This window comes from Notolabrus celidotus, chromosome 22, assembly GCF_009762535.1.
Source record: "Notolabrus celidotus isolate fNotCel1 chromosome 22, fNotCel1.pri, whole genome shotgun sequence".
Classification (NCBI taxonomy): Eukaryota; Metazoa; Chordata; class Actinopteri; order Labriformes; family Labridae; genus Notolabrus; species Notolabrus celidotus.
The window spans coordinates 25,116,227-25,187,482 of record NC_048293.1 but is presented as its reverse complement, the minus strand read 5'-3'; the positions used below and the strand labels follow the sequence as shown (position 1 = coordinate 25,187,482).

Here is a 71,256-nt window from a genome sequence, read left to right as displayed (position 1 = left end):
CGATATTAGCATCTTAAAGGGACAAGCCAATGATTTAGAATAAGGCGTCCCATTTTTTCAATCAAAGTATTGAAAAAATAGCAAAAAAATGAACCAGAGATGTCTGAAGGAATCAAACCAATATGTAAGAGACGATGTATAGTGAATTGGGGGTTATGCAAATTAGAATCCTGACAGTGAGCAGGACCCTGAAGTGAAGTTGCCCTCCAACTTAGGACATTAACAAGTTGACACCAAATATTGATTCAAAGATTATTTTATTGATTTTAAGATAAGATCAAATATTACTTTATTGATCCCCGGGTGGGAATTCGGTTGTTGCAGCAACCCAGACATAAGTACATTTTAAATGCTTTATGGATGCCGTCCCTCTTATTCCACGGTTAGAAATGCTACAAAGGTAACAGGTTCTTACCAGCCTTCTTGCAGGACAATTTAACATCAAACTGAATATTTTCCAGACAAGGTCTGGGGGACTTCTGCAGGAATTCTTCAACATAAATGGGGCAAATGTTGCAGCTAAGCATTGTTGCTATTATCATGACCACTCATGTTTAAGTTACTTTTTACCAATAGGCAGCTTAGAGATGCTCACCAGCTTTGTTGCTGTTGAATGGATTGCAGGCCAGGATGTTGCTCCACTTTCGCCTATCAGAGATGGTTGGAGTCCAGTAGCTCCTCAGGCTACTCCCACTGACTGACAGACACTAACATTTTTACCACAGTGTCAACAGGCCGAGTTGGAATGTGCTGGAACTCCTTCGCATGGATTGATCTGATATGACGTGTGAACAGGTTGTCCCTGGCGTAATTTCTGTTGTTGAATATTGAATCAGGAATCGACCAATCAGAATCAAGTATTTAACACAGCTTGGTAATCAGGGTAATCAACCTCTCTAACTACTTGTCCTATTTTTTCTATGTCTGGTCTTCTTCCTCTGACCCTGCAGCTTCCTCAGCAGCCACTAAAGGGTTCCTCAGAAGTTGGTGGAGACCAAAGCTGAGCCAAAAGGAGAGTAAACATTAGACTTTTGATCACTAGGTGGCTCCAAATATTGCTCACAGTGAGTTCAAACATTAGGCTGTGCAAGACGTGTCAATAGCATAGACTGTATAAAATATGGACGTAGTATCCGTGACGTCACCCATCTGTTCCTGAGAGCTGTTTTGAAGCAAATCGACGGCGGCAGCCATATTGGTAATGCGGAACTCAACTAGGCAGAGTGTGACGTAGTGTGAGTCTCTTAGCCAATGGCTGTGTGTTCCCGACCGGGAGTCACGTCAGTCATGTCCTTATTTGGGCAAAACTCATAATCTTAATATCTTCTTAACCGTCATGTTAGAAAAAAATTCACCCCCCGTACAGTGTGTGCCATTAGAGAGATTAGCGTTGTAGGGCCAAGACGTTTTTTTGAACCAGGCTGTAAACATGTTTATTAATGCTGCAAAGATCGTCTTTTTCCCATTCATGTCTATGTGGTTCTTCGGTGTTTCTGCAGCCAGCCTCAAGCAGATTTTCAATGTATTGCAGTTTATATCACTTCCGTATTGGCTTCATAGTTTGAGACCGGAGTTTGCCGCTTGGTCAATAGGCTGTAATTTGCTCATGTGAACATCATATCAACGTTGTGTTACCAGTTTATTTTGCTCCATTAAGTGCACTAATGGAAGCTTTAAATGTGTTGAGGTATTTGCCTCCTCCATTAATCCATATTTCTTTGAGTATCCAAACATTCATTAATAAAGTGATAAGCATGTACCCAGATGTGTGTTCAAAGCAATCTATGAGGAGTTATATGTGTGTATTCGGATGCGTGTGACAGAATCAGCGCTGACTGAGTTTGTATTTCACGTTCATGTAGCACTTACCGTATGCCAGGCGTCTTCATAAACCCTTCTGTTCCTTTCTTTGAAACACGGACTCTTTGTTGAACGTGACTCCTCCATCGCACCCAACACGTGCTCACTGCCAACTTTTCCATCCACTTATTTACGCCACACAAACGATCCATACGGTCACATGCCAACATACACAACCTGACACACCCACATTTACAAATTCACACCCCCCCTTGTGCGCTCACATATGCTGCAGTGTGTACGTACTGATTAGCAAATGCATGCACGGATCATGTACCAGCACATCACAACATGCATCTGCAAACCACACAAACACACACACTTAAAGATATACACACACACGCACAGACGTCACACTCCTGAGTTGGGGCTTACTCTATTGGCTGGTCTTAACTGCTTTGTAGTATTTTTAGGCCTGTTATTCTGGGGCCTGTCCTGGCAGGCCACTGGCAGAGTATATAAGCTCCCCCTGCAAGTGGGGACCACTGAGAACACACAGTGGAAACATCTCTGCCTGGCACTTCAGCGAACATCCAACAGGCATTTTAAATCCTCTCAGGGTGAGTAAAGCCTAATCGACTTCTAGGGCTGTAGCCTCCTATAAAGGGTTTTACCTCTCTTTTGTTCTAGTGAGGTGAATCTGCAACATTTTGAAGAGTTATCTTAAATTTCAGTGAAGTATGACTGAAACTTTAAAAATGTTTGATTTCTCTGGAGGACAAACATTTGTTCAGTTGGATTTATTCCAACATGAGGAGTGGAACCTCGCTATATCCTTCGTGACTTTCACTGTAGTTGCACTCTAGGAAGGTCAGAGGTCAGGGTCAGCCGCAGCACACTGCCCCACAGAGCTGATGGGACTTCATGCCCAGCTGAAGTGTCCTTCAGATACATGCCAGCATGGGCTTTCAATTGTGGGTCGTGAGGTTGAAGGACAGTCAGCGTTTCTGCTCTGCCAACAGGCTGCTCCTTTGAAAAGTACATTTTTCAGCGCTGGTGTTGCAGCTCTGTTACGATTCCCATCATTGTTCCGATGAGAGTCATGTTAAAAGAATAGAGATTTTGTGTTCATTTTTGTGTTGACACGTGTTGCATATATACAGTACAGCCATCAATCAGAGGCTTCATATAGAAAGTTATACGCTCGCACTAATTCGGTGAAGGTTTTGACTTTTTTAGCCTTGACAGTGACTAATGATTCCAACCTTTGCGTTAATTTCTGGTCATGAATAGACATGATATAATTGCCAATTCATCACTGTCTTGCACAGAAAGTACTGCATGAAAATACTCCCTGCTTCACTCAGTGCAGCGTGTGCAATAGTGCTTTGAATCTTTTGTGAAGGGTTCCCACAGCAACTTAAGCTGTTGAACAAAGTACTGAAGCCCTACCTGCTCACAGGATTAAGAGCAGCTGCTATAAATAGTTCTGAGAAAATGGCAAATGTGTTCTGAATAGTATCTACCTTCTCTCTGGGTAGGGCGCCATGCTTCCAGCATAATGTCAGCCAAAGTTGCAATTCAGAAGTTTTCCTTCCCCTTCTCCTGCGCTGCACGCCTTCCTCAGCCAGATGAGCTGACCCAGAAGGGATGCGTCCAGAACAAGGCCTTTGCACTCCATGACCTCCAAGAGAACCCAATCATAAGCGAGCCAAACCTCGTTGCAGTGGTTGGAGCTCTGGTTCAAGATGAGAACCGGGTCCATGAAAGTCAGAAGGGTCACCCAATGGGAGGCATGGCTGCGGCCCAGGTCCTGGACTGTGCAGAAGCCTCCCTGAGTGCTGTGGTCTGCAGGAGAAGTGTGTTTGAGAAACTGACTGTTGAGAATGAGGATCAGCGCCCTGCAGCAAAGAGGCAGCTGTCGTCAGAGAGCGCGGCGAGGACAATCACTGTGGTGAAGAAGAGCGCGGTGAGGAAGGATGTCGAGGAGCAGAGGCATCTGAAACTGAAACCACACCTTGGACAGAGGGTATCTTCTGCGGCGACAGGGAAGAGGAGGTGTCGAAAGGACCTCTTCGCCAACTCGGAGGTCTTCCACAGGGTTGACTCGCACGCCATCAGGGCGGGAGCAGAGGTGATGACAACAATACACTATCATCCTGGTGTTGCATAACACAGGGAGGGGTAACATCTGAGACTCAGAGCACATTTACTTACCTCTCACTTCTTAATTTGGTAAAAACTGAATCCTAACCTGGTGACTAACAAGAGTCCATGCATCACCTGTCTCTCTAAAACTACTATTTCGTTCTCGGTTGCATCTTTGTGAAATAATCTAGAAGATGCAGTCAGATTATCCTGGAGGCCAAACAGGAGGATAAAACTGAACCAAAGCTAACTTGGAACAACCAACAGAGATGGATGAACAGAGATTGCATGGCATGTATTTACACACACAAGTCAAAGACACACATCTCTGCCTTCAGCCTGAAAACGTAGACAATGAATGTATCTGTATCGTATCTTTGGAGTGTCCCTGAGCGCTGCAGGAATGATAACATCTTCTCATCTGTTGCACTAAAACCATAACAAATACAGCAGCTCTCAGGCTGCACTGACATCCTTGAGCATGAATGGTAACTCAGTTTGCTGAATACACTGAATGACACTGAAACATGTGGGCAAATGGGATGATGTCGTAGGATGACGCAAATACGAAAATATGGTTGCACGCTTGCTGAATGTGAAAACTTGAAACTGTGATTGGGTACCCACACGTTATCTAACAGTATGTCTGTCTGTGTGTGTGTGTGTGTGTGTGTGTGTGTGTGTGTGTGTGTGTGTGTGTGTGCTCAGCTGAAGGAAAAGTGTGTGTATGATGTGAAGACTATAGCACAGAGTATCACACAAGGAGCAAGGAATGAACTGGAGAGAATTCGTGCAATCTGGGTCTGGCTGTGCCACAACATCGGTGGGTATTTCACTGACCTTCACATATTTCAGACATTTCTTCATGTCATTACATTTCTTAACGACTCACTCTGAACTAAAAGGAATGTTGTCTTTGTAGAGTATGATGTGAGCGGGTACCTCGGCCACTCTGAGAAGGTGAGCTCCCCAGAGGAGGTGATAGCGACCGGTCGGGGTGTGTGCTGCGGCTACTCAAACCTCTGTACAGAGATGTGCAGGTAAGCAGTACAAAACTGAAGCTTTGAATGAAACAGACTACATTAGACCAGAACCACCAGCAAGGCAACAACTGTCTCACAACAAACTTGCTAACTTCTGGTTTGGCTGTTTCGAGGCTCCATCTACAAGAAACTAAGACTGATCCCAGTTTGCGGTAACATTTCAAGTCTTTGCAAGTTAAAGCAGCATTTATTGATATTAGTCCACTCTGGTGCAGCAGCTCAAGCTCTGTAAACAACACCAACATATCATCAGACTGGTTTGGCTCATTCAATAGCTTTAAAATAAGTCCAGCAGAGAGGAATGAATTATAAGCCGCAGACACAGAGTGAAAAATCTAAGCACAGGGTTCAGTTTCGATGCAGCTCTGGAGGGAATAATCTGACACTGAAGTCGTTAAATGCTCCACTATTTTTACCAGCTAATTGCTTTTACTGGCTGATTTGGTGTCGGATAGGAAGCGTAGAGAGGATGTATGAGATTCAGCAACTGCAAGCTGAGGCAGCAAAATGTTTATAAGGTATAACTTTGCAGGTTTAAAACCAAAATAATTAGCTTAAAGATACTAAAAGGGGTATTCAATGTGAGAACTGTAGAGTGAGATGACTTCATGGTCACACTTTGTTAGTCATCACAAGTGACACCATGCATGTAACACTTATCTACTGGATTCATCAGTGTGTTTACATGATGGTAAAATATGTGTCAACATGTCAGTCTGACTGAAATCACACCAAGTCAAGTTCTCAAAGCCCCAAGAAACATGCGATCAGGTATCAGTTTTTTCCTGCATGTATACGACTCAATTGGAGGCAAACTGGCTCAGGTGTTCTGCCCATGCTCCACAGTTTGCATGCTGACCTTCACTCAGAAGTCAAACAGTGTAAATGTGTAGGGGGCAAGAGGCAAACTCTGGCCACAAGGATTGAAGCCAATGCAGAAGTAATAAAGGTGACATATCACGCTTTTTTCATCAACATATATTGGTCTAAGAGGTCCCCAAAACATGTCTTTAAAGTTTATGCTCAAAAAAACACTTTGAAATCAGATTTTGTTCTGCCTGAAAATCTCTCTTCTTCAGCCCTCCTCAGAACGGTCTGTTTTCTCTCTGACCACGCCCCCTCAGGAAGTGGATGTGCCCTCGGCTCTCCAGCACGTTGATTTAATGTTTACATGTTGGCTGAATATACACGGCTGCTCACAGACCTGCGTTACTTCAACCCTCTGAATCTGATCCAGAATCTGATCCTGACGGAGAGGCGCCTGCAGCAGAACCTTTCTGAAGGATTGGTCACAGATTTAGTGTTACTTGTTGTTTTATTTCTCAGTATGTCGACGTGTGTCTTGGTACACAGCTACAGCTACGACATGTAGCTATGTGGCTATGCTAAATAGCGCTAGCACTTATCCATGATAAATAAAAATCCTCCACTAGATCTTCAAATCTGCAGACGTGGGGAGTAAAACCGACCTTTGTGTTTATTAAGACAGCCTACAACTAGCATGCCTCCCTTCTAAGCTCCTTGTTAGCACACATTTGTGCAGGTAATGAAAAACGGAGGAGGGGTTGAGTTGTATTTTATACAGTCTATGGGCTGAACAAGCTCCGAGCTCTGACTCCGTTACAGACCGGATATTGTTGTTACGTAACAAAAACACGAAAGTCTGAAACGGCTCGTTTCACACACATTTACAGAAAGGTGTAGAAATCAGAACAGGGGCAGAACGGATTTTTTTTCATTCTCGGGGGGTTTGTAGACAGGGAAACATATTTCAGGTAGAAAACCATTAAAAAGTCCATTTTGCATGATATGTCACCTTTAAGAACTGCAGTTCATTGAGTGTCCACTTGAGGCTGAGTCCAAATCAACATGTTTACAGCCTGGTACAAAAAAACGAGTGTAGTTTGGATAGCTCATTTCTGGATCAGCACACACCATACGGGGTGAATTTGTTTTTCTAAGATTATAAGAATACGATTTTTCCATCATGAGAGGCACAGCTGACTTGATTGACAGGCGGGAACACTGTAGCTGTTACCTAGGACGCTAAAGACCCGCCTCTTTACGTCACACTCGCTCAACAGCAGTTATGAGTTCAACATTTCCAATATGGCTGCCACCGCTGATTGGCCTCAAAACAGCGCTTCAGAAACAGATGTGTGATGTCACGGATACTACCTCCATTTTCATACAGTCTATGGGAGAGGGAAGCCAGTTATTGAACGAAACTGATGGCTGAATAAATAAATAAGCCAATGATGTAGCTTCTCATCTGAACCAAAGTAAAGCTGTTTGCATGTTCTTCCCACGCCAATATTCCAACTTCCTCCCTAAACTGCCCCTAGATGTGAATGTGTGGCTGTGTGTCTATATGTTAGCCCTGTGATTGGCTGGCGACCTGTCCTGTGTGTACCTGCCTCTTACAAAATAACAGCTGGGATAGGCTCCACCCTCCCCCTGTGACCCTGAACGGTAGAAGCGGTATAGATAAGGGATGGATGGAGCTTACTGTACTACTTAGTGTCATTGAGATTTGATGGATCTGGACAAAAAGATCACGCAGAATGATGTGAAGACTGTGTGCTTCCTCTTCTCTTCATACTCAGACATTCAGTATTGTGCTGCGCTCTGCATCCTTGGTCCACTCTGAGTTCAAGCTGAACATTTCAAGTCTACATAACATGAACTGAATTGATGAATTATGATCTTACATCATGGAGGAACAAAAGACGATGTGCGTTCTCTGTATGGTTCGTGTTCACAGAGAGGTCGGCATCGATTGCCAAGAAGTCCCGGGCCACAGTAAAGGCATCGGGTACCGTCAGGGCCAGAGCCTCAAGAATGTGAACTCTGACCACCTGTGGAACGCCGTGCTTCTGGGAGGACAGTGGTTCCTATTGGACGCCTGTTGGGGAGCAGGACGAGTCGATATGGAACACGAGAGCTTCGTCAAAAGGTTTGAAATCAAAGCAGGGAAGGATCCAAATCAGGAGAGATTTAGTGCTAGACTGAGTGTTCACCCAATCCAGGAATTTAGAGCAGCATCAGGCAATTAGCTTTTTGTTTTTACTGCCAATGATTCCATTAAAGCAGCACAGAAATGCAATTGTGACAAGTTTGCTCTTTTGTGTGTGCACACACCCTAAACCCAGCAGCGAGTTGGGTCTCAAACCAGTCTGCTGTCTCCATCTGTTGCCTCTAAGGTTCGACGATTTCTATTTTCTAACGGACCCCGAGGAGTTCATCGACTCCCACTTTCCAGACGAGGAGAAATGGCAGCTCCTGGACGGGCCCATCACTCTGGAGGAGTTTGAGAGGAGGGTCTTCAAAACCTCGACCTTCTTCAACATGGGGCTCAGGCTGATCCAGCCTCACCAGGCTCACATCGTAACAGGTCAGTGTTTCATTTTCTGATTTTAAGAGGGTGCAAAGTCCTTTCATTTCAGCACAATTACATGCACTTTGGAATGGGATTATTTGCATCACTTAAAAACTCTACTCTACTTCCAAAGAGAGACAAAGGATGCACAACTCTTCTGAAAGTCCATTTCTGATTCCCTCCTTTAGACGATGGCGAGGCAAATGTGTCTCTCGGCTTCTCCAGACCTGCAACCTTTACCTATGAGATCACGCAGCACCAGGACCTCCTCCACTGCGGCGCCTCAGAGCAGAAAGAGTCCAACAACTCCTCCTACGGCCTCCTGACGGTCTCGCATCGGAACATGAAGCTGCAGCTCCTCCCGCCTGCGAGCGGCGTGTACGACGTGAAGGTGTTCTCCAGACCTGAAACTGCCACCACGCCTCTGTTCTGGGTCTGCTCCTTCACCGTCGAGTGTCCCACCCCGAGGGCCATGGAGGAGATCCCAGATAACCCCTTCGTGTCTTGGGGTCTTCAGACTGCTGCAGGGTCTCTGGGGGTGGCGGGCAGCAGCCAGGGGAGTGAGGTTGCTGAGGTGGTGGATGGTGTTTTTGAATTGGCGCTGAAGACGTCCAGGCCTCTGATGGTGCTGTGTGAACTGGTGCACCCAGAACTTGAAAGTGCAGTATCTAAGCGCTGCGTGGCGACTCAGATTCAACCGAATGTCCTGACCTGCCATGTCTTATGTCCTCTGCGTGGCTTCTACAGGCTCTCAGTGTTTGTGCGGGACCACGAGAAAGCAGATGTGAAGTTCCAGAATGCTGCGAACTTCCTGCTGCACTGCAAAGGCACGGTGGTCAGCCTGGATGAGCTCTTCCCCCCTAACCTGGGTTCAGTGTGCGGGCCGGGAACCCGCACAACAGAGGCAGGGCTGACCAAATTTAGCCACACGACTGCACTGCTGAGCACCCAGCAAGGCAAGTGCAACATCACCTTCCACAACCAGCGGGACCTCGAGCTTCACACTGTGCTCAGCAGAGAGGAGAACAAAACAGCTGCCGTGCCGCTCTCACGCCACCTCTTCTGCACATACACAGACACCAAAGTGACGGTGAGTGTCAGCCTGCCTGATGCCGGGGTGTACCGGCTGGGCCTGTACGCTAGGATCACCCCCGGTGGAGATTTCAGCCCCATGTGTGACTTTGTTCTGAGGAACAGCTGTGATCAGCCGTGCCCTCCGTTCCCCTGTGTCTACTCAGCCTGGAGGAAAGGCTGCGTGCTCTTTGAGCCTCGTGTGGGCTTGCTGGAGCCACTCTCGTGGGTCCGCTTCAGGGTGAGGGTCCCTGGGGTCCAGAGGGTGAGCATAGTGGGAGAGACAAGGACTGATCTGAAACTGAATAAGAGCAGAGTCTGGGAGGGCGAGGTTTTCAGCGGGAACGGGTTACAACAGCTTAAACTGGCCGCCGCCTCAGGGGAGTCCAGCGATATGGATGTTGTGATGGCCTTTGACATCAAGCAGGTGGATTGAGAGGTGTGGAATCAAAAGGCTGGGAAAAGACCAGATGGATAGTTCATGGAGAATGGCAGCTACCTGCCTAATGAGCTTTTGATACAGACTAAATCAGACTGCTGCTGAAAACATCTCAAATAACTCTGACTCACAGTCTTTCAGGTCTCACTGCAAACACAAGGATCCGGGTCGGTGCCAGTCATGATCTGGTGAAGATGTAAACTCTGTCGCATCAAATGCAATAACAAATCTACCTGGCAACGTGTAAGGGTTTTATGAAAGCTGTTCTTTGATGAAGGTAGTAGTCAGTAGATTAACATTTGAAAAGAATGGTGCTCAGCTTTGATTTCAAACAGATCAGGAGTGCATTTGATCATTGCTGTTATGTCATAGAGAGTTAATCTGCCTTTTGGAATGATGCTTGTTTAAAAAAAGGATGAAATAAAAATAGTATGTGAAAGCATTATCCATATCTGGAGCACTCTTTATTTCCCCGACAGGCACGGATTCTACGAAGTTGCCAATTGAGTTTTGTAGAATTCAGTGGTAATCATGTAACAGTGGTCTAAAAAAGACAGCAAAGGTTACAAGTTCACCCTGGAACATGGTGGTAATCCAGCTTAAACTTTATCCAAGCATCACAACTGTGTTATGGATAAATAGTCGCAAAATACAAACTGCATGTTTTCTTTCAGAAGGCGTCCTGTAAGAAACTTCTACTGAAGAATGTAAGCAAAGAAACTCCTCCATGAAGCGTTCATAACTTACACTTCAATAGTTTGAAGTTCCATCCATCCAGCCATCTTCTTGCATTTATCCAGGGTCGGGTTGAAGAGGTAGCAGCCCAAGCAAATTGACCCAGACATCCCTCTCCCCAGCTACACTTTCCAGCTCCACCAAGTTCTGGGTCTTTCCAGGGGCCTTCCACCAGTTTGACGTGCCTGGAACACCTCTAGACCTCAAGACACTTAAACTCCTTCACTTGGGGCATAGTTTGAAGTTGCACACTCCAAACCTGCTCTGAATAGTAGGCAGCATGCTATTTGCAGTTTTTTAAATACTTATATCTCTAAATAGCCGGTTTAATTTAACCGTCCTGCAATAAATGTTGCCATCATAAAAGGTTACGTTTGGATTTGGAGGATGTAGCTTGATGTGCTCTGAAACTGTGTCCCATTCACAGGTTTCAAAGATCTCCAGCCTGCATGGCCAACCTCCGAATGGTCCAAATTATTGATTAACAATATTAATAATAATAATTTTATTTGTAGAGCACTTTTCAAAAACTAAGTTACAAAGTGCTTCACATGGGCAGCAAAATAAAACAGGCAATTCATAAAAATACAAGTCAAGACAAAGAAATAAAACATATTTCAAAAGACATTAAATCCCCTAAAAGAACTCAAAAGGAATACAATTCTTTCAAAATATATTTCTTAAGACGGTTAAAATAAAATAAAACAAATTTAAATTAAATTCAGATAAAATCAGGAAAGGCTCTATGATAAAATTATGTGTTTAGAAGAGATTATTAATATTATTTTAAGTCATATTTTTGGGCTTTTGTGCCTTTATGAGCCTAAATTGAGCTCTTACTATTCTTTTATTGTTTTATTTATTGTTATATTTGTGTGTGATTATATTGTATTCTAATAATTGTAGAGCACTTTGGTCAACTGAGGTTGTTTTAAATGTGCTTTATAAATAAAGCTTGACTTGACAGTTGAAGAGAGACAGGAAATGTGGGGAGAAGAGAGGAAGACATGCAGGACATGGTTACGGCCAGGAGTCAATCCGGGGACCTCTGCGACGAGGACTATAGCCTCTGTATGTGGGGTGCTTAGACCGCTAGGCCACCAGCGCCCCTACAGAAGAGATTTAAGAGAGTTCACTTCCTCAGCAGACCTGATCTCCTCCTGATTCATCAACTCTGAAATAATTTCAGTAAATCTGAAGATCACAACCTTCATGTACCAAGGTAATTCATGTCAATAACCTGGCTGACATACACTACCAGTCAAAAGTTTGGACACACCTTCTCATTCAATGGTTTTTATCTATATTAATTATTTTCAACATTGTAGATTAATACTGAAGACATCAAACTATGAAATGATCTGGTTCTGCCATAATCTGGATTACAACAGTAGTTCTCCATTGTGTTCTAACCCTACCTCTGAACAACACAACTGATGGTCTCAAACACATTAAGAAGGCAAGTCATTCTACAAATGAACTCTTGACAAGGCTCATGTTAATTAGAAAAACCATTCCAGGAGACCACTTCATGAAGCAGACTGAGAGAATACCAAGAGTGTGCAAAGCTGTCATGAAGGAAAAAGGGGGCTACTTTACAGAATCTAAAATATAAAACATATTCTGCTTTGTTTAACACTTTTTTGTGCATTAAATAATTCCATATATGTTCTTTCATAGTTTTGATGTCTTCAGTATTAATCTAGTGTTTACAATAATTCAAATAAATACAAACCCTTGAATGAGAAGGTGTTTCCAAACGTTTGACTGGTGTAAGTGCAGAATTTAAAGCCGGGGACATCTTTTCAAACATGTTGCATATTTTCACTGGCTGAAGTTTGCCTGTTAAATATTTCCAAGCCGCTCTCTGTGCATTGCTCTATTGTTGCAGTGACCTGGGCCCACTCAGCAGGCTTTGGCAGACGCCAGTGAGAGTGATGAGTGTTTACATGTGGCTTTCATAATAGGCCACAAATAGCCACAGCTCACTGGCTCGGTTAAAAATACAACAATAGTGGGGTGGGGATGAGAAAGGGGGCGGTTAATGGTGGAAGTGATATGCTAAGAGTGTTTTTTGAAGTGTACTAAGTGTATCTGGGCAGGGGGGGAGATCTTGCCTTGAGTCGCTGGGGAGAAAGTGGCGGCGCAGTGGTGGCAGCAGAGAGGCGAGGAAACGCTGATGTCAGAGGTTAGCCATGTGAAGGACTGTATCTGCCTGGCAACAATACAAGGACACACACAAACACACACACACACACACACAGACGATCTTCCTTGCTTATGAACACACACACACAGCAGGAGGAAACAGAGGGCTCAAACTGTGTTATGTGGGCAGAATTTCTTACATTCTCTCAGCACTATTTCTCTTTAACAAAGTGAGTTAATAGCCAAACCACAAAATACACACACACACACACACAAATCCCTGCAGACACTTTCTGTTTAGTCTACCTCCCCCCCCACAATAACAGAGCGCTCCCTGTCTCAGTTGGTGCTGATACAGGGTTTGGAAGCACAGAGGGAATCCATGCTGTTTCACCAAGTGATAAATCCACTACTATGCTGAACGGGCGGCATGTGTGTCTGCTGATATCTGAGCACCAAACAGCTCACACACAGAAACACAGTGTGGACCTTCAAGTGGATGCTGCAATAAGTGATAAAGAAACCCAAGCTGGTCAACCATATAAATATTTAATGGATTACGAGGTGCAATAAAAACAACAATTAGATATAAAAGCATCCGTCACAGGAAAAAAACACAAGTTACAGTAGTTTTGTGCAAATGCATTTCAGTTTTGCTCACGAGCCGTGAACACCCTCAGAAACAGAACGTGGAGGTTAGTTTGGCACTTTTGAAGTTTGTTGTTTTTTTCTCTCCCATCAGAATAAAGATTAGTTATTTATATACGCTCTTTTCATGAAGGGAGGGGAGAGAAAATGAGCCCTTTGCATTTTTTCCAGGATCTAATTCTGTCATCATGACATCAAACACCATCCAGCTTGAATAGTAAGTGTTCCTTGACACACATAACTTCATTATGTTGTACTTGGCTTTCTGGCCGATCACGTAAAGGAATGTTTGTCTGCACTTCAGGCAGAAGAAATCGACCACCATTTCACCCGCTTGCTTTTTAAAATCTCCTGTGAGGAATATTTGACCGGTCATGAAGAGCTTCTTTGCAAAGAAGACCATCAAAGATTAGATGAACAGATTGTGTGTTTTAATTTGTTTTCCTCTAACCTTTTCTTTGACATCTTCCCCTGCAAGTATTCAGAAATAAAGCTAGATGAGAAACTTCCACATAGGATTGCAAAGGGGTTGAACATTTCTGGTAAATTCCCTGAAAGTTTATGGTAAATTTCCATGGGAAGTTAAGCTGGGGAATTTTGGAAATATTCCAAATTGGAAACTTTCCATGGGAATTATGGGAATTAACTGGGAATTGAGGGTAATTTAATCCTCCTGTTATGTTGTGGGTCAAATTGACCCTTTATAAAGTCTATTTTAGGTAATATATGTCTTCCAAACCAGCTAAATACAGCATAAAAACCTGGGCAGCATGTGACAGAAGAGGACTCCTGTTAATTTATCAACATCACTTCATAAAAAGAACAAAAATCAAAATATATATCATGTAAAACTATTCTATTTATGTTTAGGGCTTTCCAATGTACATTAAATAAAGTTTTTTTGACATTCATTTTAATGAAAAACTTAGTTAAAAATTAGATTTAAAAAATGTGTATTGGGATTTTTTGGGGTTCTGACACTTTTGGATAATTGAATATGCCCCGGGTCAAATTGACCCAGGAACAGTATTGCTGTCCCAGAGAAACGAACATAACAGGAGGGTTAATGGAAAGGTATCATATCCAAGCATACATATTTGTTTTGTTAAAAGCAGACATCCATCCAAAATAGAAGTCATGTGTGCTTCATGTGATGGAGGAATGCACAGTGCATGTAGGGGGCGTGGTCTCAATAGCCCTGCAGTAAGCAGTGTACTATGTGCATGTGATTGAGGAATAGTGTAGATATTCAAGTGTACTTGCATGAAATCTGGTTGTTTTAGTCAGAATTATGCTAAAATATATTTCCCCAGCTATATTTAAGTTCCCTATAAAGAGCCAACCTTTAATTTAGTACATTCCTGGTTTATTCCCATAAATTCCTAGAATTTTGCAACCCTACTTCCACATGTGCAGAAGAAACTCAGCAAAGATGCACGGACAGAAAGTTCCTCACAGGAGCTTTAAAGAGCAGAACTGTAATCTCAGTTGCTGCATAAATAAGCACTCCTGAGCTAACTCCTCTCGCTGTCTGCGAGGACGGTGGCGGTGAAGAGCCTGTGATTCCCTTTTAACCTCAATAAAAAAAGGACAACCCAGACAATTAGCATCATGGTCCCCTGAGGAGTGTGTAATATCTGGACGGTTAGGAATTTATTTTTAAGCTGCCTTCCTCCGATGAGCACAAAAATACCACAAAAATATCCACTTCTCCAAGAAGTGCATCAATTTAAAAAAACATTGGCCCTTTGAGCTTTGGAGCCAACGTTTGAGTGTAGGAAAGGAAAGCCTCTCACGCTGCGTTATCACAGAGCAGCACGAGAGCGCCTCGTTCCCCCCACTTTGATATAAAACTAATCAACACCAAACTTTGTTTTTGTCCTATAACTTCAGCTACAGAATGGCTAGCCTCCACGTACGGGATGAAGACAGCAGAGTGCTCGGTCTGCCAGAGAGCTGCGTAGCGGTCACACTGAGAGGTTAAGGAGGGCTCTTTGGGCCCCCCATGTGCAATAAGTAGGGGTCACCCAACTTTAGTCGAACACTCGATCATCTTTTTCTGTCTCTTGATACAAAACTGATTAGAGGTTTTGTATCCCATCAGGAGCTGGACGGGAACACGGCTTTCCTTTATATGTAGGAACCAAGTGGCGACCTCTGGTCTCAAAATATGAAGTCCATGCGGAAGTGTTATAAACTGCAATTCATTGAGAATCCGCTTGAGGCTGGCTGCAGAAACACCAGAAACCACATGGACGCTGATTAAAAGAAGACGATCTTTGCAGCAATAATAAACATGTTTACAGCCTGGTTCAAAAAACGGCTTGGGTCTACGTAGCTCATTTCTGTATCGGCACACACTCTACTAACGCGATGGTTCAGAAGATATTATTTTGCCCAAATAAGGTCATGGCTGACTTTATTGACATGCGGGAACACATAGCTGTTGGCTAGGAGGCTCAAACCCGCCTCTTTACCTCACACTTAGGCTGTTTTTGAAGCGGCCTGCTACATACTACCTACTAATGTAGTAGGCAGTACTGTGTTTGGATTTAGTATGTAGTATGACTGTTCTGTTGGATCTGGTCTGCAGTATGCTGAGCCAGACGTCACTGGACTTCCGGTTTTGGAAAGCGGAAGTGCTAGGCTTGATGTTCCCTTTGAGCTGAGGAGAAGGAGGCGAAGGTTGACGTGCTGGTACTGAGGTACAAGCTAAGAAAAGGCGACATCGACCTGTCCTTCCACCCACCGTTATGGGGAATGTAAGATCTATCTACGATAAGGTGGACGAGCTAACCCAGCACCAGAGTAGCATCATGCTAACAGAGCTAACACCGGACACGAACGCCACATTGGAAGGATTTCACCTGCTGTGGCCAATTATGGCCAATCTGTCGTCTTTGATGAACATTTCTTTTCTATATATATTCCTGTTGAAATTCTTGTACTGTACACCTTCTTGTTTGCTGCTGTAACTCCATGAATTTCCCTGTTGTGGGACGAATAAAGGAGTATCTTATCTTGTCTTAAACTACTTCTTTAGCGTCCATTTATAATTTAAAAAGTTAGGAAGTGGTTCATATGGAAGTTAATTATTTTAACAGCACCTAAAAGAAGAGTGCCACCATCAAAAAAAGAAGAGAAAGAAGAAGCGTAACGTTAGCGCTGTGCATTGTGGGAAACAGTCCGTGAGGCAGACTGGTCCGATGCATACTGAGACATTTTCCAGAATCAGTACGACATCCAGGGAGTTTTGGCATACTGCAGATTTTGCTCTTGCTCACATATTACTTACTGAATTTTGGCCATATCAGTACGTACTGCTAGCATAGTAGGCGGTTTCAAAAACAGCCTGAGTTAGGTTGAATTCAGCATTTCCAACATGGCTCCAGCCGACGATTTGCTTCAAAACCGCGCTTCAGGAACAGATGGATGACGTCACGGATACTACGTCCATTATTCATACAGTCTATGGTAGAGGGAAGCCAGTTATTGAAGCTGATAACTGAGTAAATAAATAAGCCTGTGAAGTAGCACCTCAGTCTATGGTAGGAACACAAACAAGCCGTTAGTTTTGAACCACTGTGAACATAAATAACTCTAAGTACCAGAAGCGTCCTGGTATCAGTACTCGCTGTTCCGTCCAGCTCGCGTTCCAACATTTTTTGGTTAGTTTGCAAAAATACCTGATTCCCCCGAGCCCTCCAGCTGCCTCCCCCCGTGTGACCTCGTCTACTTTACCCTCTGGCTTAGTAAATACACATTGCTTTAAAGAGAACGACTCCATGGATTCCTTTCACCAACACTGTTGAAGGACAGATCCTTGCCTGACAACACCTCCTCCCCCCCTCCCCAGTGACGGGGGAGAGGGATGGAGCTCTGAATGCAGCTTTAATCTCTGCTTTTCTTAGCCGTAGCCAAGGCACTGCTGGATCAGAGAAACCTGACGTCTCACAACCTGATCAGGTTCTCTCTCTGTATTGTTTTTTTTTCTCAAAGAAATTGCATCTGCTTTTTGCTTTTTGTAGCTTGTGCGACGAGACGCTTCACTTCAATTTCAGTCTTATAAAAATACTATCTGATGTTTTTGAGGTAATTAAATTTTTTTTTTTAGCAGAAATGTAAAATAAATGTGATTTTTCTCTCTTTGTTGTACCAGTTTGGTGAAAGGCAATATTGTCAGAATACATGTGGTATCATAGTCACATGACATCTCAACACATGCAAAATCGTGTAGACGCACTTCATAGTAGTATTTGTGTATAAGTGTGTTAATTTGATGTAAATATCACAAACATCGTACAGGACCCTCCACCCTTTAAGGACTGTTTCTGTATCTCTCTGTCAATTAGGGTTTCACTTCCTTTGCTCTTCTTCACGTGTTGCAGGATTCAGATTGATGGCGCCGCGGTCTCCCATACATCAGCCTCGCAGATATTCCACTGTCAATCAAGGGAACTCTCTGCAGCATTACGTAACTACAGGACGACAGCAACTGTTGCTGGAAACAGACGGCTTTGAGAGCGCCTCTCTGAAATGCTAAACGGGGGATCCGGCTAAAACAGGAGTCATCATTTTGTCAGCGAAGGACTTCTGTTGCACATCATCCTCCTCCAATTAAAAACACAGCACTGGAATCTCATTGCATTTAGTTTTAGCAGTTATTTGCAAGCAGAGGTATCCCTTACGCATTAAGACCCTTTATGATGATCTGGGAACAGAATCCAGCAGACTAGAATCCAGACTGAGAGAATTTAGCAGCTTTTTTTAATCAGCTTCGTCCTTAGAGAGCTCTTTGAGGGTCCTGCAAGTAGAATATATAAAAACACAAGTAACAATTGCACTTCTTTAAAGAGTAAGAGAGCCGTTAGTGGAGTGAGTAACGGGCGTGAACCTCTCTCTTGCTGGTTTGAAGGAACATGCCAGGAGAATATACGACTGCTAGAGGCATACTTCATAGCTAAGTCATGTGCTATTCTATGTATCGTAGTACTCTTCTAAAAAGACAGTGGCACATCTAGCATAAGATGGTATGGCTTGTTCAGATCAACGTGGAGTCTACGGAGAGGACACATGGGGCCAGCAGTGTCAGGGTGGGTTCAGGATTATTTCAATCTGCAGAGAAGATCTCTGCTGACATTTTTACGACTGTCTGTCTGTCTGCCGGCTGAGAAAACAAAAAGACTGATTCTCTGAATTTTACTGGCTGTTGACGGACAGACATGTAAAACACGGCGTAGCTTACATTGTGATAGACAACCCAAAACAGTCTGAGGTCACAACCGGGCTAAAAATAACGCTTTGGATAAGAGTATAACAACAGTCGCTAAGTGCTTCCCCGCCCTGTGAGGGAATTAGGTTACGGACATTAAACGTACACTACCAGTCAAAAGTTTGGAAACGCCTTCTCATTCAATGGTTTGTATTTATTTTAATTATTTGAAACTCTGTAGATTAATACTGAAGACATCAAAACTATGAAAGAACATATATGGAATTATTTGATTCACAAAAAAGTGTTAAACAAAGCAGAATATGTTTTATATTTTAGATTCTGTAAAGTAGCCCCCTTTTTCCTTCATGACAGCTTTGCACACTCTTGGTATTCTCTCAGTCTGCTTCATGAAGTGGTCTCCTGGAATGGTTTCTAATTAACATGAGCCTTGTCAAGAGTTCATTTGTAGAATGACTTGCCTTCTTAATGTGTTTGAGACCATCAGTTGTGTTGTTCAGAGGTAGGGTTAGTCCACAATGGATAGCCCTATTTGACTACTGTTGTAATCCAGATTATGGCAAAACCAGATTATTTCATAGTTTTGATGTCTTCAGTATTAATCTACAATGCCAAACACCATTGAATGAGAAGCTGTGTCCAAACTTTTGACTGAAAACTCTTCCTCTCTGATCTGACACGGGGGGAATTTTGTTTACTCAGGATAAGTAACGCCAGCGACTGTAACATACTGTGACAGTGTAAGTATGGACACCGATGTGAATTCTAAACGTTACTTTGTCAGTATCACTTCACCTCAGTGGAATCCAGTGCTCCAGTGACTGATGAGTGGTAATAAGTCTGCGTGCTACACTGCTGACCCCATAAGAAAATGAACGCCCGGCCTCTCCTGAAAAGTGTCGCAAGGTTTCTTCACATGATCAGCTTTTAAATTCCAGTAATGCACCACTCTTCATGTTGAAGTACTCGCGTGGTTACACATTAAAATCTGAATTTTCATTGGGTCCTGTGTAGGAACCCTTTCAGCTGTACAGAAGACGACAGCTTTTCCTCAGAGCTTGTGAATTTCCGTTTCTTCAGTTACAGAATTTAAGAACCCTGTGTAGAAACCCTGACCAGAGGAAGACATGCATAGAACATCAGTGTGACACATCTACTCAGCTTAACAGCACAGAAAGTCTGAGGCTCTGCAACATCACACCACTGTTACAAACCGGACGTCTGTCACTAAACGCTCTGCTCAGGTTAATCCGGACCAAAGCACTCGATCACGGTTTTTTGTTTCCCCCTTTCCTTACCAACAATTAAAGACAACAAAGGACTTTAAAACAAAAGGAAGAACAAATGAACATTTAACTAAAATGTGAAAATAAGTGAGCTCCGCCTGGCTGCAGTGAGGCTAAGCTTCACTCCTCTGTCCACCTCTCTGTTTGCTTTGAGGAAAGTTTCTGGCGGACGGGATCCTCTGTGATTGAATGTTTTTCTTGACAGCCCCAGCTGCTTTCAACCCCCCAAACTTTGCTGCAAGGACTGCAGTCTGTTTTTTATTGCACTTTCATTAGATTTAGGAGTCTTGAAATAAAGCACTGAGATGGCATTTAGCTATGTGATTAATATCATCATTCATCAGTTGTCTGCAGCCAACAGGCTGTCCAATGTTTACAGCTCTATGGCCAAGCGCTCCCTCTGCTGCAGCGTGGCACACGGACAAGATAACAGGTGGGCCGTGGATTGGATGACAACAGAGGAGGAGCGATTCTTGAGAAACCCCACCAGGGAGCCCACCAGTATCACACGGCTATCCATGCATGTCCCGAAATAGAGGCATTAATTTGCCAACTGTGATAAACAGAAACGCACAAGCTGTAGGAGTGCGCGTATGGAAATTCCCTTTCGATTGTGAAAGTGTCGGAGCTTGCAGGTTTTGTGGCGTAATCACATTATTTAAAGACGGAGACGCGTGTTGTGTAACGCTTCGCATTAATCTGCAGCTGTGAACGACTCTCATCTCCTTACGAACGTATTTCATTTGAATTAACATCAGTGACCTCGTCTCTTTGCCACTTTCATTTGATAAATATGATACTTGCCTCTGCAAAGTGCTAACTGCACAGTTACTAGTGTTGCAGTGGGAAGTACGGCAAACAGCCATGCTGTGACATAACCTGCTCACGATGAAGGAAGTCATTGTTAACTGCACTCAACTTGTTTATGCCGTAAAGAAAGAGAAAAGTGACACAGTACATAAATAATAAATAGACTTTCTGCATGTGGATGGATGTGCTATGTGAACACGGATTAACCTTCGCAGAGAGGTGCTCGGTACACAACCTATTCCCCGTCCCTCCCACAGTGCCCATGGAGTGAAGTAAGACAGAATGAGGCAGCGGACATACAGAGATTCTATCACGGATCAAACAGGTCGGGTTGTCCCTGCAGCTCCAGCTGACGGTTGAAGAGCTCGATCTCTTTGTTGGCCTCGGTGATGTACTCCTTAATGAACTCCTCCATGTCTGCAGTGAGAGCAATGTAAGGAAAGAGCAGCACAGACTTCACAGAACAACACAGGTGTGAGCAAACCTGTAGAGCCTGAGTATCTTACTCATTCATATCTACATCAGGTTTTCTTTTTAAAGCAGATTTAACTGACTTAAGTGTTACTTTCTACATTTACTTAAAACCTCTGGAAAAGTAAATGGAATATTCAAAATTAATATAGAATATCAAAATTCAATGTGTAATCAAGCGTCAGTAAAAATGCATTTCTCAGGACTGTGTGGGCGTGGCCTAACTCTTTGATTGACGGGTCAAGAGAGAGTTCACAGCCTGCATGTTTGAGCCGTCTGACTCTGAATCTAAAGACATCAAAACTCCAGAATCTGATCCATGGGACGCCCTGAGCAAACGAGGCTGAAGTGCAGTATGTGCACGCAGAGGAGCTCGGCTCTGGGTGTCAGACGTGACTCAGAGTTTCATTTCTGATTGGTTAGATATTTATTTTCTCATAAATATCCAAGTTAACCCCGCCTTCTTTATCCTAGCGTTTGAACGGTATCAAAAACGTAACCGGTAATACTTCAAAAATGGATTAAAGTTCAGTTCCAATATTTTAAATATATATAATAGTATCTAAATGTGACTGTAAATATCATAGGTAGAATGTTTTTGTTGATTTGGGTTACCAGAGGCTTCAGAAATGTACACTCCACGCTTACAAAGGATACTGGGATGGAAGTTTCGTCTTTCTCCAAAGATGTCCACATAGTTGTACCCGTTGTAGAAGTAGCCTCCTGGTAGTGGGTCCAAACGCCTGGTCAGCTACACAAACATATAAAGGATCAGGATCACTCAGGATTATTGACTGAAAAGGCTCACATCAATAACAGTTCCTGACCCAGCTCAAGCTCTCTTAAAAAAATGAGTAATACCTCAAACAAAACAAACAGCAGCAGAGCACAGAGAGAACACAGGGTGATGTTGTGTTGATCTTGTGTACGACATCAAAGGTTTTAAATGTATTAGTCACAAAATGTGTTGGATGCATTTCTGTAACACAATCGAGAGCAACCACTGAGGGAATTTCCTGCAACATGTATTATTACACTCCATACAGAGCAGTTACTCCTCTACATCTTTTTCTGGCGGTCTGTTTAATCCCTTACAGCCACCATGCATGAAACCATCAGCAGGGAAGTGCATATGTGCAATGCATGCGTGCTTGTAACTCAATATGGGTCCAAACTAAGCAGGTGCTAGCTCATAAAAACTCCCAATCGACAGATCCCTGCAGAGCAGCTTTGATGTCCTTCTATACAGAGAGAGGTTCTACCAGTGGAAATGACAGCGTTATGATATATAAGAATAAATAAAACAAGCTCACATGTATGTTCTTGACTTCCTGTGGTGAAAGAGTATTTGTAGTCTTCTTGGGCTTCTTTGTCTGCTTCTGTAATCAATAAAAAACACACAAAGGGTCAGGTGACACGTTAGGTTGCTTCCTAGTCTAGTTGTTGACTGATAGTGGAATCATCAGAGTAGAGCTGGGCGATATTGACAATTATGTTATCACAATAAAATACTTTGTATCAGTCGTCGTAATTACCACGATAAATATGAAATTATTATTTCATTTAAATTTAAAGGCAGATTTTTGCTCCTGAGTGAAAGTTGAAGACAGTTTGTTAGTTTCTATCTGGGATTGAATTTTCTGATCAGCTTCTTGAATCCATCATTTCTGACAGTGCTAACAGGAAGCAGGTCTTTAATGTAAGATGAGATTTTTGTGAAGTTTTAGTTTGTAGATTCTTATTTTTCTCAGGTTGAGGTTATTTGCATAATTTGATTTCAATTTACAACAAATATATATAAAATTGTATTTTGTGTATCAGCTCATTGAGCATTGTTTTGAGTTGTGCACTCCCCTTTGAGATTACTGAGGGTTACGGGCAGAGTGATGTTGTTTCCCACAGTGCAGTGAATGCATCACGTCTCTGCTCTTCCTTGACCCACATCCTTAAAGTATATTTAATGAAGTGTATTAAGTTAATAGTTAAAGCAGAGTCGACACAGTGTCGGACTAACGACTCTGCTTTGAGCTGCTAGGTTTTGAGTTTTCTTCAGTGTCGCTCGTTTCAGCTGTGTTTATATTCCGCTCCATACGTCTTTAAGTCCTGCCTACCTCTCATCCTGCGACATGATTGGCTGTTCAATGCCATCTTCTTCTTCTTCTGTCTAATGTTGGGTGGCAACTAGCATTTAAGGCTCACTAGCTTTTTAGTGGTTGGGGGGTGTAATTACATGTTTATTATATCAAATTTTTATTGGACATTTGTCATATTTTTTTTTTTGTTAGTTATATTTTTGGGCTTTTTTGGCTTTACTGACAGGACAGCTGAAGAGAGACAGGACGTGGGGAGTAGAGAGCGGGGGAAAGAAATGCTGCAAATGGTCGACTGGCTGGGAGTCAAACCGTCGACCTCTACGACGAGGACTATGATCTTGATACGTGGGGCGCTTAGACTGCTAGGCCACCAGAGCCCCCATTTGTCATATTTAAATTGAGAAAAGTTAGATCATGATAATTATCATTATGGAATTATCGCCCAGCCCTACATTAAAGATTAAAAATGTCTCTGTCATTATAAAAGCAAGGCCTTTCACATCTACCTGTTTAGCACACAGTCTGAGCCAGTCCTTCAGTCCCTCCTCAGTGAGACTGACACCATCAAAGATCAGAAAGGAGGACATGTTGGTCTCTATGGGGCCCGGCGGGGTCATAGGGTCCACTTTCTGGTCAGGGTGGATGCTCAGAGTCCCACTCACAGTGTTGTAGCTCACCTCCATCAGCTGGTCGGAGTCTGGAGAGTCCAGAAACGAAGGAGCTCACATCCAAGTCACACATACAGTTCACACCTCGTGTAACACCCGCTCCAGCAGCTTCATATGGTAACAGCGTGGTGTTGGTGGGGTGTTAATGTTTTAGCATCCATACCACCTCTCTGGTCCCAAACTGGTACACAGAACTCACGTGCAGTAAAAACTAAATGAGGTCAGACGAGTCAGACATGTCCGAGCAGAACGTAAAACATGTTTGAATGTGCAACATCTTAAAGAAAGAAAACAACATAATGATACACTACCCTAAAGACACAGACTGAGGTTCAGACTTCACACTTTCAAATCTAAGTATTAGGATACACACGATACAGTCTGCACACTCCTTCCATACTGCTGCATCCTCCAAGCTCTCTACAGTATCTGCACACTCTCTGCACAACCTCCTCACAGTCATCTGCACTCTCTCTTCATGCAAAAACACTGCACAGGTTCTTCAAATGAAAAAAGAGTGAGAAAACTATGTGGAGGAAACCAAACCAGTGGACTATGAGCTGAAATCTAAACACCAGACACCAGACCAACAACCGAGCAGGATTCCTACCGTCAGGAGCTTCGTGCCTGCCTTGAGGGAAACATTTCCTCTAATAATTACCAAAACTGGGAGATGCAAATACAGGTCAAACATGATACAACAAAGAGACATGTCGAATTTTGCAGTAATGCTGAACACAAGATGTCCAGAGAGTGTCACCTGGAATATCAAAAAGCATGAAAAAGTGAGAATTTATTCAAAAATCAAAAAACAGGATGATGATTTGAAAGTCCTACCAGAGAATCGGACTTTCCCCCAAACGTTGTACATGTTTCCTCTGAAGGGGCTCGTCCGCAGAGATGACTTTAATGCTACACACAACAAAAACAAACAGCAGTTATTAATATGAAATGTTAGCATGTAGTTTTAGTCATTTAATTAAAGTTTTCCTCAAACAGCAAGATGTGGTACGTGCATGCTTTGTGAATACACACGGTTGCACAGCACTTGCGAACAAACACTTGCAGACCTCAGTTGTCTCCATATTTGGAGGGACTGGCAGCTTATGCAATCAACTACAAACCCTGCCAGCTCATATCTGGAGCTTCTGTCACGTGTAAGAGTCAAAATAAGGGGGGAGAATTTCTTTCCATCTCACCTTTACAGCGGGTGACAAATAGAGGCCTCTCTAGGGGCTGTTTGAAAGCCAGGCGCTGCTGGGTTAGGACCAGAGACCCAGAACCGGAGAAGAAGCGCCCTTTGCACCTAAAATACAGAGCACATGCACATTTCACAAATGGTGAGAAAGTTAAGTTAAGAACAAGCCAAATGTTTGTGTTACATTTGTCTTTGGCAGGGATGTTGTTTACTCTACCAGCTGCCCACAGGGCAGAGGCCAGTATATGGGCTTTGCTGGGAGAGCTGTGGAAGTGGATGATAAATCTGTGCATCTAAATACTCTCATCAGCAGATGGAAAATAAGATTCCCGTCTCGGTCAGAGAGTTAAGTATGTGTTAGAAGCATCTCTCACCCTCACAAGCACACAGAAAGTAACTCCGTAGATGAGTCAATGAAAAGAGCCAGACTCTGGACAGATATTGAGTGTATGATCTGACAGGAGGATTTAGCAGAGGTTCATATTAGGCTGACCACTGTGGCATGAAGGCTGACTGGACCAGGTCCAAGGGGAAGGAGACCCCCTCTGTGTACATGGCAACTGCATGGCCAACAGCTTGTTACTGTGCTGCCAGGAGGCAGCTGGTGATAGAACACAAGATGCCCTGCGGGGCTTTGCAGCAATCAGCAGCGATACCCCCACCACTGCAGCCGAGTGGCAATTAAACGGCAGGGATGGAAGCGAGGCCGGGCCGAGGATCAGCAAGAGAAGGAATCAACGCCAATCTGTCGCTCAGAGGCCAAAGGGTTGAGTGTGGACACAGGGGACGCACAGGGGCCATGGACAATAAGGTGGAAGGAGGTTCTTACCATCCAGGGTAGAGGACATAACGTGCCCTCAGCATCTGTGGCTCACTGAAGCTGCTTTCAGAAAGTATCAGGTTCACATCTTCATTCCTAATAAGACAACAACAGTCGTACACATGAGTATCAGTTTATGCAAATGTCAAAATAGCATCAATCAAAATATCATTGATCCATAATCTGCACAGTAACACCCAGGTGAGGAACACTTTAGAAATGTTCCTTCCACATAATTGTGCAGGCTGAGCATTACTCTGACCCAACAAGTTCAGTGATCAGACTCAAATGTAGCCGGCAGTGACATCTGTCAGTAAAAATAAAAGCCTTTAAATAACTGTTTGCAGCATTGATCACAATTCTGCGAGCACCTACCGGGTGACAGCTCCTCTCTCTGCCAGGATGAATGCTGCAGTGGGGTTGGCAGAGCGTACCAGCTGCTGAACATGCTGCATGAGAGGGTGCTTCTGCTCTGCTGTCAGCCCGGTGAACACCACTGTGCTCACAATACCTGACATGAAACCGGGCACGGAGAGGGAATATGAGTTTCAGGGAAAACTAGTTCACAGATAAAAAAACAGAAAGTGGAGCAGCTGCAGAGAGAACGTCTTTTACATTGGGTTTCATTTATTGGCATTACTGCAGATTTTTGTGTGTGGATTTTATTGAATCCTCAGAAATGTTAAAATGAGTCATTCTTTGACAGATTGCGGTCGGTTGTTGGTTTTGGAGTGATGAGGACTTACCTTGGCTGCACTGCTCCAACAGTTTAGGGAAAGAAAACCTAGAGAGAGAGATAAGAAAGGAACACTTACTATAGATCAACATTGTAGCTGTGAGCAGAGTGAAGGCTGACTGCCAGCATGCAGTAATTCAAGTCTGACTGAGGCTGTCACCTCTGTAATGTAAAGAGACGATAATAGAAATGTTTGATCTATTTTACCTGATGCAAGATGCACACACAACAGCTGTGTTCTCACTCTCTATTTTACTGTTCCTCCTTTACAATATTGTCACTTTTAATAAATGTGCATTTGACTAGGGCGGGGCGATAATTCAATAATTACCGGGATTTCAATTTTCACGGTATAAATATAAAAACTGTTTGATAAAATATAAACAAACAAGTAATTACACCCCCCAGCCACTTCAAATGGAACGGGCGCTAAAGAGCCTTAGACGCTAGTTGCCACCCAACATTAGACAGAAGAAGACAGCATTGAACAGCCAATCATGTCGCAGTGTGAGAGGTAGGCGGGGCTTAAAGACACATCTGCATTTAAATGTAAATGAAATAATGATTTGATCTTTATCGTGATAATTATCGATATCGACTAATATGAAATATTTTATCGTGATAGCATAATTTTCAATATCGCCCAGCTCTACATTTGACTAATGGTTGTTCAGCGTAAACAGGATAATTCCTTCTTAAAGGCCTTGGCTAGCATTTTGTTTATCAATCATAGGGCATTTTTCACAGGATGACATCATGGCTGTGACCGAAAACTGAGCGATGCAAACGCTTCCTGTAATCTCATTTAATCTTAACATAATTTATCCTCAGTTTTCCAATCGATCATTGTTATACACCACTATCTGAATAACTATTCTGATCCCATTTCTCCTCCAGCCACCGCAGACCCTCCTCTGCAGCTCTGAGGGAGCCTGCAGGCCGGGGGGTGGGGTGGGGGGGGTCAGTGATTTGAAAGGCATTTATCTTTCCTGTCCTGATGTAATGAACTGTCTAAATTCATCACAAAGAATGGATCATGACTGACTGATGAGCTTCACGGAGGAGGGTGTGTTGGTCGCACATGTGGACCTGGGGGATTAAGGGGGCTATGCTGAGGGGGGTTGACAGGCAGGTCAGGCCTAAGCTGGGCTAACCATCCCCAATTAGCGCCATAGTGGGGGTCCACGGACCTCCATCCAATATATGGCAACAGGCAGTGATAGGGGGCTTGTTGAAGATGCCTCAAATGGAAAAGTCAGTGCTAACCACATTTCTAACTAAACCTCTTATAACACATTTTTCCATTGCTGAGCCAAGTGGGGCTTGTCAGAGTTTAAGTGGAGAGTCATCACAGCTCGTCTATAGCAGAGGATCCAAAACACATTTAGATTTATTATCGAAGCTCAGCTGGCTAGACAATCACCTCATCAGAAAGACCGGTGTTATGTTTCTTATACAAGTTTTTCCATCATACACACTCTAAAAATGATAAAATCTACCATGCAGAATGAACCTATCACTTTTAATCTAGTGACCAGGACATTTACAAACTCAAGACCGACCTTTTTAGTCTCGCTTTTAACTGAGTTTTATTCCTGCAACAGTTTTTATTTCACCTTACTTTACTTTATTTATTTGTTTATTATCTAGTTCAAATTTTATTCACTTTTAATTTATTTTGAATAATTATTATTTATTCATTTATTATTTTGTATCTATTATCTAATTCAAATTTTATTCACTTTTTTATTATTTATTTAATTTATTCATTAAATTTTATTTATTAGCTAGTTCAAATTGTATTCACTTTTTTGTGTATTTTATTGAACTTATTTATTTTTATTTGTTTATTTGTTTATTATCTAGTTCAAATTGTATTCACTTTTTATTTATTTAATTCTTTTTGATTTATTTACTTTAAGTATAGCATCTTATTTTCTTTTAATGGTTTAATATTTTAGTGTTTTATTACCTTAGAAATGCGTTTTATTTTGGTGATTTTAATTTCCTGTGTTGAATTTTAACATCTTAATTTACCTCAAGTGTTCCTCATTAAGATATCATTAGAGTGTTTCCTCAGTACCTTATTTATTTCTCATTTATTTTATTACTTATTTTTTTATTATATTATTATTAATGTTGCATATATTGTGTTCCTAACCTTGTGGATGGGGTTTGGAGTCGGGGCTGGGGTTGGGATTGGGGGGTCGTTTTATTTTCATTTTCATATAAATTATTATTATTATTATCTACATTATAAATGATCTATTCTGACATCTTTCTTTTTTTAAATGTATTCTATATTGAGTTGTTGTTATGTACAGCACTTTGTGTTGAAAAGCACTTTATAAATAAAGTCTGATTGATTTGTTTTAACATTTAAGTTTCACAAACGTGTTGTACCATCTCCACCCCCTAGACTGAGTCCATCTTTGTGACCATCACTAGCCAGCCTGTGCAGTGGAAAACAGCCTATTAACAGGAGTGGTATGTCATATTGTGTGGAGCAGCTCAGTCAATCTAAGACAGTGAGAAGCTCTGTAAGCTAAATCTAAAGCCTGTAACAAAAGGAGAGTGAGATTAAATGTAGGACTGATCCTATCTGGAAAAGGGACCCTGCCTTGGTTTGAACAGCTAAAAGTGTCATGTAACCTCTTCCTGGAAACCTTCAGTGGTTCAACCATTTATTATCATGCAGCCCTGTCTGTCAGCCTCCAGTAACCTCAGATGTTTCATGAAAATAGAAAGCATGAAACCATATGTTTTGATACACACTAATTTTAAATTATGATAGTAGAACAGACCGTTAAACTGTATGAGGTGACTAGATGTGATATACGATTCTTCAGAGGTTTAATTCTTTGTTTTGTTCCTCGTACTAAAAATCAGTTGTACCTGTGCTCCATGCAGGAGGTCAGGGGGTTCACACAGGCAGTGACAGCGCCAATGGTGAAGCAAGCCTGGACGACTGGGTCAGGGTGGAATAGCACAGCCTGGATCACATCCAGGGCATCTGTGTATCTATTGAAACAAGTGTACAAATGAAAAATCAGACAATGCCTGTCCTGTTACTTTGATAAGATTAGGTTACATTTAGTGTCAATACCTTAAAAGCGACTGTGTTTACTCAAATGGAGAAGGTGCTAAGATCTGCTTCTTTGATAAATAAGGATGAAGTTTCCAGTACTGGAGACATTTACTGACATCAAATGTAGTGAGTTTAATACTGTAGTGTTTCTCTTAAAGCTAAGTCTTTCTCTTCTCAGTTCCCCTCTGTATGAAGCTGATCAGCAGGCTTTCTTACCCAGGTGAGAGCACCAGCAGACGGGGTTTGCCTCCCGGGCCTCTCTGACTCTCCAGGAAGCCAGACAGAAACTGCTGCAGGTGTAGGGCTGAGAAGCTGTCAGAGCTGTCAGGGCTGGGTTCATACACCACCCACCTATGGATGAAGTGATAAAAGATAGCATGTTTATGTGCTGTGTTGACGTTTCCATCGTTGTTTATGATAAAATAACTACCGGCATACAAAAGAGAGAAACTACCACTCTCACCTTCCATGGTCTTTGTTCAGCTGGATGAGGAAGTCGCAGAGTCTTTTCTTGTGGCTTCCCGGCAATCCAGTAATGACGGTAACGACAACCTTTGAACATATCCAAAATCCCACATCAGATTTTAATGTCATCTTCTACATTTAGGACGCCTGGCATGGCATGAGCGGATTCTTTGATGGAATACATTGATCTACGTTAAAGTGTTTACCTTGTCTCCCTGGCTTTTGACTGGATTCCTCAGCTCTGCAGAGGGAAAGAGCACCCCCAGGTGGTCATACAGGATAGGCTCCTGACCAATACTGCTCAAAGCAAAGTGCTGAAGAAACCTGATGTAGACAAGAGTACAGCGATTAGAAGGCAAAAGCATGGCTACAGCTGATAGGGACCTCTAGTTTAAGAGATAAGGGAATACATGTGTAAGACAAAAGGTCCATTCAGTCGTGCTGTATTTGCTTTAGCTTATGAATAAATGATATAAGTGCACAAACCAGTTTTAATCCCTGGCAGAGCTGTGCACTTCAATATGAGATGGTGAGTAGATGGTTTGTTTATTTTGGGAGTGAATGCTTTAAACAGTTGGACGTCTAATTATATTAGCTGACAGATTTAGGGCAGATTTTGGAAGACCAAGCTGCCAGAAGACAGTGTGTATCCTTGCATGTGGTTTTCACTGTTTGAGTAACACAGAGAGGAAATAAAATACATCTCCTCTGTTTATTTTGGCCGTTTAATGAAGGAGAATGATACACACACTCTCTCAGCAGAAGAGAACTTCTGTAGTCTGGACGCTCACCAAAGTTTAATACACTGTATCAAGAAACACAGGCTTCAGTGCTATTCTAGGAGGACTTACTCATGATTAAGCAATACTATCAAGTTCTATTACTTGTTCCGTCCAACAGTTGAGCAATCTAGTGAGTGATTTAGGAGTGTACTAACATGTCCTGCTCGGGGAGATGGGAGTACGAGGTCTTTAGGCTGCCTCTGCGTTTAGCCACCGGTGGCTCCTGGCTGTCATGAAGCTTCTGGAGTCTGGTGTGCCTGAAATAAAAAAGTCATTAAGGTTTGTTATGTCATCCTCAACAAAGTTAACTTAAAACATCTAACTTACATAACAATTAGAACAGTGGATCATTTAAAGGTGCAGTGTGTAGAATAGGGAATATTTTGCAATATCTAGCAGTTACCTATCCCGACAGTGACGCGACAGTAGGCTTTGAGGACAAGAAGCTGCTGTGATGCATGATAAGAGTGATCCTCTATATGTCAAGTTTTTAAGGTTTTTGTGTACTACAACCACTCTCTTCTTCTTCATCGTCATCTTCCAACTGGTGCACTACTGTAGAAACATGGCGGTGAAGGATGGCCGCCTATGTGGATGCGACCTAGGGGTGGGCAATGATTATCGAATATTTGAATATTCGTTCGCTTAGTAAAAATAGAAGAGTTACCTGCCAGACGGTGGCTACAGAGCGTCTTAAAGCTTATTATTCAAATAATCGTCAAATAGTGTTTTGGCTTGAAATGCCCATAGTCAGGTGATCAGACATTAATTTATCATGGGTATTATACTCCAATTCTACAAACTGTACACTGTACCTTTAACAGAATGGAAGCAAACACAGAAGTTATTGATATGAAATTAAAAAAAAGGACTCGGTCATCTTACATGTTTTTCTGGTTCCAGGTCAGGTGCTGTTTGTCCACCATTTGAAGTGTGAGCTTAGATTCAGAGTTCTGCCAAACTGATAGAACCTAACACCAGGAGAGGACAGGGGTGGCATGTTTAACTGGCATAAAAGTTGAAAGTGAAAATCTTGTTTCCTAGTGTTATTTTATGCTGTTAGTTACATTTAGTACAGTAACTTTATCTGCATTAATCACAAGTTCTAAAAAAGTCAAGTAAGAATGAAGCAGACGAGGAATATAAAGAAGTTACATAGGCATGAAGAGATTCTGGATCCCTTCTATTGAAATGGCCCATTCACCTTCAGTCAAAGGTCAAAGGTCACCAGTTGAAGGACTAACCTTTGAATAGAAGGCCCTGTAGCTCTTGGACCTGGGCTGCAGAGCAAAGACCAGACACTGGTCAGAGCTTTGGAGAGGAAAAGGAAGGTGTGGGAGCAGGCTGCTCTCGTACTCGACGAAGAAAGACGCCACAGCGGTGGAGTCCTGAAGGTTAGACCACACAGAGAGCAGACAGACGTTTGTATCAAGTATCAATAAGATAGATCTTAGGTGAAAAGTAATGTAATATGATCCCATATGGACTTGAGCACATCATAGCACATAGTTAGACTGTATATATTACCGGATCATAGAACTTGATGTTGCTGATGTGACCTCTGGGCAGGGTGATGCTTCCAAATTGAGAATGGACGAACAGGATCCCCTCGGAGAAGAAGGTGATTTTTCCTAGGAATGATATTTGAAGAAAACATGTTTACATTTTAAATATTAAATAAAAAACTTTAAATGGTGTGCATTCATTTAAAGTAGCTTGCAAATCTAAGGTAATGACTGAATTTTGAACCATATCAAGGTTCCCATGGTGTCTCAAGTTGACTCTGATTTCAGGCTGAGTTAGATATCTTAGATCAAAGCTGACATATATATGTATATTTTAAATAACTAGGCTATAAGAAATAAGCCACATGGTGAAAACGTAAATCTGAGTGAAGCTTCACCTTCTTCAGGTGTGGAGAGCTGGCTGCTGGAGAACACATATGCAGCATCTGCTGCAGTCAGAGCAGTTCCCAAACAAGTGTCTTCCTCTTTCTGTTGAAGACACATGAGTGAGTACATGATGAGGTCACATGTAATACACACATGAGCATTCATTCACTCCCTGCTGTGGATACATGAAGTTCCTCAGCTTACCTTAGTGAGATGTTGGGCCTGCTCGGATTGCTTGACATCTGATTCCATCTACAAATGATCACATTAATAAGACTTATGACAACAAACAAACTGTGGATACAGAAGTGAGAAATGTGAATCGATTGTGTGTTTTCTCAACTAATGATTCTAGCTGTTGATTTGAGGCTAACGCTAATCCAAACATCCTGTATATCATGTTAATGCAAAATTGATTTCCAGCACAGAACGTACCAGCCAGCAGGCGTAGCGAGGCACAGTTGTGGTCAGGATGGTGTAGCAGCTGTCTGAGGACACAGTGCCATCTGCAGGGCGGAAACAGACTTGTTTAGAATAAAGAATAAAACAACAAAGACAAAGAATGATGAGCACAGAAGTGAATTACAGATATGACCCTCAGGGCAGGAGAAATCTATTCATAGTGCAGAGTTTCATTGTTTTAAAATTAATTTTGACCAAAGGATCTGCCCTGCTTTTTATTTATATCCAATTTTATTTGTGGAATAACCAGCGATCAATTCTTATTAGACTTAGCTCGATCAATACTGTACCTTTCTGCTGAATGTTGATGCTGGACTCCAAGAAGGACTCAGAGAAGACCACAGAGCCGAGTTTCCCTGTGTCCCACTGCAGGTCTGGGATGTCGTGAACAGTCATAGAGGCCTTAATCAAACAAACAAAAGAAAGCAAAATTAGGCAAGATGAAAAAAGCTTCTAAATTGAGCATGTCATTAGATTTTTAAGATTTAATCAAACAAAATTAGATATTTTTCTCATCTTACTGTTTTAACGACATAACGGCTTTCTTCATCAGTCAGTGGAATGATCCTGAAAATTAAAAAGAAGGCTCTTAATGTCTGAAAACAAATACTTACAAGACATTTCTGCAAGAAGGCAGTCATTTAGTGTGAATGAAGGAGCAGTGTTTAACAGTAAAAATGACTCATAACAAACGTACACCCACCTTCCTTGCCTATTCACTGCTTGAATCTTAAATTCACATTTGGATCTAAGTTGAGAAAACACAATTAAAATAATTGAATCATCATTTCAGGTTAATATTGTTATGATTATTATGCTGAAATATTCATAAAGCGGATGACAGTGAAAACCAAACTCTACCTGAGATGACTGCGGTACTGATTCAAGTTCATCGAGTCCAAACCCAGGAGAAAGGTGTTCTCTGCTACATCCTTAGCCTGCGTGACACACATGTCTTAATGAGCACATGCTGCAATATAGAATGAAATGTGTAGGCTTGATGCTCTGTCTTTCTCACCTTAGTAGCACTGGATGTGCAGGAGTAGCATTTGATCCCTGATAGGACGGCTTGAACGGCAGCTGAATAGATCTGAGACAGAAGTCTGGAAAAGAAAAAGTTTAGAGATTTATCAAGATTTGACAAACGGACGAAAGATGTTCCTCAATGAAAAGAGTTCAACACAGTTACTCACAAGACTTCTGTTTTCTTTTGCTCTGTGTTTGGATTCTCTGTAAGGGAAATAAAGCATGGAAAAAAATTACTTGCTTAGCTCCTTAGGGATGTCAACAATTAATTGTTTCACATCGAAACATGCTTTAAACTTAAAACACCTCCCTGATAGCTGAACCAAATATGAGACCACATGATGTTTGTTCCACGTCATAGAAAATCCAAACAAAAATGCAGGTTTCGACTCATTTCTCACAATCAATTAATTGATAATGGATAGGTTGTTTACATCCCTATTTTTGACATAAGAAAACTCTTTTTTCCCTCTATGGATTAATTGATAATTGATCGTTAACATTTCCAAAAATCGATAATGGAAAATACTTACATCCCTACTCCTAAGTAAGTAAGTCAGTAAGTCCTGCATCTAACTCACACCAGCATTTCTGACAAACGCTTTAACCGCTGGGTTTAAAACTGTACTTAGCTTCAGGGCTATCTCCAATATGTGATGCTAATTGAATCCAAGTCACTTTAAACTTCACTGACTCCATATCCAGATAAATTCAAGCCAGCACACTGAATAATAATAAGTACTGCAATGTAAAATGTTTGAAACCTCACCAAGGTATGGAGTGTGAGTTGACCCAAAGAAATAGGTTCGAGAGCAGGCCAGAGGTCCTTTGGGAGCCACACATTGGAGAATCTGATGGGCAAAAAAGGGGTTGTTTTTGAAAGATGTAATCATGACATGTTCCCTCTTCAAAACGACACAAACTAAATGTGTGATAAAGAAACTTTAACTTATATTTATCACAATCCTGTTTCCTGGTGCAGGAAGTTCAGACTGGTTTGTAACACACTGCTCTGACCTGACTACAGGTCTTACCACATGACCTGACCAGGCAGGTAGCACTGCAGGCTTCTTTAATTTGAACAACATGCATTACAGAAACAGAACACACAAGATTTGAAAACTGCATTTGAACTGCTGGATCGTTCAAATGCTCAGTGATTGTTCTACAACGTAATGTTTAAGGTGTGAGCGTCTCATTTTCTCACCATGTGTTTGGCTGTAGAGCCTCGAGGCCCTGTGTTGCGGACTTGATGACTCTCTGAGGGAAAGTTGAAGGAATAACTCTCCAGATCTTCCAGGGAGGAATGCTTTCCAAACAACACAAGCGGCTGCTGACTTTTACTGAAATACAGACAACATTTGATTCAGAACAAGTATGTTTTCTTTCTACAATCTATGAAAATGCAGGTGATCCAAACCCAGTGTAAAGGCACTGTTACACGTGAAGACTACCTCTTATCTGTGATGTTGCTTGAGATCAGTCCATGAGAGTAGTAGATACGGAATGCCTGTGGATTGATGAGAATGCATATTTCTTACTGGAGATTTTACAGTTGATTTCACATCAGTTTCGATCATAACTGCACACACGATCCTGTCATGCACATGAATCATTCAGCATAGTAGGGGAAGGAATATGTGGCAATACACGTACTTCTCCTGCCTGTGCTTCAGATAGCTCCAGGATGGAAAGATGGCTCTCCAGGTCCATGCTGGAGAAAAAGCTACTCCACTGCTTCTCAAAGATCACCACGTCCTAACATACAACAAACAACACCAAGGTTAGAAACTGCATCTGAGTTCAGGAAACTGACATTTCTGGACACATTAAGAGGAGTGTCTGGATGTTAGAGATAGGCTTTGTGGTGATATGTAGCAGAATTCTTAAAAACAAAACAAACAAGCTTCTTACCTCTGTGAGGACTGTGTCCAGGGACACCGGATCTAGTCTGCTGTAAACCTGCCACAGCTTCTCACTCATGTCCATTAACTGGAAAGGCAGAAATATACAAAACAAGCTTGAATAAGAAGTATGGACAACAATCATTGATGAAATATAGATCAGTTTAGCCACACTCAGAGCATAACTGAATATACGTTTCTCTTTTTTTGAAGGTACCTTGTATTTCAAAGTGAAGAAGCTTCCTCCACCGATGCCATCCAGAGCAAATGCCTGAAGCAGGGGCCACTTCTCCACCATGAACGCATCAAAACTCTGTATATGTCCTGAAGGAGACAGTAAAGCCGGGCTAATTACATCTGTTGTTGGTGTAGCTTCACAGCAGGAGTTCACTGAGGATGACGAGCTGGTAAAACTACTATGTATTCAGGTATCTGAGATGTAATGTAAGGCAGTTTGCACTGACTCATTAAAACATGAGTAGTTCATTGTTAATGATATGATGATATGTACCCTGGGAGCTGTAAGGTACTCCGATGTGATAGCAGTCCTGCACCATCGTGACAAAACTGGAGATTTTGAATTCCTCTGCTGCTTCCTCGTCTTCATACTGTATGTGGATAAGAAAATGACAGAGACAGACAAAAGAGATGAAGACATAATCTCAGGTATTACACCCACAATTACTATCACTGCTAGAATAATACAATCAAAATACATCCAGGAATAAGTGCATTTATAGGCAAGTTTTTGGAGCAATGGGAGACAACACATAGAAGCGTTTCGGTAACACTTTACAATAAGGGTCCCTTAATTAGCGTTAGTTAATGCATTATTAAGCATTAATTAACAGTTTAATAATAGTTTAATAATCGTCATAATGTATTACCTAACATTAACTAACACATTAGTTAATGCATTAATAAGCAGTTAATTAATGTCCACTGCTCAGAGTTAATTAATACATTATTAAGCATTAATAAAAGTTACAAAACTTAATTAGTTAACCATTAGTGAATGCTTTCTGGACCCTTATTGTAAAGTGTAACACATGCATCACTTAAGTAACACATTATAAATGCTAAACTGCCTCATAAGCATTACTTAACCATAATTAAGCATTAGTGAATGCTTTTTGGATCCTTATTGTAAAGTGTAACACATGTATCCCTTAGGTAACACATACGCTGAAGCAAAATGAGTTGAAATGTAGTTGAAGCAAGATAACATCTCAACTGGCACAGAGAAGTACGGTGGCCCTGAGAGCTCACAGCACTGCAACTTAAGAAAACACATGCAAAAAGACAAAACACAAGCAAATTAAGAAAACATCTTCATCAATTTGACAACACATGCGCAGCATTTAGAAAACGCGATGCAAAGACCACAACACAATACATTAGAAAAACGCGCTGCAAATAGACAGCAACACAACAGAAGTGTTTCCAGAGGACACTTGAAAGTGATGCACACGCTTATGCTTATGCTTATGAGGCAGTTTAGCATTTATAATGTGTTACTTAAAGGCCCTGTGAGGAGTTTTGAACTGGCTGAGAAACAGACTGAAAATGATACTGATGCCTCTTTATGACATTCAATAGCAAACAAGTCCATCAGCAGCAACACTGATACCTTCTCTGTTGTCATTTTTGATGCCTGAAACCGCCCTGAGGGGGTAGGTTTCAGACCAGATGATGGACATCTTGCTTCAGAAACAGCCTTTATTTGACTGTTTTCATGGAAAATAATCACATAGTCTGATAAAGTCAACTGTTAAAAGACAACAGGATGAGGCTTTTGCTGAAAACACTACTCTTGCATGTACAGGACAAGAGATAAGAGGTATCGCTTTGTCCACAAGGGGGTGCCAGAATCGATACAAAACAAAAGTTCCTCACAGCAGCTTTAAGTGATGCATGTGTTACACTTTACAATAAGGGTCCAGAAAGCATTCACTAATGGTTAACTAATTAAGTTTTGTAACTTTTATTAATGCTTAATAATGTATTAATTAACTCTGAGCAGTGGACATTAATTAACTGCTTATTAATGCATTAACTAATGTGTTAGTTAATGTTAGGTAATACATTATGACGATTATTAAACTATTATTAAACTGTTAATTAATGCTTAATAATGCATTAACTAACGCTAATTAAGGGACCCTTATTGTAAAGTGTTAGTGAGGAAGAGAGCTTCTTACCTCTGCCTCTGTCATGCAGTAGAGATGCAGGTTCCTCCAGTGAGACATGTAGGGCAGCAGGTAATTGTAGTTTATTGGATTGCAGTACAGATGAACACACTCCGCCTTGATCAGCAGGATTACATCTGGGAAGCAGAAAGGTAATGTGTCAGACGAGGACTGAACAAACATTTAAAATTAAAAATACAGTAAAAAAAAAAAAACATTTGAAAAACTCACCATCCAGCATTTCCTCTTGAAACTCCTCAAGGGCATGCAGGTTAAGTGGATTTTTTCCATATAGTTCATAGAACAGGTATCTCGCCAGCTCGGTGCACCCCTCGTTATATCTGCTGTCAATTCCTAACATACACAGAAGAAGTCTTTTCACCATGCATTTTACAAAGCATCAGATGAAGACATAGGTGTTAAATATAAATACGTTTTCCACTTAACATACCGAGAGAGCACAGGATGCCATCAGGGGTGGTGGTTCCTCCCTCACAGAGCAGAGACTGGACCTGACGCAGGCGACAGCAACTGAAAAGTACAACACAGATTAAAGTTATTAAATAGGGCTTGCAGTCATCATTATTGTAATAAGAGGATTTGCAATATATACAGTGATGGACGAACGTATTGGCAACCCTGGACTTTTTCCAGAAAATACACAATTTCTCCCAGAAATTGTTGCAATTACAAATGTTTTTGGTATACACATGTTTATTGCATTTATGTGCATTGGAACAACACAAAAAAACAGAAGAAAAAAGACCAAAATTGTCATAATTTTACACAAAACTCAAAAAGTGGGTTGGACACAATTGTTGGAACCCTTTTAAAACTGTGGGTGAATCATTTTATTTCAAGCATGTGATGCTCATTTAACCTCACCTGTGCCAATACTTTCGTCCATGGCTGTATATAACACACAAACACTATATGAGTTAAACTTGGGCTAAATTTGGTAGAGTTGGAGTGAACTTATATTGTATTATGTATATTGAGTATAATAGATGCGATCCCATAGCTTATTATAACACTGATTTAAAAAACTTACAAAATATAGTCATTTTTCAGCCACAGAAAATCAAAATAATTTACAAGATACAAGATAAGAGACATAACTTTTCACATCAAACATCAATAAAATCGTGTCTTGTGACATTCAAAGGTCCACCACAGTTACCTGGGAAGATTCAATGTCAGAATCTGGCATAAATAATAATAATAATATGACTTCAGTCCAGAGTATTTAATGGAATACATATTATTGAAAAGCTAAATTTATGAGTATTAAATATTAATTTAAGATTGACTGTGTTGCTAATGCTGGTAAGAAGACCAGTCGCTAGCTAAACCCCCAGCAGACATTAGCACCGTTAGAAACGTTAGCTGCTGGTATCTGTTTAAATAACGGTTAAATAAATCTGGAGTCAGACACAGACTGTAAATATTATATATTCTATTGATAATAAAACGGCTAATGCTAACCAAAGCTAGCTTGACAGCCTCCCTGAACCGTGTCCATCCTCATAACTCGACATTACCTGACAGCCGGGTTGACTCCAGAGAACGTCCCGTTCACCCTCCTGATGCCGGCCATAGTTAGTGTTTCAGAAGTCCTCACAATTCACCTTTTAAAACCAACGACGAAGTGAATCTCACACACTGAGGAGCAACATCTTCTCCATCACCCTGGAGAATGTCTACACAGAGTAGCATAGCAATGAGGTAAACCATTTGATATTTAGGGGTGTCAGGAATGTCATAAAGGTATTAAAAGGGGAATGTAGAGACGCTGTATTCACTAATGAATGTCAGTATCTTCCGTTTTACCTAAAATAACTCCATAGTTTGTATTAGTTGAATTAAACGATTTTAAAAGGGGGTTTTATCAAATATTTCCAGTCAGTTCCCCCTATTTAACGCGTTGGTACGGTCCTGTTTTGGGCCGAGACAGCGGCAGGAGCCAGCGCGCAGCTGCAGGGAGAGATGGTGCAATCCCTCAGTAATCTCATCACTTCATGGATGGAGAGGGAATTCCTCTTTAGTCTGGCTTTTAACTGAGTTTCATTCATTCTTATAACTTATTTATTTATTTATTTATTTATTTATTCATTCATTCATTCATTTACTTATTTATTTATTTATTTATTTATTTATTTATTTATTTATTATCTAGTTCAAATTTTAGTCACTTTTATTTTATTTTATTTATTTATGCAATTATTTATTTTATTTTTCAAGTATAGCATCTTATTTTCTTTTAATGGTTTGATATTTAAGTGTTTCATTATCTTAGAAATTTATTGTATTTTGGTGAATTTTAATTCCCTGTGTTGACTTTTAACATCTTATTTTACCTCCAGTGTTTCCTCATTAAGATATCATGAGAGCGTTTCCTCAGTACGTTCAGCAACTTCTTTTTACTTTGATTTATTTTATTTTATTTTCATTGTTATTATTACTGTTGCATATATTGTGTTCTTAATTTTAGGATTGTGGGGTGGATTTGGGGTCAGGCTGGGGGTGGAATTAGGATGGGGGGGGGGGGCTTTTTTTTTATATCTTTTTCTTAATTTATTCAATTTTAAGTTGTTTTTTTGTCCAGCCCTTTGTGTTACAATGTCATTGTTATCAAAAATGTATTATTGTATGAAAAGCACTTTATAATATATATAAAGTCTGATTGATTGATTGATTGATCGATCGATCGATCGATCGATCGATCGATCGATTGATTGATTGATTGATTGATTGATTGATTGATCTATTCTTAATGCAACATTTTTGTTATGGGTGTGTTTGGTTTTGTAACAATAAAAACCCCCTCCTTCCATTCATTATATATAGTTTGAGCTTCTTTGAGGGAGTGTTTCATATGGGATGAATCAAATACTGTCTTCCTTTGTGTGTATGAGAGAAAGATACAAATATTTTATACTTTCCCATAGTTATTTACAATTATACAATGAAATGCACAACTGTATTTTTGAGAAGCATTGTTTATTATGTGTAGGTGTGTTTTAGGAAATCAGTGTTTGTCTTATGCATGACTTAAAACATGAGGAAAGATCACTGGACCAGTAGCTGGTTCATTCCAGGTTGTGGAATGCACTTCCTTGACAACAACGCTACTTGTCACGCAAGAAATGTTGTAATCAGGAAGCTTTTATATTTTTCTACCCTCATAGTGCTTGTTTTGAGACAGAGAATCCAGTTTGTGGAGTTATCTTGAGCTGTCAAGGATCTCAAAGCAGACCTGTAGCACCTGCAGAAGACATGGCACAAGGTAAGTCCTTTTTAAAAGAGTGTTTTCCCTACAAATTCAATGGAATCACTATAAAATTGTATCTTAATTACAAAAGGGATGTTAAGGCCTAAAAAGGAAAAGCACAGTAACTGATAAGTCATTTCTGTGCTGTTTGGCAGATGGTGTAACTAACACTGGGCAGATGATCGTGGTCTCCACCGTGGAGGGATGGCTCTCCTTCAAGTCTCTGCTGCAGCATTGCTCTGGTGATAAAAACCTGCAGGTAACGTTTAGTTCTAAAGGATCCAACCAGACCTGTGGCCTGACTGTGTACAGCCGTTCATTCAACTTGCACTATGCAGAGTTAAAAGAAGACATTACAGAGGAGTGCATAAGCCAGGCATTGGATGGCTGCTTCCAGTCCTGCACAGACCGGATTTGCACTTTCTTGCTGCTGATCCAAGGTGGTCGTTTTACAAAGAGGGAAAGAAGAATGATTGAGATTCTGCAGGGCCACTTTGGAGCTGAGGCTCTGAAGTTCCTGGTGGTTCTCTCTCTGGAAAATGGAACAGATGCTGACAAATTTGACAACACCCTCCTGGAGTTGATGCAAATGTGCAACAGAAGGTACTCCCAAATCACATCATTTACAGCCAAAGACAAACTGCGCTCCCTATTTGAGATGGTCGACCGCATGCTGACTGAAAACGGCGTGACAGGCTACACGGAAGCCATGCTGACTGAAGCAAAGAAAAGAAGCTTGGAGAACTCAATGAGGAAGACACTGACACTGAACCCAAGGCAATGCAAGGCAAGGCAAATTCATTTATAAAGCGCATTTCAGCAACAAGGCAATTCAAAATGCTTTACATAAAATGATCAATACAGTTAAAAAATCAGTTGAACATTAAAAGACATTTAAATTAAATTAAAAATAGTCATTAAAAATCCTAAAATCATATTAGATTGTCAAGAATAAAAAGTTACAGTTTAAGAAATAAATAATTATTTGATTTAATTAAAAGCAGCGGCAAACAGAAAAGTCTTCAGCTTTGACTTAAAGGAGCTGAGAGTTGCAGCGGACTTGCAGTTCTCTGGTAGTTTGTTCCAGATATTTGGTGCATAAAAACTGAAGGATGCCTCTTCATTTTTAGTCCTGACTCTGGGGACAATAAGCAGACGTGTCCCAGCTGGCCTCAGAGGTCTGGATGGTTCATAATGTGTCAGAAGGTCACTAATGTATTTTGGCCCGAAACCATTTAGTGCTTTATAAACCAACAGTAGTATTTTGAAACCTATTCTCTGACAGACAGATAGCCAGTGTAAAGACCTCAGAACTGGAGTGATGTGATCCACTTTCTTGGTCCTTGTTAGGACTCGAGCAGCAGCATTCTGAATCAGCTGCAGCTGTCTGATTGATTTTTTAGGGAGACCTGTAAAGACACCATTACAGTAGTCGAGTCTACTGAAGATAAATGCATGGACAAGTTATTCCAAATCCTGCTGAGACATAAACCCTTTAATTCTAGATATATTCTTAAGATGATAGCAGACTGACTTTGTGATGTGGCTGCTGAAATTACGGCCTGAGTCCATGACTACACCAAGATTTCTGGCTTGGTCTGCAGTTTTTAACATTACTGATTGAATTAAGCACTGACATTAAGTCTTTCCTCCTTAGCCCCAAAAACAATTACCTCCGTTTTGTCTTTGTTTAATTGGAGGAAATTCTGGCAAATCCAATCTTTGATTTGTTCAATGCATTAATGAGTGTCTATATTGGACCATAGTCCCCTGGTGATAAGGTAATGTAAATTTGTGCGTCATCTGCATAGTTATGATAACATATTTTGTTAAGCCAGTGGAAGCAGGTAGATGTTGAACAAAAGAGGCCCCAGAATGGAGCCTTGGGGAACTCTGCATGTAATTTTTGTCTGCTCAGATGTGTAATTACCTAAAGATACAAAGTAATCCCTGTCCTTTAAGTTGGATTCAAACCATTTTAGGACTGACACAGAAAGTCCCACCCAGTTTTCCAGTCGGTCTAGTAATGTATTGTGATCGACTGTGTCGAATGCAGCACTCAGATCAAGTAATACTAAGACTGAAGTTCTGCCAGTGTCTGTATTTAAGTGGATGTCATTGAAGACCTTAACAAGAGCAGTCTCAGTGCTGTGGTGTGGTCTAAAACCTGATTGGAAGACGTCAAAACGATGGTTCAGTGCTAAGAAGTTGAAAAACAGATTTTTCAATGCTTTTACTTAAGAATGGGAGGTTTGATATGGGCCTGTAGTTGTTCATCAGTGACATGTCCAGATTGTTCTTTTTTAAAAATGGCTTGATCACTGCAGTTTTCAGGGCTTATGGGGCCAGAGGCTGAGGCTGAGGAGAGGGAGCAGGAGTTTGAGCTGAACGTTCTACAACAGGAGGAGAGACGGGAAAGAGAGATGGAGGAGCTGACGGCGAAACATGCAGAGGAAAGAAAGAAGGAGGCTTCTGAGAGGATGCAATATGGGAAGAAGAAAGAGAACTCAAAGGAAGCCATGATCAGCCACAGAGCCATGCTGCAGCCAAAGAATCCCACTGATGGTAAGACTTATTTTTTCTGTTGCCTTTAAAGTAAGTCAGATATAGTGAAGATGCATAGCTTCTACCACCAGGGGGCAGTACAGTTACACATTAATATGAGCAATCAACCACAAAACAACCTAAAATAAGCTGCTCATGTTAAAACCAGACGTGGAAAATGATGCATTTCGGTCTTTTTATGAAATTAAAAAGTGCTTTATGTAACAAAAGTTTAGTTTTTTTATTATGTGTCCAAATATTTAATCTTGTTTTCTCTTTTTATCTAAAATAATGAACCCTAAAAGCCAATTTCCTCTTTTTGATTCTCCAAGATGAAAACACAAAGACGACGTCAGTCATCCTGTTGGGTCTCTCTGGCAGCGGGAAGTCCTCTGCTCTAAATCTAATCCTAGAGATAGCAGGTAATCAATACTTCGTTAATGAGTCTACCCTTGGAAACTCCCTGCCCACCTTGTCTTGTGAGAGAAAGGAAGTGTTCAAATCAGGGAGGAAGCTCATCCTTGTCGACACGCCTGAGCTGTGGGACGAGGACGGTGTGGAGAACTTGGATCTGGTCAAGGACTGCCTGTCTTTGTCTTTACCTGGACCCCATGTCTTCCTCGTGGTGCTCCAGGTGGGCCGCTTCACCCATGGCGAGTGTGAGATGCTCGTGCAATTGCAGAAGATGTTTGGAAGAGAACTTACCGAGTATGCCATCGTCCTCTTTGTCAGTTTTGATGACAGCCAGCAGAGGCCTCAGAGGATTGATGACTACGTAGAGGAAGCCCACGTGACCCTGCAGGATCTGATCAGGAAGTGTGGGAGCAGGTTCTATGAGCTGAATGTTACAAAGTCTCAGAGCGCTCTGAGCTTTCCTCAAGTGAAAGACCTGCTGTTAGGAATCAACAAGCTGGTCGCTTCACATGGAGGTCAGGCCTACTCAGGGCGGAGGTTCTCCATGCAGGAGCTGAGGGAGAGGAGGAAACACATCGAGGAGATGAAGGAGGGGGCTTTAGAAAATGACAGCTTGTTGAGAGATTCTTGATTTATTTAATTGAAGGTGTACAAATGTAACACACATGGGCATTATTAAAGGAGGTTGTAAGAGGAGGTTTATTCAGCTGTACAGACATATGGACACATGTCCTGCAGGGATTTTGAAATGAACAGATTTGCAATTAAATGTTTTGTCTTTTTATCTGCTGTCATCAAAGTTTGCTTGCAGAAAATGAGCTGTGTGCATGCTATTTATGAAGGAATTCACAAAATGTAAAAACATTACAATTTAAGGGAACTATCTCTCCCTGTATTTCTCATTGTACACTCATTTTTTGTGAGACAAACAGGTCTTACCTTTAGAATATCAAGACTTTCCCTTAATCATTCAAAGTGAAGTCTGTTAAGCGAATCAGATTATAAAAGTATGTGTCTTAAAACAGTTTGAAAAAATGTTTATGGTGGTTTGGGACTTCTAAATCAAACGTAAAGAAGAATTTTTAATGTCTATAGAGGACAGAAATTAGATTTGATGCAGATTTGATTAACGTTTGTACTTCCCCGTTTCTATGAGGACTTATCTGACAAGTCTATGAGATCTGCTTGTTGATATCTTGATTGCTTCACAGTGACATCCTGAAACACGATCTGTCATGTGTATAAAAACAAGAGGACTCATTGCAGACATGTTTAGACCTCATCAGAGCTGTGATTGCTTACTACAATAATACAAAGTCATAAATTATTTCCATTCAGTTTATGACTTTGATTTATTGTAAATCAACATGATGAATAATGATTTTGTTATGTCTAGTAGGTCTCCTCTGAAACTGTTCCATGCAGGTCTATTCTCAGTCTTTCTATAAATGAACTTTGTTTGTCAAACCAGTCTTTCCTTGTTACTGCAGATCAGCAGCCGTGACATCTGAGTGTGATTCACTGTGTTTTATTGATCTTTTATAAAGTGATTTGAATAAATGACATGATGATACTGTTGGTTGTTTTGTGCTTAGTTGCAATCAGCTACAAAGACATGCTACAAGTCATGTGACATGAATAACTCTAATAGCTGCTCTTCTTTTATATCTGGTCTGATGTTGCAGAAGGCTGCAGAGCCATAGTGTTGTCAATCCACTCCGTGTAGTGGGAGATGATGGTGTAAATTCCAGGCTTTTTGATTTGTCCACACTTCTTTCCTCCGTTGGAAGTGATCCCCACTGCAATGCCGTTAAAGAGCAGAGGACCTCCAGAGTCTCCCTGAGAGGCGACAAAACAAAGACAGAGAGGGTTATTATAGTATTCAAACATCTGCATCTAACAAAGAACGATGGTGGAAAAAGTCAGACTTCATTGCTGAATAAAAAGGAATTTAGCTGAAACATAGACTGTATGTAAGAGACAAACACTACCTTTTGTTTTTAAAGTAAAGTCACTGTTGAGTTGCTTGAAAACTGTATTTTTTGTGCCAGCAGGGGGAGACTGCTGGCCATTAACTGTTTGTTTAAAAGGCTGATTGCATGTAAGTGTCTGAGAAATTACTTACAGTTGATTCACTTTCACAGAAACCAATAACGATGTTTTTTATCTCTTGTTTTAACCTTTCTTTAAGATTTAACATGTATATCATCGTCATCTTTACAGTAAAATAAACATAAAGTAGGGTTTGCTTTAGTGCAAGGCCACCTGTGGTTTCAAGTATATACAATACCAAACTCTCAGTCAAGAAAGGGTTGTAGCAACATGCATCTACCCTCCCAAGTATGGTCTCTTCTGGCATCAAAAATGGAGGCTAGCTTAATAAGAGAACTCCTAAATTTAACTCCTAAAGTTTGCTCCTTTACTTCACTTCTGTAATGTTTACAGCATTTACTTTAGTTTAGTCCCTGAAGCTTTCACACAGTATCAAATAATGATGTCAAACAACTCCTGACCTCCTGAAGGAGCTCAAACTCACATCACAGCTGTCCTCTTTCTTATATGGCTTGTCACAGGGGTCAGGACACACTTTATGAGCACACATCATGTTGGTGGTGAACTTCCTGCCAAAGTAGTCGCTGCGTCTGCATCGAGCAGAGCTGACCACCTCCACCACCACCTCTTGGATCTTGTCTGGTCTGGATCCCAGGTCATCCAGGGAACCCCAGCCGGCTGTCTCCACCTCTTCATCTGTGCCGGGGTTGGTGCCGCCTGCTCGCAGATATTCCACCGCTCGGACAGCTTCAGAGGTGTTAAATGGACGATCCAACTGCAAATATCACACAGACATGGATTGTCCCTCTTTGTTCTTTTTTAAAATATGTAATCTGGCAGCTGACACACACTTTGCACTCACCTTAATTAAAGCGATGTCATTGTCATAATTTATACTGTTGAAGTTAGGATGGTTGTGAAGTTCCAGAATATCAAATGTCTGCTTGGTTTCTTCAGGTTCACTCAGAGAATGGAGACCTAGGACCACTTTCCTTCCATTAGCTCTGTGAAAAAGGACAAAATACAATAAACACTATAATATGACAAAAATGAATTCCTTTATTTTCTAATGATTAAACTCCTTTTTTACAAAGAACATCAAACTTGACAAAAATAATCACACTCTGATATACTACAGAATATATATCATCATTAATTTAACCACAAAATTCATGATGAAACCATCTGGGATAGGATACGTAGTGACTTTAAAGAAGGGGGTGTTATGTTTAGTCAGGCTTTATATTGTCTCTCTGATAGCTTCATAACATCTTAACATGATTTACAGCTACATTTTTTTTACTTGTCTCAGATCTGTGTCTTTGTAATCCTTTTTCAACCCTCTGTCTGAACTGCTTCATTTCAGTCTCTTTAATAACCCTCACTCCACAGCACTCCAGAAGCCTCCTCCTCTGCTGCCATGCTGCAAATGAAAGATTTCAAGATTCAAGATTTCACTTTATTGTCATTTCCTTTTGTATTTTTGTACTTTGTGAAACTAAATACTGTTCTCACCGGCTTTACAGTGCAAAATAAAATACACTAAAGACAGGCTAAAATATTTAAAACTAGCTAGAACATTTAAAGACACATTAAAAAAACACATAAACACAGTATTAGCAGTGTGTTAAGACCAAAAGGTAAGGAAGTGCATCAGTTAGTCCCTGAAGCTTTCATCATTGGTATTTCTGTATTCAAAATGACAAATTATGAAATATAGCAATATGTTTGGACCCTACATCTGACTGATTCAAAGTTTAGAAGAGGGACAAAAAATCCCCAGCAACAGAGAACAGAGCAGGATGTTTCTGTTTGGTAATTCGCAATAAAATCTCGCGTCATTCTCACTTAATTCGTGTGTGACTTATTGAACAAGCCATTCAGAGCTGCTTCCCATCATATTACTCCAACATTACAATTTGGAGGTTTGTCCACATTTAGTATTAAAATCTGATAATATAATTTAATTTCTTTGTAAAATATACAAAAGCATGATACAACTTCTTTAAATAACTATTTCTTCTGCGACCAAATCCAATGCACAGTAGTTCTCCTAGTCTTTTAGTATAGTATGTACATCAGAATAGGGACGCCTCACCCTGTTGGCATACAGTGAACTGCAGTCATCACCCACTGATCTGCAATCACAAACCCTCCACACTCATGCTTCAAGTTCTCTCCCTCCTGCACCTGGATGGAGGCCATGTAGGGCCGGGATTGCGGCGCTGCCTCTCTGCCGCCAATTATACCCTCAGCTGAAACGACCAAAAGAAAACAACTCTTCAGCAAAAATTCTAATGAGCTCATTTAAAAGACTTCATACTGGAACTGAAATGCAGACAGTGTTGCATGTTGAATATCCAAAGTTTCAGGCTTGGAACATTATTTTCAGAGGATTACAAAGGGTAACCAATGATAGACAAAGTGAATAACAAAGAAATATATATATTTTTTTAAAGTAAAGATATATTGCACAAACATACAGCAATAATACTACAATGAAGTAAACTTGATGGACAAATTAATAACTAGCTGATAATGAAAGAATCAACTCACTGTGTGAAATGAGGGCAAAAACAAAGAGAGCAGCAACCACGAGAAGGTCTTTCTTCCCCACCATGATGTCAGTTTAACTAACCTGCGTTTAGAAACTGAGGCTTTTTAAAGGCTTCCAGCTGAAGGGAAGGAATCATAAATCAAGGAGATATGGTGCAAGACACAAGTGGGAGTCTGACATCCTCCCGTTCCCTGTTTCCTGGAAGAAAAACAGGAAAGCAAACAAGTTCACTGGATACTTTGATAGAAACTTATTTCACTTAAACTCTGTGTGTTCTCATTTCATATCTCTACATTCAATGAAACTTGTACATGCCATCATGAGGATTATTCACAAAGTACCACAAGTTTCATGCTCAGCTGTTTGTCATCGCTCACTTCAGCCTCACGTGACGTAAACATCAACAATAAACTCATGCACACTTAAATCTGTGAAGATTACACATTTCTTCACTTCAGACAACATTCACCACCAGCAGCTGTCTTTGATCGCCTTATTTTAAGTAACATTGTGCAAACATTAGATGAACCTCTATTTGACCTTGCACACTTCAACATAACACTTACAGAAAGGGAACACTGCCTCCTTCGTTTCTTCCAGTAAATCCAGCAGGAACACATGAAACAGCCACTCTGGAACAAACAAGTACATTTGACAAACTTTGCAAATAAAGTAGATAAAAATAAAAAATGTCTTTAATATCAGCAATGCATTGAATAGTACACTGCGTACACACTTGTGCAAGAGTGTTATGAAATACAAATAGAACAACAAGTCTTCCTGTGAATAACAGCTTGAAAGAGATTATTCTGCACCCCAAGCTTGATGTGTCTCTCAGAATCAGAATCAGGATCAGAATCAGAAATACTTTATTCATGCTGGGGAGGGAAATTCGGTCATTACAGAGCTCATATAATCAGTATGTAAGAAAGTCAAAATATTAATAGAAGAAGGGATAAAATAAGTTAGAAATAAAATAAGTTAGAAATAAAACAAAATAAAACAAAACAAAACAAAACAAAATAAAATAAAATAAAATAAAATAAAATAAAACAAATTAAAATAAAATAAAATAAAATAAAATAAAATAAAATAAAACAAAATAAAATAAAACAAAATAAAATAAAACAAAATAAAACAAAATAAAACACAATAAAATAAAAAAAAACAAAAAAAAACAAAACAAAATAAAATAAAATAAAATAAAATAAAATAAAATAAAATAATAAAGTATATACAGAAGCGCAGAATAGTGAGAATTATCTATGCGCTGGGAATGAAGGAGATATATACAAGGAACAAAAGGTTACCGGGCCTTTTCAGTCAGAGTTCCAAGACTGTGGAACTCCACAGCCGATTAGACAGTCCACAACCTTAACTGCTTTTAAATCTTCACTAAAATCCTTTTTATATAAGAAGGCATTTCTCCACCCCTAAATGTGAATATTGCTCTGCATTCAGATGTCCTGTTTTTCTCCCTTTTTTAAATTTTGCCTCCCTTTCTGCACCATTTTTTATGTTTTATAATTTTCTGCAGTTTTTGTTGTGAAGCACTTTGTAACTTTGTTTAAAAAAGTTCTATACAAATAAAGTTTATTATTATTATTATTGTATATAACTTTGTGTCACATTAAGGTGTTCAAACTAAGTCCATTATTAAGCAGCTGCTGCAGCAGGTGATGTGCAGGCTCCTCTCTGCTTCTCTTTACAACCCAAAGTGAACCCTCCCTGATATAAACAAGACCGTACAACAGACATCCCCCTCCAGGTTCTATTATATAACACTCCATTTTATCTTCCAACATAATGCAAACATTTAAACTGCAATTAGAGAAGTGATTCTACTGCCAATTAATCTCTATGTCAGGCATTAAAGGCTTCATAAAGCCCTGGAGTCAGCTGACGCACAGCTCCTAACATGTCTCTTTGTCATCTCACTGTACAGAACAGGATTTATGTGCAGTGTCTGAACGCTCTCTCTCTGCTAAAGACTTTAATTGTAGTGGAGAGAACAATTCCCACTATGTCATGAATTAAATATTACACCCTGACTTCCACCTGTCTTTACCTGTTGTACTTAAACTTGGCACCAGTAGGATTGATTCTGTCCAGACCGCAGTGCCTCTTGCACAGAACTCATCACGCGGATTTGTTGCAGCTTCCACAGCAGATCTGTTAAATATTTGTTTTGCTGAAACTCCTGTCGGCTGGTGTTTGGACAGAATAATCTCGTTGGGAACTGAAAAATAAATTTCGCCCACAGTCTGGGAACATTTTTCTGTTTGGCTGATTATATTTGAGGAGGAGGAGGAACTGGAGGCTTTTCAACAGACTGAGCAGTGAAACTTATATAGTGGATGTCAACCATGATCTCCTTGTGCTGCCACGTTGTGCAGCCTGTACCTGGTGTTTATGAGGCACTGTGTAAAGACACATAAGAAGTGCCTGAATGTTTCTTTGCTTTTGGAAAATACAAAGCATCACCTCATCTTTTGAAATGGTTGGGAACTGAGGAGAGGAGTTTCTGGAGTTTTGAAAGTGAATTGTTGTCCCAGGATTTCAGCGACTCAACAGTTCAGGGTCTCCTTTGTCAGATTTTTCATTTCATGATGCTCCAAAGGTTTTCAATCTGTGACAAGTCGTGACTGCAGGGAGACTATGTTGGAACCCTGAAGCCAGCCATGGTGCTGTACAATGTGCAATATGGTATATTTTTTTTACATTGTGTAGCTACAATATATCAGGTCTTCCTTGAACAGGACATATGGAAGGTAGAATATGTTCCTCCAGTATGTTTTGATTTGTCAGACCAGAGAAGTTGCCATGTTGATGTATAGTTTCCTTTGCATGGCAGTTTTAACCATTTTGGATGCAGTGACAAACTGTGTTTACATGCATTTGTTTTACAAGCGACTTTGAGCCCATGCTGTGATTTCCACTACAGAGTTATGCCTGTTTTTAGCACATCGCTGCCTGAGGGCCCAAAAATCACAGCCATCCTGTATTGTTTTTGTTATCCTGAGATGTCTCCAGATCCTCTGAATCTTTTAATATCATGTACTGAAGATCTATTTAATTTAATTTAATTCTATTTTATTGTATTTAACCAGGAATCCACATTGAGATGAAGAACCTCTTTTACCATTGTGTCCTGGCTAAGATCAGCAGCAGCACGTTCCAACAAAGCTACAGACAAACAACACAGAATTCTAAAAGATGACAACATATCATGAATTTCAGAACAAAAATCATCAGTTAAAGCATCTACTAATAGCTGATGAATCTTCCTCAAATGCCTTCAGTCTGCTTTTAAAAACATTTAAAGAGACAAGCTCTTTCAAACTCAAATTCTCCTGCAGCAGATTCCAGGCTGCAGGAGCAGAGGATCTAAAACTCTTTTTACCCATTTCAAGATGAAGATGATGAAATCCACAAATTCTGAGGAACATTAATTGGAAAATGTTGAACCAATTGCTCACACAGTCTCTCACAGAGCGGTGAGAGACTCAATTATTATACAAATATATATATTTTCACGTGAAACCTTTAGTCAAAAATGAAATGTTTATTCAAACATGATATTTCTGCATGTTCAGTTGATCTGCTTTATTGACTTAAGGCAAGACAAGGCAGCTTTATTTGTATAGCACATTTGATTCACAAGCGAAACTCAATGTGCTTTACATTAAAACATTAAAAGCATTGGAAACATTCAGACAAGCATAAAAGAACACAATTAAAATTACAAATATATTAAAAATAAAATTTCAATGTGCATTTAAGAGGGGTTAAAATAAGCTAAGATAGGAAGGCAGTGGCAAATAAGAAAGTCTTAATCTTTGATTTAAAAGAGCTGAGAGTTGGAGCAGACCTGCAGCTTTCAGGGAGTGTGTTCCAGATATGTGGTGCATAATGACTAAACGCTGCTTCACCATGTTTCCTTCTGACTCTAGGGACTGAAAGCAGACCAGTACCTGATGACCTCAGAGGTCCAGATTGAGTTAAGAAGCTGTAACAATTTTACAAGGGTTAAATAAATAAGCAAAAACCATTTCATGGTTTCATGTGTTTTTATTACAACCTTTCACTATTATATAATATGTACAACATTTCTAAAATTTCTAACTTCTTTTTTTCCATTTATTTCTTTATTTTATTTTTATTGTTTTTATTATTATTGTTGCATATATTGTGTTCTTAACTTTAGGATTGTGGGGTGGGTTTGGGGTCAGAGCTGGGGTTGGGATTAAGATGGGGGGGGGTCTTTTTATTTTTATATCTATATCTTTTTTTCATGTATTCTATTTAAAGTTGTATTTATATACAGCACTTTGTGTTACAATGTCATTGTATGAAAAGCACTTTATAAATAAAGTCTGATTAATTAATTGATAATGAAGCTGTTAAAACTGTCTTCTGATTTACTGTGGTTCACTCTGACAGAGAGCAACAGCACAAGTCTGACACCTTCTCATTCTTGGCCTACACTGCCCTCTACAGGCACAAATAAGTACTACAACATGTAGCTCATTGAAGGTAAAAGTGTGCTCACTGTCTTTATGTAGGACATTTGACTTTAAATACATAATGTTCTGAAACCTCAGCAAACATTTGGTGCTTCTAAATGAGTTTCTGCAAGAATACAAGTTTTACAGTCTCAAATGATGCCTGAAGAAGAAGCCAATTTTTTTATCACAGCAATTTTCTCTAATGAAATCAGCGCAAGGGCAAAACATCTTCCTGCCCTAAAGTTTTATGGCTCTGACCTCACGGTGATCCCATGGGTGCATTAAAGTAAAGTTGGGAAATGATTATGCTTTAAAAACATTTTCCTGAACCTGACCAATTAAGTCATGACTCATATAATCACAATAACAAGTGAGGAGCAACATAATTGTAAGAAATTAAAGGTTGAAACTGACAAAAACATGTGGATCCACCTAGATGATGATTAGATAATTTATCTATAGAAGCATCTGTGAGTGTTTAATAAAAACACAATGTAAAGCTAATTTTGCTCCATTTGATATGTTGTATTTCAGAGCCTGTAAGGTCATACATATTATCCTTCTACTCATACATCACTACGTGTCTGTGGTGCAGGAGAACAACCTGACAGTATGTTTAGATTATTAGCTCATAATTTCTCTGCTGCTCTGTATCAGACTTCTGAGCTCTGCTGTTGTAGCCATGGAGAAGAGTTACATCTATACCTGTACTTGCCTCAAGCAACCCAGCCCACCCAGCCAGGTATGTGTGTAGGTGTGTGTGTGTGTGTGTGTGTGTGTGTATGTTTGTCTGTTACACGTGTACGCATGTGTGTGTTTGTGTGTGTAGACATCCATATCAGTTCATCCCTGTGTGTGGTCTGGCACTGCACCAGCTATCAGAGGTGAGTTAACAGAGTCTTTTTCCACTTTATATTATCGAAATGTTACATTACTCTCTCTCTTTCTCTCTCGCTCTCTGTCTTATTCTGTTTTTCTCTCCGTCTCTCCTCCCTCGCTCGCTCACTCATTCCAACCTCAGCTTTCATTCTCAGACGCTGAGTCAGCGGGCCTGTCAGTGTGTCTGGCAGGCCTCCTATCCATCCATCAATCAATTATTCTGCTTGTCTTTCTTTTCATTATTCGCTCAGTTTGTCTCACTGTTTTATGTCTTTGATCTGCCCTAAGTCTCAACCTGAAGGAGAGCTTTGTATATTTTTAGCAATTCTCTTTTATTCTTAATTTTGTACAAAGAAACTTAAAAAACACAAATCAGCAAAAGATAAAGAAATATAAAACAGATCCAGAGTCCGGTCGATTATAAGGGGCTGGAGATTTTGCAGCATTTTTAACCTCTCCTCCAAAAAAGGGCAGAGCACCCCTTGAAGCTATATGTGGTTTTAATTTAATGATTTTAATTTTAATGCTAAGATTAAAACGTTTATTGTATTAAGACTCTCAAGTTCACACACGAAGAAATCAATCTGACCTGTTGTGTCTGAGAACACGTTATGTAACTCTCTCTTTAATATCCAACATCTCAGGGGAGCAGCCCACAACGGCTGCTTCACCTGTCTTAAACCGAGGAGTCTTCTCATTAAAAAGACTCTTTATATTCATAATACACCACTGTTTGATTTTAATGCATGATTTTGATATAATGAGGGAGGAAAGTTGGTAAATGTGGCGAAGAATTTGGCACTTCCCTGCACAAAGCATGATGGGGTACTGGGCACTAAGGATCTGCCTGGTAGAATCCCTTTTTTATCATCTTGTCTTCCATATTATATCAAAATGTGAAATGAAATAAAACACCACCAAGCTAAATGTCTTATTTTAGGTAATGGTAAACAAAGAGGAATAATGACAATGCTGTGGAGATGATCACAGACTTCTAATCCCAGCAATAAAGATGCTAAATGATAACATGGTTGAAGACATTGTAACGTGACAATATGGAAATATTTGGGACAACAGGGACGGTTGAGGAGAGGACTTAAGAGCCGTGTTTTAACTGTTAGTGAGTGTGGTCACTTGAAAGTTTGCTACATCTGTTTTGTGCCTTGTGCCATGTGCCATGGCTAACATTAGCTGCTAGTCAGCTGCAAGCTAGCTGAGGGTTGTTTTGTGCAGGAGCGTGCCTATGTTCCCACAGCCCCATGTTCCCACATTTCTTTTATTTAAAGTTATATTTTTTGGGGCTTTTTTGCCTTTATTCGATAGGACAGCTGAAGAGAGACAGGAAATGTGGGGAGTAGAGAGAGGGGGAAGACATGCAGCAAATGGTCGCGGCCGGGAGTCGGACCGGCGACCTCTGCAACGAGGACTACAGCCTCTATTCGTGGGGCGCTTACACCGCTAGGCTAGCGACCCGATGTTGCTACATTTCTAAGTTTTTTTTTCAAAATTAGGACCTATGTTCCCACATTTCTTTTTTCATAATTTTGTATCAGATCTTATCCCTCTTTCTCCCAATTTGGTAGCCAATTACACCCAACCTATTATCCAGCAGCAATGGACTACAGATGGAATGTAGCTTTTAGCTAAATCTGGTGAGCTCTGCTTCAGCCGAAACCCTTTTCGATCAGCCTATTTTATTTTTGCTTGTAATGATTGTGATTGTGACGATTTCATTCATTTACTATAAAGTGCTTCCAAAAAATCTTGTGTGAGGATATGGCTTAAATTGAAGGAAAATGTAGGAACACAAGACCTGATTTTGAAAATGTCCCAGAAATATGGGAAAATAGGGATGACCCCATTGTGGCGGCTGAATGTTTCTGCCCAGTTTTATCATTTTTGCTCACAGCTGAAGCATAAAATAAATCCATGGATGCTTTTGAGGTTTGATTTAGCCTTTAACTGTTAGCTGTTGTTGCATTCTTTTTAATTAGTACTCTTGAAGTTCACAATAATTGATTCTCCTTGTGCATCCTTGTCCAAATTTCCTGCATTAAAAACATTAGCATAAACAATTCAGCCCCTCATGGCTCCCTTGCACCGCCATGACAGTCCAACACTGGACAAACACAGTTTGACATCTGATACAGGTTGAAATCCATCATATGAATATAGAAATATGCGCATTGCAATAAAAAAAAATGTTAAATTCAATGTAAGGTATTTTACTTTAGGGCCTAAAGAGATATCGAACCATCAACCAGCTGGAATTTTAAGTAGTATTTATAAAGTATGGCTCTTTGCAGACTTTAGTCCTGCAGCACTTTCATAAAACCACAAAGGGACAATTTTATTATTCCATGAAAGGTAGATTCTAATCAGTGATACTTTTATTAAACAGGTCTGTACATGTGATTATTTTAAATCTGTGAAACCTACAACACACTCAAGGTAGAGACTGTTATTATAAATGCAGAAATATTTAACTTAAAATGACTCATCTGTGTGGCTCCAGCTGTCATACATCATTTACACAAATTACTGAGTCACTCTGCATTAGTCACACAAACGTTCAGTGATATGTTGAGTGTCAAAAACAGCAGATACTAAAATTTCATCGGCAGGGAACATTCTCAGAAATTATACGTGCGGTCTCAAAAACGACCATTACATCAGAGAAAGGGGATATTATCGACTTTAGTCACATTGCAGTTTAGTTTTATACCCTGAGTCATAATCTGGAGGATCAGCAGTCGCATTAGGGAGCTTCCCATCCCACCTTACTGAGACTTACTCATCATGAAAATCGGAGCTTGTATGGCCCTGTCAGTTTCTTGCAGAGGGCTTTTATACCGTCTGGAAACATGGAGGGGTTACGAGACAATGGGTCCCTTGAGATGTAAAGGAACATTACACCCAAATTAATAGAGACACTGGAAGGTACTTTAAAGGGGAGTCTTTACAAGCCTTTTGAGGGACTTGAGTGACAAAGTGCTTCTTTTAAATACTGCATTTTATTTAAATTGATGCTTTCTGTGTTGTAACAGGAGGTTAAGCATCCCATGCAGATCTGTTTTATTCCTTCTGTTTGTTTTTTCTGCCTATTAGATGAGTTCTCTTGGTTGTACAGGACTTTAAGTTGCACATTTTGAGTGACAGGTGCAATAATAGTAGTCTTTTATTATTAATCTGTGTGTCATATAAGTGTCCTACAGGCCTGTTCAGGTATGCATCACAAAAGTTGCACAGAAGTAACTTTCATTTGTTTCAAAAGAAAGGCTTTTACTTGGAAAAAGTGACTAGAAATGACAAATGTGAGGAGTGAAATCATAAACTACCTAATCCTTTATTTATAGGGTTTAATTTTAATTACTTGTTATCATTTTAAGACCTGTAGTCGGAGCTGCCAAGCGCGGCTTTGCTGTGAAATGTAATAGAACAATAGATTCATAATTAACTGCAGAAGAAAGTTTGACTCTAGTTAAAGAAGTGGCCTCTCCACCTCTGTCTTGCCTCCCTGAGCCTGTCTTTGTGTCTCCAGTCGAGCGGTGGTCTTCTGCTCCGTGCTGGCGTTGCTCCAGGATCGGAGGATTACTGTTAAACGGGTATAATCTCTGCTGTTTCCTCCAGCAGTCCTGGCCCTTCTGATGGGAGCCGGTGGTTAGAAAGGGCTCCACGAGACGAGATGCTCTTTAACTGTAATCTCTCTAATCTCTTTTCTTACTGCAGGCTGGGGTCCCACAGACCTGTCGTCCTTGCACTCATAATTCTCCTAAGGACATTTGTAACACATGACAGCCTGTAGTTTTAGTTTGGGGGATTGTGGCTCATTTTAGGGGCATGTATGTGGATTTTTACCCCCATTTGAAACGACTAAAATACTTCTGAGGGCTGAATGGTGCTAAATCTAAAGGTAATAAAACTGTAACTGTCATTTTAAGAAACTCATGTTTCACTGTCTTAAAAAATCAATGTCTTAAAAATGCAATTAAACATTCTTTTTTACTGATAAATGAGATAATTCAATTTAAGTTTCAAATAGGAGAAAGGACCCACACACTCCAGATTGCATATATGTACACTGGTGAACATTTTTGTCATTATTGAATCCAGAAGTTTGCATTATTTGTGAATGTGTGAATTTGCTTTTGCATTATCTGCCTGCAGCACGTCAGCTCTTCCTCTGTAAAGGACATTATTGTCTGTGCATGTCTGAATAGGCCTGTGTGTGAAAGGCATTAACTTGTATTCTCAGGAAGAGTAAAAAGTGCAAATGCATTTACCTACTATTTCAATATTTTCCCATTGACTGTGTGAGAGTCTGCACTGCTCGGGCCGTGCGTCAAAGCCTCCTTGTTTCCCAGGAGAACGATGAATCCAGTAAATCTGACATTTCTCTTCCTGGTGGTGGTCCCAGCAGGATCGGCGGGAGATTCCACCTTTCCCACATGGCTCCTTGATCCACCTGACTCCTCCTCGCCTCGCCCATAAGCCTGCCTTTTGTCCCCATCTGCGCACAGCGCTCAGTTTGTTTGTACACCCAGAGAGCGAGGCTGAGAACGCCTGACAGTCCCACAAACCTGAAAACTGGGCTGCACACATTCCCACAATGCATGTGCTCAGAACACAGACAGACAGAGCAGAGGAGAAGATGTACATGTAATTAACTCGGAGGACTAAAAATTAATCCCTAAATAAACAAGAGAAGTTGGAAATAATCTCTTGAAAGAAGTTAAAGAGAAACATCTCAAGGTCTGAAGCTGGAAACGTAGGTAAGGAGAGAGGAAGGAAGAGAGGGAGGGCTCACAAACTCTGCTGCATCAAATGTCTCCATGAAATCTGAGAATGTAGGCCTGCAACTGGCAATCATTTTCATCAACCATGACATGATCAATATTATTTAAACACACACATTCCCTCTAAGATCACAATGTCCTCTTAATTTAAACAAACAGTTTATACAATCAGAAAGACTTTTAAAGACACGAAATCTTAAAGTTTAAATGTGAAAGATGTTATGAATGATGGATTAGTAGATTCATGACAACAAGCTTTATTCATTATTCTACTAGCTCTTTTCCTGTGAGCGATACAATATATACAGACATTTCTCACTTGACAGATCTTTCATTTTAAGGTGTTCGATCATTTTTAATTGATGATGTGTCCTATGTGAAGTGTCCAGAAGAGTTTTTGATCAATAGTAAGTCCTAGAAATTAATTTCATGAACTCTTTATGTTAAACTCCAAAATTTTCCACCACACTGTCACGGATGGGGAAAGACTGAAGGAGGACTGAGGTGCAGAATTTAAAATAAAGAGGTTTTAATAAACAAAAGGTACAAACGAACTACTGACATGTCTAAAAAAACTATAAAAGGAAGACTCACACACAGAGGACACAGGACAAGGGAAACAGAGCAACTAAACACAGAGAGTAATTAATACAGGTGTGGAGCACAGGACACAGGTGAGACTAATCAGGGTGATCACAAAAGGAGGGAAACACACAAGAGCAGGAAGTTAAACTAAACTGGAAACACAGGGATCCAAAAAAGTACATAAAGGACTACAACACAAGACATGGATCACTAAACACAAGGAGGACATAAGGATAACTTATAACAGAATAAACACGGGGAGGAACCAAGGCATGAAACACAAGGTAAAAACAAAACTAAAGATCAACTCATGACAACACGTCATACATCTTGTTTTATCCTCATCAATTCATAACTTCTTTTTAACTTCACCAGCTCTGTTTCGACTGTTTTTAACAATTCTTTCATGCTCAACTTGGAACAAAATAAATTGGTATCATCTGCAAACATAGTGAATTTAATCTAATTAGAAATTCTACAAATATTATTTAAAGAAATGGTCCTTTACGGATCTTTGTGGCACACCAGGAGTTATACATTCAGGATCTTTTCCAGACTTCAACATTCCTGAAAACTGCAAATTGTTTTTATCAGGTCAAAACAAACAAAAGTGACATTACATTTAATAATTTATTATTTCCTGTTGTTTTCTGTCTAATAACATCACATGTGTGGACCTTACAGACATGCTTGACAGGTTTGCATGAAGTTTCTCTTGCATTTTATTTATTTGTTTATTTAAAGGGACAGTACATATTAATGAACATTTCAGTGTTGCATCAATGTAAATATGCCAGAGTTAACCATAAGGCAAATTTTCATCCGTAGTCCCCGGCAGGTCAAAACAAAGTTCATGAAAACAGTACATCATGGTATCATGACAATAAAAACAATAAATAATAATAAACAATTCTAATTACAATATGTATGAAATATCTGTTAATATTTCATACATATCTTTATTTAGCTGACAAGACTTTCTTGGACTTTGCAGAGAGAAAGGTTTCAAACAGATTTCCATCTCTTTGAAAATTGTCCAACTTACTAATAATTGATTTTTTTATGCACTGATCTAATTTAGGAGTAGATACTTTGACTTCTTGATGCTTGTTTGATTCAATCTATTATTTCTAGATAAGTTTGGTCCTTATTTAAAAATCACCAACCCTCCAGTGTTCTTCATCATGACAGAAATCCTAACACTGATGAGATTAAATACACAATTACTGCAAATACTGACTCAATGTTTCCTTTACAGTGTTTCATTCTGCAGTGCAGCACCAGCTCTGCTCTTTGAATAAAAGTTCTATTCCCAAAGATAATGACCTGCTTAAGTCAGACAAACATTAAAAAACAACTTGCCAAAATTAAATCAACATATCATAATCTGTTTTAACCCAGAGTGGCAGAAATCATTTTCTTGTATTGTAGTAAGTAAGTAAGTAGTTTGTATTATCTGAATCTCAAATGAAGCAGAAACATAGACAGAAAAATGCAGGTGAAACAAAACCACACAAAGAATAGATGTGAGAGAAAGAGAGGACAGACAGAGTGAGGCACAGCACCGAGCAGAGAGAGAGAAAAAAACAAGTGAAACAAAGACAACCTGAGCCTGCAGACAGAGCGAGGGAGAGAGAAAGATCTGCGACCGCGAGCCTCGTCTGAACACGTCGTGAAAGTGAGGTTTTCAGACGCTGTAATTTACGTAGATACAGATTCAGATCACTTTGGCAGAATATCGGACCACCTGCACTTCAGCTCATGTGAGCCACTTCCAAACTCCTGAGAGCGAAGAGGGAGAAACTGCTGTTTTACTAAAGCGTGAGATCTGAGGCCAGAAAGCAGCTCACAGTGCTGCTCTGACAGTCTGACATCTCCTGTCTGTTTGGCTGCTGGAGTGTGTGCTAATGTGTGTGAGTGTGTGTGTCAGCCTGGAGGTATTCACAGGCCTGAAGCAGCTGTCAGTGTTAAAGAAGATGAATTGATTTGCAGTCGTCAATGCTTTTATTTTGATTGCAGAGAGAGCCAATATTCTGCTCTCTGACTGTCTCTCACTTATTATTTTGGTACCTGAGTTTCAGGGACAGATCATGGAAGAGAGAGAGAGAGTGCAATGAGAGCTGAACTATCTCAGGTAGATTATCATGTGTAAGGTATTTGGGGATTTCTGCCCCGGTTCAGGTCGTGGAGGAAGCAGCTCAAGCATATTGACTCAGACATCCTTCTCCCCAGCGATGCCTTCCAGCTCCTGCTTGGGGATCCCGAGGCGCTGCCAAGCCAGGTGGGACATATAATCCCTCCAGCGAGCTCTTGGTCTACCCCGGGGGGCCTCATCCCAGTAGGATGTGCCAGGAACACATCCAAAGGGAGGTGCGCAGGAGGCATCCTTAATCAAAGCCTGAACCATCTCAGCTGAGGTTTGGACCTGGGCGTGCTGATCCCCGGCGGCATAGACCGGTTCTTGGGAAGGAGTCAGTTCCAACACATCAATCTGAAATTAAAACTCTTGACACACACCCCTTTTCTTTCCCTTTTAAAAACCCAGTCTGTGTCATACACTGTTCCTACGAGACCTGAAAACACATTGGGAGCATTGTGTGAGTGCAGATAATTGCTGTGGTGCTACCCATTTTTCCATTTCTCTATAAAATGTTTGCTTAATGCATTAATGCATTAATCCTGCACTTTGCCTCTTTAAGGGGATTGTGTATCCTTTTACAGACATCATGTTAAATCTTTACTTTATTGTCTTGCTTGTCGTTTATTGCGGTATCCCAGTATTAGGAAATTATCAATATCATATATATATATATCTCTTTATTTAAACTCGAAAATCATTGAGAGCAAGCCCTCATTTACAATGACGACGAGTATATAAAAGAAACATTAAAATGCATGACAAGCAAATAAAAGATATAACCCTAAAACAGGGGTGTCCAAAGTACGGCCCGGGGGCCAATTGCGGCCCAAGGTCCATTTAATTATGGCCCCAAGCTTCCATCTTAAAATGTGTTATTATAGCACAGAAATTAATCACATTCTGAATCATCTGTACATTTGTAGTTTCTTTCAAGCACACTAACAAAACTAAAGTCAATCCAGAAATGTCTTAAAAAGCTTCACATGGACTACTTTTATAAATTTAAAGCTCTGGATATTCTGCAGGAATATAATTAGGAGGAAACACAGGAACTCTTAAAGCTGAAATGTTTTCAAATTAATGTTTTCATCATGATGTGAAAATGTTCTTGATGAACACTAAAAGGTCAGAAGATACAAAAGAGGACACAAGACAAGATCTAAATTATGAAATTGTGCAGAAAAGGCAAAATTTGGTGGATGAAAAATAGTTCAGAATGCAGGACAAGAATTATTTAGTTCTTAATATGTTGTCTGCTGGTCAGAAAAGTCTTAAAAACAACATGGAATAGAAGTGTGATGAAATCCAGATCATGATCCTGCCATAGGAAAATAATGAGACAATATTTTTCCCCACATTACCCAACCCGAAGGAAAAACATTCTACACAAAGAAGATAAAGTTTGCTAATGTTTACATGGCTTGTGGAGAACTGAGGACTTCCTAGTAACTGATTTATTGAGAAAAAAATGTAAAATAATTGTTATTAAATAAATATTTCATATATAACTTTTATGATTCCAAAGTCTCAGTAGGAGCCACTGGCCCTGAAGTATTCTGACAACATCATATGTGGCCCTCTTTGAAAAAAGTTTGGACACCCCTGCCCTGAAAGAATGATGATCGATTAAAAACAGACAACAATTAAAAGTAATGTTACAACCATTGAAAAAATAATGTTACACAAAGTCAGTGAAAACAGGTACAATCAGAGGTTAAACATTTTAAAACTAAGGATTTAAAATGATTAAAAGAAACCAGTGCAGAAACCTCGAGCATGAGTCTGGTCCTGCCTGAGGTTTCTGCCTGTTAAAAGGAAGTTTTTCCTCGCCACTGTAACTAGCTAAATACTGCAATGTGCAATGCTCATGATGGATTAAGGTGGGGTCAGACTGAGTCTTACCCTGTCTTGAAGTTGGGTCTCTGTTCATAATTTGACATAGAGTGGTCTAGACCTCCTATGTTTGTAAAAGCGTCTTGAGATAATGTTTGTTGTGATTTGGCGCTATACAAATACAGATTGATTGATTGATTGATTGACATTACCTATCGTATCGTTTCATGTTGTATTGTTTGTTACCTATCGTATTTTAACGCATTGTATCACATTGCTTCTTATCCTCTCACCTGGTGATTCCCCACAAATCCCTGATTGTGATTAGACAAACTTTTTTAAGTTTCAATCCACTTTTATCTTTTCATTCAGGATTAAGTGTGAACACTCTGTAGATGGATTGGCATATCAGGGATAGTTTACACGCTTCACTGCACTTCTCCTGATTATCTCTGTTACTGTCTATCACCTGAAGCATTTGTAAGCTGTCAGTGTTACAGTTCGGCTTGTTTACTGTAAATTACAGCAGGAAACATTTGGCTTTGTAGTGACATGACAAAATAAATATGTGCTCTCGTAAAGCAAAGGTCTTACGTTCATTTATTGGAGTGTGTTCTTGTGCTCTGGATGTCATTCCCAAACATTTAGTTTACCTTTGCAGCAACCAATAAGCATTTGACTTCTTGAAAGGGATTGTTTTTGTGCTGGTGTAACTCATTCTCACACTTAATAACAATCAATGTCTGTAATCATACGACATGAGGATATAACATTGATGCCAGGTGTGTATGAATCCCCTGCTTTATATAGTTTGACATGGATGTTGACGGTGTGTCTTTGATGTGCAGGCTGTGACAGGCCGCCTGCTTTGAAGCCGGTGTGTCTAAGTGTTGGATGCAAGCGTTTGACAATCAGAGGGGCGAGGGAAAGAGCTCAGGGTCAGCCACAGGCGCTGACCCCTTCAACCGCTTTCACACAAGACTGAGAGTCACTCAGCAGGCACAGACAGAGACTATCTTTGGTGTTGATCTTTGATCCTGGCATCAGAAAAAACTTCACACACCCCGAAAACACTGACAAGAAATATCTAAGGATTAGTGGCAGGAAATTAAAATGTTCATGGGAAAATTGTTAGAAAAATAAACTTTGGAGAAATTTCCTACATTTGACAGCCAAACTGACAACAGTCAAAATGTTGTCAGATGGTGTCAAAATTGTTTTGAATCATATTTGGAATGTGATAAAAAGCTTAAAAGACATGCCAAGAACAATTTACAAATACAATCTGACCCTCTGGCATTCACACCCATTCATGAAACACCTCAGATCTTAAGAGTTAGACTGGCATCTCAGAGTGGATGTCATCCGCCTTGCCCATTCACAAAAGCTGCAAAGAAAACAAAAAGTCCAAATCTAAAGGATTCCTGGTGTCAGTCAGAAGAAAGGCAATCTCTTTCATTTTGAAGGAGTGTAAACAGGCGGGGGTTCTGGGACTAATTTGTTGAACATAGTTACAGTTGTCAGGGTGAAATCTGCCCTATGTGAAGCTCCTCTCGCTGCAGTGTTGACGTTGGAAGTGGTTTATTGAATGCCTCTGGCGTATTATGGCTAGACAGTGCAGATTGTCAATAACTGTCACCCGCAGAGGGAAAGAAGAAACAGGCCCCATCTGCCTTTGCCTGCCGTGTAATTAGCACTAAAACAAAATGCTTTGTGTTGAAATGCAGAGAACCTGGCACCCCTGCCAAGCTCGCATAGCATCACATGGCCAAAGAAAACAGCAATGGGTGGCATGATGGAACATAATCGCCCTTTTCCGACTCATGAGTTATGCAAATGACGCGGGTTTTGCGATACAAAAGCACTATTACTAGCTAATTAAAAACATTTGAACTATGCCATCCATTCTGCGATGTGGTCTCCTGGTGTGTGTGTGTGTGGGTGTGTGCAGATGCAGGGAGAGAACTCACCTAACATCCACCTGTTCCCCCGCAGGGCTCAACGCTAAACAAGACCTCCTGTGAAAGGAGGGGAAGCATGCTATCCAAACTGGTAACAGATATATGTGAATATTAAAAGCACTTAATATTATCCTCCCCTACCTGACAAAGACAATCGCACCATTGTGTTTAATACCCGCCTGTGTTTTCCTCAGTAGTTCTTACTAATGGCGGTGATTAATACAGCTCTCTAAGTGGCTTCCCTCTGGATTTCTCTCAAACAATAACATCTCTTTTGGATCATCCTCACAGTTGGATTAGATTCATCTCTGCACACACTGCCAAAACTAACAGCTATTTACATATACTGTATGCACTGCTTTGATGTTGCTGCTGAAGGGTACTGCAAAGAAAGTGAAGGTGTTAGGGCTGCAAGGTATTGGGGAAAAAATCAATGTGATACCTTTCCTTTCCTTGTGATATGAGAATATGTTTCATGTACTTATAGAGGATTAAATATCAATGATACAATCATCCTCTATTATGCAGATCTTAAAGTATTTTCTGCTTTCGGATCAGACCGCCCCTCATACTTTCACCACACTGAGTCCAGTCCTGTGCGTGCAACAAGTGTCAAAACAGAAAGTAAACTCTATGGTTCTGTTAAGGGTCCCTGTGTGTGCCTTCAACATTAACAAGCACCAGGACGAGCAGGATCACACTGTCTGAAGATCTGCATTTGCCAGGGTATCTGTGATGGTGTGGCATCACGTGCATGTTTACATTTTACAGTCATGTGACTCTCAGATGCAGATACTTGCATGCACAGCAGTTTCACTGAGGAGCTGCATTAAAGGGATATCATGCAGACTTTTAATGGAGATGACATCATGGAAAAGGAGAAACTTGTGACAGAGTGACGTGTTTTTAGGTCATGCAACTGACATCATCCTGCATTATGAATATTTTGCATGCGCACATTGCAGTTGCGATGGTCCAACATATATTCTTCAGTCCTACAAGTTGGCAGTTTTTTCCTACCTACTTACTTCTTCTGTGTTTAACCATTGGTAGAGTGTAGCTGCAGCACCAACATCTGATGACTATGCAGTTAAACTTTGCAAAAGGCCAGATTTATTCATCAGTTGTGGTCAAAGGCTTGAGGCTGGCCACACACTGGACTTAACTGCTTTTAAAACCATGAGAGACCACATCCATAACACAGGTCACAATCCTCTGAACACTACATTAGAAGACCTCATAAGACCGCTTGACCACACACTTGACATTTTTGGCAAAACCACAACACCATCCCATAGAAACTTGTGATTAAACATGGATTCAGAAGATAAACAAAACATGGAGGGTGATTGACTTTGTAACTGTTGGGAATGGCAGATCAGGGCCCCAAATGTGGCCTCAAATCATCTAGTGTGGTCAGCCTAAAGTAAGCTGTAAAGATGGATGCCCCTGATTGTAGAGCAGGCAACTTTCTCCAAGTTGAATCCTGACCTTCTCTTGACTTTAAGAATGTGCTTATGTTGCTCTATTTGATCTAAAACTTGAGCATTGTAGGGTTCAAATTAGAAAATGTGACGCATCTTTAGAGCGGTCGTACTGATTTCTTCAAAGGGAAATGACTCTTTTTGTTTTGGGTTTAGGTAAGAGGACTTATTCGCCTTGAAGTGGTCTAAAGACGGTCTAATATGTAAGCCTGACTGTCAGGACTTTAATTCCATTTCAGAAAACCTGCATATTTGTCACTTCAGAATCTAAACAGCACCATCAGAAGCTTCTTTATTGCAGAGTCATCATTAAAACAGTTGCCTTCTCTCTGTATCTCCATTACAATGACGCATTCTATAAGCTAATCACATAAACCATAGAGATCACAAAGACTCAGCCTCCTTGAGTTTGAAACATCATGATTACAGCCTAATAAGCCATTACTCAGGAAGAGGAACAGTGGAAGGATTGTTTAGTAACTACACCACAAGTAAATTAACCCCTCTACAGAGACAAATCACCAGAATCCCGACCAAGTAAAACAAATCACAGATCGGGTTTTGGTTATTATGATGCCACAAGATGCTTTTTGACAAATTGTTTCACAGCAAACCACAAAGGCGGACATGTTTGTGTGCTAATTATGAGCAACCGAACAATTAAGAGAGCTCTGAGGTTTGGGAGCTGGGATGGTTCACTGCATGCTGCTCAAATGAGACTCAGATATATTGTGTTATCTGTCAATGAGGGACTGCCGGTGTTTTCAGCCATGGAGCTCTGCGGTCAGTCTGTGAGGCCATCCAACAAAAAATCTGAGCCCTGACTTATGAACTGCTTTAATCTGGGGCCATCATTAGGTTGGAATTGAAGCTTGTCTCATACTTTGATACATGTCCAAATACCTGAAGATAATATATTAGGATTTTTGCATTCTATTGGCCAGGTTTAAAATGTAATTTTTACAGTTTTAGGTTGGTTGTACCACCTGAAATGAAAAGTGTTACCGTCCACCTATAAGTTGATAAAAGCTTTTCTATTATTATTTAAGAGACATCTACAAACCTTTTAACTCAGCCATGACAATTAGTAGGGTCCTCTGAATGATTTAATATGTTGAAGTCCATTATAACCTTAATTTCAGCAGCCACATTAAGACCATCACAAAGTCCGCCTACTATCACCTTAAGAATATATCAAGGATTAAAGGACTCATGTCTCAGCAGGATGCAGAAAAACTCATCCATGCATTTATCTTTAGCAGACTAGACTACTGTAATGGGGTCTTTACAGGACTCCCTAAAGAGTCCATCAGACGGCTGCAGCTCATACAGAATGCTGCTGCTCGAGTCCTAACAAGGACCAACAAAGTAGACCACATCACTCCAGTTCTTAGATCTCTACACTGGCTTCCTGTCTGTCAGAGAATAGACTTTAAAATCCTGCTGATGGTTTATAAAGCACTGAATGGTTTAGGCTGATCTGCTACTACTTTATGAACCACCTCGACCTCTGAGGTCATCAGGTACTGGTCTGCTTTCAGTCCCTAGAGTCAGAAGGAAACATGGTGAAGCAGCGTTTAGTCATTATGCTCCACATATCTGGAACACACTCCCTGAAAGCTGCAGGTCTGCTCAAACTCTCACCTCTTTTAAATCAAAGACTAAGACTTTTTTATTTGCCACTGCCTTCCTATCTTAGATTATTTTAACCCACTTTAAATTAAAATTTTAATGTAATTTTTAATATATTTCTAATTTTCCTTTTCTTTTCTGTTTTATCATATTTGTCATTTTAATTATGTTATTTTATGCTTGTCTGAATGTCTCCAATGCTTTTAATGTTTTAATGTAAAGCACATTGAGTTGCCCTCGTGTATGAAATGCGCTATACAAATAAAGCTGCCTTGCCTTGCCTTGCCTTGCCTTGCCTATAACTACTTACTTTCAAAATAAAAGCTCCATGAGTACGGTGGTGCCACTCTGACATTTAAGAACATGCAAATTACCGGACTAAAGTTTTTAAATAACCTTAGGTGCCTTTAAACTATTGATATTTATGAAATTATGTCTATTTCAAAGCTTGTATATGTAAAATCCTGCCATGATGTTTTAATTTGAATTTATTATTATTAAAAAAAACGTTTTATAGTGTTTTAAGTCAGTTCACTTGTTTGGACGTTTAGGCCACCTGACATTTTCAGGTTTTGAGATATACTTAAAAACAAAATAATCCTCGTAGATAAGTGATGACCTGACTTCCAGCACTTGAACACTGTTTACTCCAGGACTGTCTTTTTACTAAATGTTTGCACTATTGAGCCCCCATATGCACATTGGGACTGTTGGGTTATGAGGGATGGGTTTTGTGTTAGAACCAGGTGATCTCGTCGTGCAGTTTTCTGTGTACATTTGTCTATTTGTTTTTGTGTGAAAATCAATAAAAATTATTGAAGTAAAAAAAAACTAACAAAATAAATCTCAATATTTGAATGCACTGAAATTGTATTTAAAATAAGCAGGTTTTATAGAATCTACAGACTTTAAAGACACACTTTGCAAACACGTCATCTGTGCAAGAGTTTCTAGTTTTCTGGAGACCTTGTTTTGCCGCGGTTGCTGGGGATTTTTCTATTTTCATAACTTGCAGATAAGCGACTTTAAAAGTCTCTAAACCAGCCTCCCTGCTTCAAACCTGTCTACCTTCTTACCTGTCTACCTGCCTGTCTGTCTGAGCTCCTCACACCTTGAAGAGCCTGTTTGCTCAAACCTCGTTGGAGCCTGTCAACAAGCACAGGAAACTCCTCCTTACCCTACTTTTTCCTCTTCTACCAACTCCCCATGTGACACCCTCCTCCCGCCTCCAAAAAAAACCCCCGGTTTGATTTATGGGCCTGTCGAGCTACCTGGCCCAGAACGACAGGTTATTTCCATTACTGCTGGGATCCTCTGTAATGAAGGGATTCGATGTAAGGGCACAACACGAGGCCGGCTGTCTTGTGCCAGCTGAGCCACAACAACAGACCTCCAGAGAGGGAAAATATTCATAAACTTGTGTTCTTGGGGTTTATCTGTGGTAACACTTGTTTTCAGCTACATTTTACTCATCCAACCTTGAGTGATGGGATGTTTTGTAATCTGGATGTATAATTTATGTTTGAGTCATAAAATGGAAATCCACCACACACAGCCACTTACGTAGACAAGCAGCTGCTGAGCTTGTTCACATTCGCCCAGGAGCTTTGGTTTCCTCACACAAAGATCTCAACACTGCAGCCAATTTAGAGGCCGATACCTAATGTGTGTGTGAGTGACACCAGAGAAGTGACACCACACTGACAGACTTTGCAAAACTGTTTCACGGCTCCTCCGCTGCAGCGCCGCGTCTGTCAGCGGCGCAGCCTTTGTCCCCTTTGATTTTTCAGCTGCGTGTTGTTTTGGAGTCTCTTACCTTGTCGTTGCATCACTTCCCCTTCTGAGGCAGACAAAAAAGTGTCACTCACTAGATGTTAAATGTGCTGCACTACACAAAGGTGGGTTCACAAGGAGTTTGAAAGCTCAGCGGCTCTAACGGCGACCTGATCAAGGGTTAGCAGGTCTGAAGTTAAAGGCTGTGTTTGGAAGAGCCAGTCTCAGGTTGAATAAAGTGTATACATGAAAACAAAGGATAGATATTTAAACATAGACAAAGGATGTAAACA

The 71,256-nt window shown here is 40.4% G+C and overlaps 4 protein-coding genes and 1 long non-coding RNA gene across 6 annotated transcripts; 3 read left to right on the top strand and 2 right to left on the bottom strand.

Moving 5' to 3' along the window:
- The first annotated feature begins 3,361 nt into the window (after positions 1-3,361).
- Positions 3,362-10,313, top strand: ky (kyphoscoliosis peptidase). Its single transcript, XM_034675433.1, has 6 exons — positions 3,362-3,934; positions 4,657-4,771; positions 4,871-4,988; positions 7,756-7,947; positions 8,195-8,385; positions 8,559-10,313. The coding sequence occupies exons 1-6, from the start codon at positions 3,362-3,364 to the stop codon at positions 9,875-9,877; spliced, it is 2,508 nt and encodes an 835-aa protein (XP_034531324.1). The 3' UTR covers positions 9,878-10,313.
- A 10,521-nt stretch (positions 10,314-20,834) lies between these two features.
- Positions 20,835-40,491, bottom strand: c22h20orf194 (chromosome 22 C20orf194 homolog). Its single transcript, XM_034674343.1, has 38 exons — positions 40,365-40,491; positions 40,076-40,234; positions 38,986-39,065; positions 38,766-38,888; positions 38,547-38,671; positions 36,857-36,953; positions 36,563-36,669; positions 36,356-36,433; positions 36,098-36,199; positions 35,896-35,951; positions 35,649-35,784; positions 35,211-35,292; positions 34,609-34,645; positions 34,434-34,518; positions 34,277-34,353; positions 34,119-34,163; positions 33,937-33,982; positions 33,706-33,817; positions 33,389-33,459; positions 33,158-33,205; positions 32,965-33,055; positions 32,589-32,692; positions 32,306-32,449; positions 31,947-32,032; positions 31,217-31,318; positions 30,486-30,603; positions 30,278-30,366; positions 30,031-30,165; positions 29,622-29,747; positions 26,737-26,774; positions 26,366-26,501; positions 26,000-26,086; positions 25,172-25,278; positions 24,810-24,884; positions 23,811-24,001; positions 22,525-22,590; positions 21,869-21,962; positions 20,835-21,157 (listed from the first exon to the last, which is right to left on the bottom strand). The coding sequence occupies exons 2-38, from the start codon at positions 40,129-40,131 to the stop codon at positions 21,051-21,053; spliced, it is 3,459 nt and encodes a 1,152-aa protein (XP_034530234.1). The 5' UTR covers positions 40,132-40,234; positions 40,365-40,491; the 3' UTR covers positions 20,835-21,050.
- LOC117805790 (GTPase IMAP family member 8-like) lies at positions 39,975-46,341 on the top strand. Of its 2 annotated transcripts, none has more exons than XM_034674345.1 (5): positions 39,975-40,259; positions 41,723-41,820; positions 41,961-42,064; positions 44,133-44,370; positions 44,682-46,341. In XM_034674345.1, exons 1-5 carry the CDS (start codon positions 40,231-40,233, stop codon positions 45,392-45,394), a joined length of 1,182 nt encoding a protein of 393 aa, XP_034530236.1. In that variant the 5' UTR covers positions 39,975-40,230; the 3' UTR covers positions 45,395-46,341. The 2 variants fall into 2 exon arrangements, with proteins under 2 accessions (XP_034530236.1, XP_034530235.1); XM_034674344.1 differs by having other exon boundaries at positions 41,961-42,592.
- Positions 45,380-49,502, bottom strand: cfd (complement factor D (adipsin)). The gene is made up of 5 exons (XM_034674346.1): positions 49,372-49,502; positions 48,914-49,070; positions 47,678-47,819; positions 47,300-47,590; positions 45,380-46,602 (listed from the first exon to the last, which is right to left on the bottom strand). Exons 1-5 carry the CDS (start codon positions 49,433-49,435, stop codon positions 46,426-46,428), a joined length of 831 nt encoding a protein of 276 aa, XP_034530237.1. The 5' UTR covers positions 49,436-49,502; the 3' UTR covers positions 45,380-46,425.
- Positions 49,503-60,307: 10,805 nt separating this feature from the next.
- On the top strand, positions 60,308-62,656 carry LOC117806690. The gene is made up of 2 exons (XR_004629727.1): positions 60,308-60,424; positions 62,373-62,656. It is a non-coding gene; the product is annotated as an uncharacterized LOC117806690 (long non-coding RNA).
- The last annotated feature ends 8,600 nt before the right edge of the window (positions 62,657-71,256 follow it).

Bases quoted from the DNA above. Each gene is read 5' to 3' on its own strand.
- ky (XM_034675433.1), top strand. From the start codon at position 3,362: ATGTCAGCCAAAGTTGCAATTCAGAAGTTTTCCTTCCCCTTCTCCTGC. The intron at 4,772-4,870 runs GTGGGTATTTCA...TTGTCTTTGTAG, and splicing joins CTGGCTGTGCCACAACATCG to AGTATGATGTGAGCGGGTAC. The intron at 8,386-8,558 runs GTCAGTGTTTCA...TCCCTCCTTTAG, and splicing joins CCAGGCTCACATCGTAACAG to ACGATGGCGAGGCAAATGTG.
- c22h20orf194 (XM_034674343.1), bottom strand. From the start codon at position 40,131: ATGGCCGGCATCAGGAGGGTGAACGGGACGTTCTCTGGAGTCAACCCG. The intron at 36,200-36,355 runs GTAAGAAGCTTG...GTTGTATGTTAG, and splicing joins TGGACACAGTCCTCACAGAG to GACGTGGTGATCTTTGAGAA. The intron at 30,604-31,216 runs GTTAGTACACTC...TGTCTACATCAG, and splicing joins CATCTCCCCGAGCAGGACAT to GTTTCTTCAGCACTTTGCTT.
- LOC117805790 (XM_034674344.1), top strand. From the start codon at position 40,231: ATGTCTACACAGAGTAGCATAGCAATGAG. The intron at 41,821-41,960 runs GTAAGTCCTTTT...GCTGTTTGGCAG, and splicing joins TGCAGAAGACATGGCACAAG to ATGGTGTAACTAACACTGGG. The intron at 42,593-44,132 runs GCAAGGCAAATT...TGATCACTGCAG, and splicing joins TGAACCCAAGGCAATGCAAG to TTTTCAGGGCTTATGGGGCC.
- cfd (XM_034674346.1), bottom strand. From the start codon at position 49,435: ATGGTGGGGAAGAAAGACCTTCTCGTGGTTGCTGCTCTCTTTGTTTTT. The intron at 47,591-47,677 runs GTGAGTGCAAAG...TGATATTTGCAG, and splicing joins ATGACATCGCTTTAATTAAG to TTGGATCGTCCATTTAACAC. The intron at 46,603-47,299 runs GTGAGTTTGAGC...GTCGCCTCTCAG, and splicing joins AGAAAGAGGACAGCTGTGAT to GGAGACTCTGGAGGTCCTCT.